At 33.8% G+C, this 72,089-nt stretch overlaps 3 protein-coding genes across 7 annotated transcripts; 1 reads left to right on the top strand and 2 right to left on the bottom strand.

The window, feature by feature from the left end:
* Positions 1-20,368: 20,368 nt before the first annotated feature.
* Positions 20,369-23,029, top strand: LOC103489623 (inosine-5'-monophosphate dehydrogenase 2). Its single transcript, XM_008448854.3, has 4 exons — positions 20,369-21,477; positions 21,874-22,053; positions 22,461-22,718; positions 22,815-23,029. The coding sequence occupies exons 1-4, from the start codon at positions 20,503-20,505 to the stop codon at positions 22,884-22,886; spliced, it is 1,485 nt and encodes a 494-aa protein (XP_008447076.2). The 5' UTR covers positions 20,369-20,502; the 3' UTR covers positions 22,887-23,029.
* Positions 23,030-23,997: 968 nt separating this feature from the next.
* LOC103489622 (ent-kaur-16-ene synthase, chloroplastic) lies at positions 23,998-29,880 on the bottom strand. 5 transcript variants are annotated; one of them, XM_017044875.2, is made up of 14 exons: positions 29,486-29,879; positions 28,651-28,703; positions 28,283-28,568; positions 28,027-28,207; positions 27,475-27,680; positions 27,262-27,382; positions 27,003-27,100; positions 26,701-26,924; positions 26,488-26,600; positions 26,264-26,362; positions 25,319-25,534; positions 25,048-25,189; positions 24,512-24,757; positions 23,998-24,404 (listed from the first exon to the last, which is right to left on the bottom strand). In XM_017044875.2, the coding sequence occupies exons 1-14, from the start codon at positions 29,535-29,537 to the stop codon at positions 24,072-24,074; spliced, it is 2,370 nt and encodes a 789-aa protein (XP_016900364.1). In that variant the 5' UTR covers positions 29,538-29,879; the 3' UTR covers positions 23,998-24,071. The 5 variants fall into 5 exon arrangements, with proteins under 5 accessions (XP_016900364.1, XP_008447073.1, XP_008447074.1 ...); XM_008448851.3 differs by having other exon boundaries at positions 27,475-27,689; positions 29,486-29,878; XM_008448852.3 differs by having other exon boundaries at positions 27,475-27,689; positions 29,652-29,878.
* Positions 29,881-44,439: 14,559 nt separating this feature from the next.
* LOC103489621 (uncharacterized) lies at positions 44,440-47,385 on the bottom strand. The gene is made up of 3 exons (XM_051082246.1): positions 47,134-47,385; positions 46,189-46,229; positions 44,440-44,685 (listed from the first exon to the last, which is right to left on the bottom strand). Exons 1-3 carry the CDS (start codon positions 47,383-47,385, stop codon positions 44,469-44,471), a joined length of 510 nt encoding a protein of 169 aa, XP_050938203.1. The 3' UTR covers positions 44,440-44,468.
* Positions 47,386-72,089: the final 24,704 nt, after the last annotated feature.

The following is a 72,089-nucleotide window of genomic DNA, read 5'->3' as shown; positions in this document are numbered from 1 at the left end:
CATAACCGTGTCGAGTTTGAATATTAGAGTAAGACTGGGCCCTATCTTTCGTTCCTTGAAGGTAATAGGGGTTGACGCTCAAGTTTACGGTCCCACGGCAAGTTAAATTGGAGATAGCTTTCCTTTCCTCGGGTAAGTCAACGGATGTGCTTAGGACCATTTTAAAATGACTTCTGCTAGTGTCATCGATTAAAACCTTCGTGTTTTCGTTTAGGTGGATCCGTTGAGCGCAGACTCGATCGAGGGGCATAACCGAGTATCAGGTAAGGGTTTTCCTACTACTGGACCTCGGATCGAGGCTGGAAACGTAGTAATCCACAGGGGATTACACGTTAGTGACTGTACTGAATAACTGTATGTGTGTTGACTGTTAAGCACTGTTATTATATTTTGTCTGATGTAAAGGTACTATGACTGCTAATTGTAGATTGGGATTTTATGTTGATGGACCTTGAAGTTACGGTTCAGTATGTAGTAATCATTGGTCTGGATGTTGATCATGGAGTTTGGACGGGGAAGGACAGTGAGTCCGGTTTTGGTTGGTTAGTTGATTGGGTCTAGGGTTTTCCCTAATGGTGTGCGAATTGGTGACGCGTATAGCAACTGAGGGTGTAGTTGTTTAAACCTATACTATCTGACTGACAAAGCCTATGGCGGAACTGTAATATGAATGTCGTTGGGGTGTGACTGTTGTAGACGGTTTAGTATGGACTGAGGGGTAACGGTTAGCTTCATCTATGGGGTAGTGTGCCTTACGGATATGTGCATCTTTCGGGAGCACTAGACTGATGTGTGCATCCTTCGGGAGCACTAGACTGATGTGTGCATCCTTCGGGAGCACTAGACTGATGTGTGCATCCTTCGGGAGCACTAGACTGATGTGTGCATCCTTCGGGAGCACTAGACTAATAGATGCATCCTTCGGGAGCACTAGACTGATGTGTACATCCTTCGGGAGCACTAGACTGATGTGTGCATCCTTCGGGAGCACTAGACTGATATGTGCGTTCTACGGAACCACTAGACTGTTATGTAGGGTACCCCCGAATAGGAAGTTAACTGTTGTCCCCTAACGGGCCCAGTAGTGGGTCCCTTACTGGGTATGTTTATACTCACCCTTTTCTCTTCTTTAACTTTTCAGGTAAGGGCACAGCGAGGGGCAGACCGACGAGAGGCAGGAAGGATGCGTGAAGGCCATATGGACGCGTCTGGTTTTCTTATTGCTTCCGCTGATGTTTTTTTTTAGAATATGTGGTTTTGTGATTTTGAGTTGATGACCTGAGTTTTTATTTGAAACTTTTGTGACTGTGATTTAAAATAGGGCCCGATACTGTTTTTTTGTAATATTTCTAACGTTTTAAGAAATCGTAACCGGTCCGTTATGAATTTTATGTTGTGTGGTCGAGTTTTGGTATTGAGTAGTGACCTCAGCTTAGTCCGGAAAGTTGGGTCGTTACAATTACTGTAAGACATCCTGTATTTGGTTATGAAGATCGTTGAAGATTTTGATTACTGTTTACGTCAATTTAAGAATTTATATTTCAGTATGAATGTCGTTTTCGTTTTTTGTTGTTTGTAAGAATTTAAAGTTTTTTTTTCGTTTTGAACTTTTAAGAATCACTGCAAGAATTGTGTATTTCATAATAAAGATGGATAGTTTGAAGTTTTTTAGGATAGTTTTCATTGAATTACTTGATTGTTTACCTGTATCAATATCATCGTTTAACAATATACAGACGATCGTTTTGCTATATGAACACGATCGTTCATCTTTATGAACATAAAATTTTTTAATATTTTGTATGATCAGCGTCTTTAAACGATCGTGTGTCGAAATCAATATGATTGTTTAAACGATCAACATCTATAAACGATCATGTATCAAATTCAATACGATGATTTAAACGATCAGTATCTTTAAATGATAGAGTATCAAATTCAATACGATGGTTCAAAACGATCAGTGTCTTTAAACGATCATTTATAGCTTATTCTATATGATGATTTAATTTATTATATACGATCGTCTATAGGTGTTAAACGATTGTTTAGAATTTATTAACTTCTTTGCACGATCGTTTAGTATTCTCTTATTACATCTAAATACTTAATTATATTTTCTTCTTTTCCAGATTAGAATGCCTATTCCTATTGTTGTTTTTTATGGAGGTCAATGGAATGGCTGCAATGTTTATGAGAATTACTCAGTGTTTGGAACTTTGGTAGATATGCGAGTCAACTTTAATTCTTTGGTTGCTTTGACATGTGAACAACTTGAGTTGGATGAATCAGTAGAATTATCTCACTACTACAGAAATTGGATTACTTGACGTTAATACAGTGTCAAGTAAACCTTTACTTGATGTTTTTAAAAGCGTCAAGTAATCGACAGTCAAGTATAGTCAGATTACTTGACACTAATAAAGCGTCAAGTATACCTTTACTTGACACTAATAAAGCGTCGAGTATATGTTTACTTGACACTGTATTAACGCCAAGTAATCTACCGTTAAGATCGCATACTTGACACTATTTACACATCAAGTAAAATTGTATAGTTGACACTTAAAAACCGTCAAGTAAAATATTATATTTGATTCAAGTAAGATCACATACTTGACACTATTTACATGTCAAGTAAAATTGTATAATTGACACTTAAAAACCGTCATGTATTTAACATTATGTATATTGTTTATTAATATATTAAATATACTAATTTTCTATTTTCTGTTTCCTACATTAGGTACATTCCTTTCTAACCAGTAGTTGCACAACAAAAAAAATGACAAATAAACCAGTAAACCAACAATAATTTTATTCTTCTCGACAATGTCATCAACAATTACAGAATTTCAATCCAAATATAACCAACATGTACAAAACATTTACACAAAAAAGATTATGGGCATTCTCATATTTTAACCATTTACAAAATTAAGATCATATCTAGGTGTCTATCATATGTACCGAGCTAAAAGTTCAGCCCACTCCACTCGTACTTCATCCAATTCAAGCTGTGAGTATGAGTTTCTCGTATCAATCTGTAGAACATAAAAAGTCAAGTAGACATTTTGTTAAAAAAAAGTCACATATTAACTTAGAATTATATCCTTCAAATAGAAACAAAATGTAAGATCTCTATGAAGTGTTGGAAGCTTACAAACATACTTTAAGAATTAGTAGATAGTTGCTCACATAGCTATCAAAAGAACAAGAGAGAACACATGGCATGTCATAGTAACTTAGATGCCATTTTTAGGGAAAAAAAGAAGACTTTGTTTTAAACAAAATCAATAGCTTGTTTAAGAGAATATAAGCCATAACAAAGGAAAAACCTAAAAGAGTGACAGTATCAACTAATTCTCACATAAAAGAGATTGTATCTTTGTTGGAATAAGTCCGAATCTACAATTCAATTTAAATGCAATACAAATTTATAAAACAAGAAAGCTTTTTAATAGCTAAAGTACAGTCAAGGAATTATCATAATGGCTCAAACTGAAACAAGTTCTAGCATAAAAATTTAAAGATATAAATTAAAATACAGAACAATATAACTCAAGTGGAGAAACCAAAGAGGACTGAAATAAATCATAAGGCACAATTTCTTTTCCCCTATCATATTTATACACGTGCACATAGCCTGAAACAAAATGAAAAAAAATTCACCTATATCCCATATTGCAAGCTTCAACTTCTTGCCCCCATATGCTTGATCTTGAAATCGATACCTAAAAATTATGTAGAGAATATGTATCAATCTAATATGTAAGAATATGAGTATAGACCATAAAATAATCTTTTCTGTCAGAAAAAAGAGAATATTTCACTGATGTAAATAAAGTATTTTAGACCAAAAACCAAATCAGTAACAAATAGGACCCTTATAGGGAGGGTCAAACATTGGGGATAGTCCCCTTTGCTGCATGTACCTTCGTCTTTATCACCTCTCTTCATTAAAATATCCCTTTGCAGCTTTTATCCAATTCTAGCCATTCCGTCTAAATGTTTTCAACAAAACCATTGTATTCCTATTCTTTTCCTATTCTTTTCAAACAGCAGTGATTTAAATGCTTTTGGGTTTAGCCAAAGACAAACAAAAGTATCGAATAAGAAATCATCTATCAACACACCATTTTCACGCATAGATTTTAAACCTTTGTTTTGGCCAGGGTTAGATGTCTAGTAGTTCAAACTGTGGAGAGAGCAACCCTCTAATTTATCTGTGGTTTGTATTTGCTTCTTGTTTCAGTGTAATCCAACTCCAGACCCCTGTCTTTCGTTTGAATATCAAATAAAGAGGATAATATCGAACAGAACCTTATCACTCAAAGATTGATACCATGAAACTTCCATTCTTTCTTATCATCAAACTCTCATTGTCATTATCATTCATTGACTATGTACAACAGAAATTTGTTCATTAGACTCACTCAATTAACCAGCCACACAAATTTAGTTAATAATAACAAAAAAATAACCACTCTAACCCTGCAAGTTACTAATAACTATTTGGTCACACTTACAATTCCATCCTGATTACCAACATTTAAGAATTAATAGAAAGGTTTTAAAATCCCTTGTTGGAATTCAGTAGGATTATTTCCACAAGTACAATTTTGAGACCAGAAATATTATAGATGAAACACATATGATATCTATAAATTAAACAGGTTATGTAAGACATTACTTGAGCAAAACTGGAGTGACAATCTGGGCCTTGCCCATGGGGAACAGATAGTTTCTGTAATACCCAGCCTTCACATCAATAAGCTGCCCTTTCTTTTCCAGGTCCGAAACATCTTCCTTCAAAATTATCTGCCCCAATTCCACACACCACAGGACCAACAAACATTATAAATAGCCTTATTATAATCGATTTTTAGCTTTACTTTACTCTATTAAGGGAATACACATTAACCACAACTACAACTACACATTAACCACAATGAGAAAGAATTTAGTCTTTTTCTTCATGAAATGAACAAGGAAACATAAGCAATATATTTCATAGTCTTATTAAGTCTACTCCTTTCATTTGAAAGGGCACTAATATCGATCAAAGCTCAAAACCTATAAACAATCCATAATTTTCAAACAAGCAAAACCAATTCAAAGCTCAAAATACATCTTCTATTATTATTCTTAGAAGTTTATTTAAAGCATTGTTTAATCATACTATAATGCATTCAACTTCTCTAATCTACGGAGCATCAACACTAATTTTTCTTTTTTAGGGACAATAATGGACTTATTATGTTCACTAGTGGGTAGGAGTCTGTAGTTGTAAATAATGAGTTGTAGCAAATGCACAGAAGAGATGAGATTTACCAGCAAGGAAGGTGAAGATTTGGGTTGGAATCGTCGTGGGTAGGAGTCTGCTGCGTGGGTCATCGCGGCGTGGGTCTTCGCGAAAGGCTTGGTTCAGCGTGAGTTTTGGGATGGAGATAGAGATGGAGGGTTTTGGAAGAGAGAAAGGGGAAAAAAGAAAGGTTTTTTGGAGGGAATTTTTTAATAAATTTGTTTTCAATAAAATTATTTAATTATTTTAATAAGTTTTTTTTTACTAAATTTATTTTAATACATTTCTTTTACTAAATTAATTTTTAATAAGTTTCTTTTGGTAAATTTAAGTTTATTTTAATAACATTGTAATAACTTTATTTTAGTAACTTTATTTTAATAAGTTTATTTAATGGAATGGGAGAAATAAAAAATATTTTTATATTTTATATTTTTATATTTTTGTATTTTTATATTTTTATATTTTTATATTTTTATATTTTTATATTTTTATATTTTTATATTTTTATATTTTTATATTTTTATATTTTTATATTTTTATATTTTTATATTTTTATATTTTATATTTTTATATTTTTATTTTATATTTTTCTATTTTTCTATTTTTCTATTTTTCTATTTTTATATTTTACATTTTTAAAATATTAATTTTCAAAGTATCAAATAAATTTTTTAACTATACTTGACGTTATTTCCACGTCAAGTAAATGTCAACTATAGTTGACGCGCAATAAACGTCAGGTAAAATCCGCACTATACTTGACGCTAAAAAACCGTCAAGTACAATCTCCACTATACTTGACGTGAGACAAAACGTCAAGTAAAAATAATTTGAAAATTTTGGTGAAAATTTTGTCTTCTTTAAACTATACTTGACGTTGTTTTCGCATCAAGTAAAGTTTCATAATACTTGACACGAATACAACGTCAAGTAAAATGTCCTTTATACTTGATGCGAAAAAAACGTCAAGTAAAGGTTAGCGTAAAATTATCCGAAAAACTTCGTGAAAACTCCACTTTTTTAGACTATACTTGACGTTTTTTCTTCAACATTGTCAATACTTGACGTTTTTTTAATAAAAGCGCCAAGTATGTAAAAATGCCTAGTGTCAAGTAAAGTAGATTTTGTAGTAGTGTCTGTTTTACTTGATTTTGGTAAAAGTAATGTTCAAACTGTGGTGCCAATAAAGAAGGACAATGATGTTGCTTTGTATTTAGCTTTTGCTAAAGATGCAATTAGTAAACATCTATTAGTTGCCCATGTAAGTGTTAATTGTTTGGGAATGTCTTCTTCATCTAGTAGTGTACGAGAGAATGTTGATATGTTACCGAATATAGGTTTTTCTTCTTCTGTTTCAAATGATAAAGTTATAAGGAACATCTCTTATTATTTTGATTTAAAGGAAAAAAGTTTATTTGAAAGTAAAGAAGTGCTTTCTAAGTGTTTTTGCATAATAGCAGTGAAGAACAATTTTCAATTTAGGACTACAGTATCAAATTTGAGGTCTCTTGAATTTAGATGTCTGCAAGAAGGCTGCAAATGGTATGTAAGGACATCTCGTTATAAGAAGAGTGATTTGTGGATGCTAAGAGAATATAATTCTAACTATGATTGTTCATTGAGTACTGCCCAAAGTTCTCACATGCAAGTTTCTTCAATAGTAATTGGCAATTGTTTGATAGATGATTTTAGATTCATCTCTATTGATCGTTCCATTCCCAAAGAGATTGTGCATAAGGCTCGTACAAATCTTGGAGTTAATATAAGTTACCAGAAAGCTTGGAGGATAAAAGAACATATGGTAAAGATATTACATGGTGACACAGTTGAATGGTATACATTGATTCCAAGATTCTTTGGTAAATTGGTTGAATCTAACCCAAGTATGATCAGTTTTGTATATCAAATCTAAATTGATTTGCAGATAGATGTGGATAGACTAATATCACAGTCTATCTAGATAGACCAATATTGGCATTTTTCATATTCTTTCTGTTCTTTCTTTGTTTGTGCTGATAAAAATGTGTTTTTAATTATTATAGGTACATGCACTACTTTAGAAATGGATGATAGTGGTCATTTCAAGTTTTGCTTCCTGGCTTTTGGTGCATCAATTGAGGGGTGGAAATATTGTAGACCTATTATTTCTGTTGATGGGATATTTTTGAAGTGTAAGTTTGGTGGCATTCTATTAACAGCCTCATCACAAGATGGTAACAATCAAACTTTCCCTCTTGCTTTTTCCATTGTAGATTCTGAAAAATGATGTATCACAGACATGGTTTTTTAAGAAGATACGAGGTAGTTTTTTAGAGTGGGCTAATTTAGTCATTATTTCTGATAAGCATCTTAGCATCCCCAAAGGAGTTTTAAGAGTTTTTCCTGATGTTGAGTATTGTGTGTGCATAAAACATCTTTTAAGTAACTTGAAACTTCATTTTAAGGATCCAATACTTGATAAGTATTTTTTTAGCTGTGCTTATGCCTACACTGTTGAAGAATTTGACTACCACATGAGATGCATGGAGTCTATTTGTTTAAATATTAGAGATTATCTTTGTAGTGTTGGTTTTGATAAGTGGTCTTGGGCTTATTCACGTAGACGAAGGTATAGAATGATGACATCAAATTGTGCAGAAAAAGTAAATTCAATGTTTAAAGATCTTAAAGAACTACCTGTGGCTACGATGCTTTGTTCAATTAGGGATGTATTACAAAAGTGGTTTTATGAACGAAGTAAAGCTGCTTCTACAATGAAGAGTCATTTGATTTCTTGGGCTGAGAACGTTCTGCGTTTAGAACATGAAAAGTCGAGAAGATTATTGGTAAGATTTTTTTTTATCTTGGACAGTTAGAGATAGATTGGTATCTTTGTCTATCCAATAGATAAAGATAGCAATTTATCTATTCCTGTCTCAGATAGGCAATGATAGATTGATATCTAGATATATCTTATGTGTACAGAGATTGAAATATATTTTTTCTTATTTTATTAATTGTCCTTATTTGTGTTATGTATTAGGTTGATCCAATAAGTACGACTGAATACCAAGTAATGGATGGAAATCAACAGTTTATTGTGAAGTTAAGCGTGGGATGTTATAGTTGTCGGGTATGGGATGTTGAAGAAATTCCTTGTGCACATTATCTTGTTGTTCTACAAATGCTTAATTTAGATACCTATTCTTATGTATCTATGTTTTATTATAAAGAAACACTATCAGCAACATACAATGGTTGTATTCAACCTGTTGGATCTCATTTGGATTGGAGCGTTGTAGATTCTGTCATGAAAATATTACCTCTAGTCTTTAAACGACATGCTGGAAGACTAAGAAAACAAAGAATTCCATTTGTTGGCGAATTTAGTAGTTCAACTAGATGTTCCAATTGTAATCGTAAAGGACATAATAGTAGGACTTGTAAGGAAGGGCAAGGTTTGAACAATTAATGAAAATGCATACTCTCCCTCTTTCATTATTATGTATACACGTTTCATATTAAATTTAATGGAGAGTTGATATCATTTAGACATTAGATATATAAACGATCGTTTAATATTGTTTATGTGTATTGATTGTTTAGACTTTACTAAACGATCGCTTAAAAATATATACACGATCTTTTACATTAGTGTGATACATATAAACGATCGCTTAATATTTTTCACATGTACGTTTAGGAAATCACTTAATATTCTTTAGATATTAGTGTGGTTTATAAACGATCGCTTACTATTGTTTATGTGTATTAAGAAGATCGTTTAGACTTTACTAAATGATCACTTAAAGATATATGCACGAACTTTTACATTAGTGTGATACATATAAACGATCGCTTAATATTCTTCACATGTACGTTTAGGAAATCGCTTAATATTCTTTAGATATTAGTGTGGTTTATAAACGATTGGTTACTATTGTTTATGTATATTAAGAAGATCATTTAGACTTTACTAAACGATCGCTTAAAGATATATGCACAATCTTTTACATTAGTGTGATACATATAAACGATCGCTTACTATTGATTATGTGTATTAAGAAGATCATTTAGACTTTACTAAACGATCACTTACAGATATATGCATGATCTTTTACATTAGTGTGATATATATAAATGATCGCTTAATATTCTTCACATGTACTTTTGGAAAATCGCTTAATATTCTTTAGATATTAGTTTGGTTTATAAACGATCGTTTAATATTGTTTATGTATTAAGAAGATCGTTTAGACTTTACTAAACGATCGCTTAAAGATATATGCACGATGAACATTTTTCTACACAAATGTTTTTATATCTTTATACAATTGTTTTGTGATATCTATCTAAACGAATATAAACATTCAGTTTTTTAACAAAAGTATTTATTTGCCCAAAGTTCCAGTACATATTGTTGTCTAAACAGTTTCGTGTTTTCCACAGCTAGATAATCATAGTCAGCATTTGTTACAAGACATTCAATAAATTTTGAACAAAAAATGCCACAATCTAATGAACGTCCTTTTTGTAATGTGGTATTCGATCTGGTTACTGGTCAAGGGCTATATTTGAAAGGTTTTGAATGAAGACTCATTCCAATTGCAATTGCGAGTGAGGGGATGCATCGTACATGCATTTCAAGAGCTTCATCAACAAGTTTTTCTCAACATATTTTGGCATTGAGTCGAACACGTAGATCTTGCATTTTCTCATATCAGTTGCAATAGCCAACCAATGTTCTCTTATGTTATGCATCCAATCACGTAGTTGACATCTCCCTACCCTTCTTTATCTTGGAAATCACCAAGAGCTGTATTAAAATAGTATTCCAAATCTGATTCTGTCCATAGCTCTAAGTGTGCTGTTGTTTCTGTCCATTCAACTTTCTTATTGTCTGCTGTCAGCACATGAGTATCAAAAAATCGTTGCCAAACTATGTAGTGTTGTTTATTGATTCCAGTCTTGAAGAACAAGTAAAAAAATTTAGTCAAAATATAATTATGCAGTTTAACTTCTATGGAAAAAAAATTAAAGAATAACAACTTACTATAAACGCCGAATCTATTACTCTAAAAGTATACTTGAAAAGTTGCTTGATATGCAACATTTTTTTCTACAAGTGGGACAATAGCAAATTCATGGTCTACAAAAAATATTAAACGACCGTTCAGTGAATAGAAACGATAATATAAACGACAGTTTAGCAAATATAAGTGATCGTTTACAACATTCTTTTCCTTACTAAGTGATCGTTAATATATATAAACGATCGTTTAGTGAATAGAAGCAATAGTTTAAGCGATCGTTTAGCAAATATAAGTGATCATTTACAACATTCTTTTCCTTACTAACCGATCGTGTAATATATATAAATGATCGTTTGGTTAGATAAAGTATACTGTACTCGATCATGTAGTTTTATATATAAAATGAAATTTGGAAAGAGTACTTATGTCTCCTAGTATCCATGTATTTTCTTTAAGCTTTTTGAAAAAAAAAATCTTTCTAGATGTGGACAATACTTTCCTTTCTTCGTGAGTTGTTTTTTTTTTTTATCTCCAAGATAAGTATGTCTTCCATAATTTTGGATCCACTTGCCACATGGGATCATATCTATCTACATCTCTGATTTTGACATCTGGAATAGGTATTGTAGGTTCTAATATGATCTCATTAGATGTTATGGGTGGATTAACTTGTTGATCTTGACCAGACACCTTTTTATTTGCTATTTTACATAGTTTCCATCTCTTCATTAGTTTTTGTTGTTCATTTATTTCGTATAATGCACAATGTTGTTAACTAAGGAAAAAATAAAAAACAATAATAATTGATGCAAAGTACTTCAGAGTTCTTTTATATACATACCAATATAGATTCTAAATCAGTTGTAGAACTTTCTTTCTCCGTTACTGGTTCATTTTCAACCAAAGTAACTACTTAATCATTTTTTTAAATCTTAACCTGTTGTTTTGGTCTTTCCTATAATATATGATATTAGACAAGTAACAAACTATTAATTTAAAGGACTACACATTTTGTTGTGTATACATACCAATTGAGATTCTATTTTTTCAATTGAGGTAGATTGTTGCACATTTCCAATTGTTTGATCCTCAGTTACTTATTCATTTTCTTTTTCTATCTCAATCAAAGTAACTGCTTGATCATTTTTTTGTATTTCCTACAATGCATAATATTAGATAAGAAACAAACTTTTAATTCAAAAGTCTACATAGTTGTTGTGTATACATATCAGTTGACATTCTTCATTTACAATTGAAATTGATAGTAACACTTCATGAATTTGTACAGTGTGATCCAATGGAGCCATTGCAAGTTGTTTGAGAGTACTACTTGATGATGGTAGTATCTCACAAAGTAGAATGGTAGTAATCATTTATGGCAGGTCTTTTTCTTTCTGACTTTGACCATTTATATTATCCGATAAATGTCTTGTAGTCAATAGCAAGTCTGCATCCCTATCATTACCTGATTCCTCTTGATGTTCCCTAAACAAAATGAGAAAAAAATGAGAATAAGAAAAAATACAGTTACTTATTTAGAATGTAAGCAATTTTCATAATATAAAGCAGTAAACAATGAATGAAATATTAACCTTTGGGTTTCCTCTTGATGTTCAGTATGTTGTTCTTCAACATATGGTTGACCATTGGTGATCATATCTTCTCTATTCTAATGATCATCATTGTCATTCTGATGAGTATGATCATTCCCTTGATTTTAATTTTGATTCTAATAAACAAATAAAAACGAAAATAAAATTTAAAAAAACGGATTGTTAAATGATTGTGTATATAAAAGTAAACGATGATGTATCCTATCTAAAGGATCATGTAACTTTGATAAACGATCGTTGAAATTTGATAGGCGATCGGATATTTTAGTTAAACGATTGTTTATTTAAACAACTGATAAACGAAATACTTTATGAAAACAAAGTTTACTTGGACCAATCTCTCCAGCATCTACTTCATTTCAGACAGCTCCAATGACTGCTTTTTAATAGTGTCATCCGTTCTAGAGACTATAGAAGTCAGTGCGGATAAATTCTTACGAACTTCTTTTATTTTCTTCTTTAGTTTTTTGTAGGATTTCGAATGACTTTGTTGTTCTTTGTTATTGAACTTCTTTGATGTGCAACGTTTCTTGTTGGTGATTGGATGCATTTTAGACTGGTCAACTACTATTTGTCTTTGTTTCCTTCGTCGTGACAGTTGTGAAGATGAGTTTGATTGCTCAAATGGTTGATTGTTCATTACATCATCAGGAGTATTGGTATAACTGTTGTTAATATCTAGAATGGATTCATCGTCCTCCATTTCCATATTATCATCCCCTCGAATTCGACTCTCCATGAAAGCTTTCTCTTAGGTTGATAGCTTTATTTAGGTTTAACAACAGTCTGCAATGTTACAATCAAAGAATTGTTAATATAAACGATCATTTATAAAATAATATGATACTATATATGGTATTCAATATTAACGCTATTGCATTAAGCTAAATGATCGTATATGTTAAAATGTAAACGATTGTGTAATTGTTTTAAATGATCGTACAATTGCATTAAATGATAGTGTAATTGTATTAAATGATCGCTGACAAGTTTTACTTACATTTTTGTTGTCGAATATGTTCTTCTGCAACATTTTGTAAGATGAAACTTGTGTACAATTCCATGTTAATATCATAGGGATTGATCCCTTACTGTTTTTTGTGGTCAGGTGCTCACTTGCAGTTGAGAGTACTTCATAAGCCTACACCTGAAACATTTAAACAAATATGTTAAGCTTTGATGTTTAGTTTATATTTAATTAGAGTGTATAAACAAATAAAAATCACTTGAAAAGGAAGCACGTAGCCTTTGATGTTGTTGTATGCCACTGCTTTGAAACTTTTTGTCTTCTCTAACTCATAGCTTCTTTTTTTCCTTGTAGACTTGTCTTCAAACTGTTGAGCAGACAAGTGTAGAAGCAAGTTGACCAATCAAAGTTCTTAAAAACTTCATCATCATCAACTCTCCCCAAAATATCCATATCAAACTGTGTTTTCTTATCCTTCCCGACCATCACAGTTTCAATAAAGACGGCCAAGGCGATCTTCACAGCATCCTGATCATTTGTAAACTCAAAATTCTTGAAAATTTACTCAACTTCTAAGCATTTTATTGTTTTCTTGTTTTATGATCCAAATAGAAGGCTTGTAGGCGCTTATTATCATAATCTTTCTCCAACATTACATTGGTTGGCCACAATCCAGTTATGATGTTGAATTCCTTTTGGGTGAAAAATGGAATAGGAAATCTTTGAGACGAAAAGCTGAGTGATCAGTGCGTTTGTGTTTGCGAAGTGACAGAAAACGAAGAAGGCGATACATATATATTGGTTGTTTTTACCAAAGGGGCAATATTGTAAATTTGCGTGTTTTTTTTAAATGTTGAATCGCATTCCTTACTATTTAATATATATATATATATATAGATCGTGTAATTAAGTCAAAACGATCTTTTAAAAGATGTAATTGATCGCATTGTTAAACGAGGGGCAAAACAAATAATGTTAAACGATGATGTTGTACAATTAAACGATCGTGTAAGATATCATTTATAAGATGTTGTTAAACAATGATGTTGTACAATTTAAGCGATTGAGAAGTATATTATTTAAGTGACTATGTATTTATATGATTAAACGATGGTATTGTTGAATATAAACGATCGTGGTAATAAATGTAATTGACCCCTTTATACATTTTACAAGATAGTGTAGGATATAAAGAGTGAAATGGAATACAAATTTCAAGTATAAAATAAAGAAAATTTTTAAAGTTAAATTTAAAGATTTGAACTTTTACAAACACTATAAATCATTTCTAAAATATTGAGAAATTTGTAGGTCGAAGGATGGAGCAGTATCAATGTATTCTTGAGTTGACATTCTTCTTTCGTTTTTCTTGCTGCTTTCTTCTTGTATTGAGACTTTTGTCTTTTTTTGCTGACGAACATTATTTTCATTTTGCATTTATTTAATTTCTCTCTTGTTTCCTTTTGTTTCAACTTCTTATGATGCATGCTCTTGACTGCTATCAGTGTCAATTTCTTCTTCAGTTTCAATTTCGTTATTATCAACTTCATCTTCTTCAATCGATTTTTGTTTTCCTTTTGTTGTATCTTTTGTATTTTCTTCCCCTTGTTTTTCTATTTTTATTCTTCAACGATTACAATATTTCTCAATTGAATTTGGTTTCGTTTTGTTTTGTCTTCCCTGCTTCTATTTTCAACTTCTTCTTCTTTTTCTCCATCTTTAAATTCAATTATCTGAATGTAAAAAGAGAATGTGTTGTCAAAATGATTGTGCAAGAAAATGTAGACAACCGTGCAATATAAAGATCATTTAAATATGTATATACGATCATGAAATCAGTTGAGTAGCAAATAATTAAAAAATATATAAATTAAAGAGTTACAAACTAAACGAACAGTTGGGTGAAATATATAAACGGTTGTTTAATATAATTAAATGATCGTTTAGTTATATTAAACGATCATGAAACTAGTTGTATATTAAACAAATTAAAACTTGTGTCAATACATGTGTTTTTGGTGTTCTTAAATGAATAAACCAGTTGTTCTTTTTGTGTTCTTCATCTATCTGCAAGCACATAAAGTAAGAATGTTCAGAGACATCATGAAGAAAACACATCCAGACAAATAAATTATATATGTCTATATGAGTTATATTTATTGTTTGGAAAAGAATTGAACATGTGGTAATATTTGTGTTTTGGGTGTTTCTAAATTTGTAGTTGCTATTATTTCCAAACTACTTTATGTTTCCAAAACGGCAGTTTCCTGTAAAGAAAACGAAACAAGATAATCGTGTTTTATTTTATTTGAGGAACATTAAACAAAACAAAGGAGTACATAATGAATAAGGCACTAACCGTAGGGCAGTGTGTTCTTGCATACTTCACCATTGTATTAACTTGTTCATCATCATCAAGAAGATCAAGGCTACAAGTAGGTGGTCTATTTTTCTCCACTACTTTTGTATATGCAATTTCTTTCTCATTCTGTTGTTGTTGAAGTTTGGTTGATGGTAGCGGAACATTCAAGCTTGTCATAACCATTGTCAACATGCTTTTTATTTCTTTTATTCCTTGTCTTAATAATATTTGTTCTGTTTCTATTTTTTCTTGATTTTTCTTATTTCATTTAAGATTTTATTTGTTTAATTGTTTTTTCCATTTCTTTTTTTTTTTCCTGTTACTCTACTTTTTCTTTTCTCTCCTGCTTCTCAATATTTTTGAAATATCTCAAAATTGTTTGAGACTCTTCTTCTGATGAGTCTAGAGGTGTCATGGAGAACTACAAATAAAATGATATTAGATTATTAGTGAAAAAGTAGCAAAGGTATTGATATACAGTGATAGATTTATATCATCATCTATTCAAGATAGACATGGATAGAAAATCTTTCATTATCTATATATAAAGCATGCTCTAAGTTTACTTACATTCTCATATTAAAAATGTCGATGTTTAGAGTCCTCCATTCACTTGTTTCCATACATTCCTATGTTACAATTGGTGACCCGTCCGTTGCAAGCTTTCTTCCAAACCTAACATCTAAATTGAAAAGTCTTGGTATTTTCTAAAAAGCCCAATAGACTAAAGCTAGGGGAAACCCTTGAAGGTATACAACATCCTTGTCACTGTAGGATGCTTTTTTCAAAAACTGATATGTTAGGATGTATGATAACCTTCCCCATGGATAGCCTTTGAAGATTTCTTTATTATCCAATATGTTTAGATGTAGGAGATTTATGTGGTTATGTTGTTGCTTGGGAATTAAAAAAGCTTCTAAGATATAGAGGTTAACTAGTGTTTCTTTCAATGAGTTTTCCTCGTTGCACAACGCTTTGAAAGTTCTTTCTATATCCCTTCTTGTTATAAAGTCATCATGACGAAAAAGGGCATTTTTTAGACTATTTTCTTTACTTTCACCTAGATTTAACTCAGGGAATTTGTGATCTTTTAGTCCAGTCACAAAACAAAAGTCTTTCAGCCCAAATTCTGCTATATGTTCATTGAAGTTGAAAGCAATGACATTAGTTTTTTTCGTATGACATTGTTTTCTTAATAGAAAATTCAGGAATTGTGTTGGTATTTTAACCATTTTAATGTTAAGGAACTGGACAAAAGGATTGTTTGTCAAAACTCGAGAAAGAATTCTTTTGTCTATTTTTAACTTGATCTAATTCAATGTTTCTAAACTGTAGTATACAGTAACTCTAAGGTTTTTTTTGTTCATCTTCCATAATAATGTCATTTAGATAGTGTTTCACCTATTGAATGACATAATAAATAGTATGTTTCAAACAAGGGTAAGTTTTAACAAATTTACAAATGCAGAGCGCTATAAAGAAAAAGATACAGAAATATACAACGCTATACAGAGAGATACTCACATTCTAGTTTGTTACCTTTATTCCTTTTTCTTTCTTCGTTTTTCTTTCTTCTGTCTTTGCTTTACACCTTATTGATTTACTACACGATGCTTATTGATTCTTCTCACCATCTATTTGTAAAAAAGAAGACTAATATAAATTATATTCAATGAAATATATACAATCAGTATAGAAACGGACGTCTTTGTATGTGGGATAGATCGTGATAAATATAGATTGATCAAAATAAATATAGATTAAGACCTCTTTGTATGCGATATAGATCGTGGTAGATATATGTAGATGATGAAGATAGATCGAAATGAACATAGATTCAGATCTTTTTGTATGCAAGTCAGATCGTCGATCTTGACAGTTCTGTTGAAGTAGTTACCAGGATATAAACGATTGACGAGGAAGACGATGAACGAAAAAGTCTGAGCAAGTTCCTTCACCTTTTTATAGCCCTTTCATTTTGATGGCATTTTTGTAATTACGAGTTATTGGAGTTTCTGTAAATGTTCGTTTATACTTTTATAAATGATCGTTGAAATTCTCCACATGATCGTGTATACTTAAACTTTTTCGTCATCTTTTACTGTTTATTACCTTATCGTTTATATATATGATTATCGTTTATATAATGTACAGAATCGTGTATGATTATCATTTATATTTTCAAACGTGATCAGACGCACATATGAGATAATCGTTAAAAATAATTTACGGGATCATTTTTAATAATCGTTAAAGTATTTTGTTATCGTTTAGCGTTTATGTATTTGGTAATTTATAAGATCATGTATCAAGTGTATATTATTATACACGATGCCGTCTAATAATCGTTTATTAATATTAGTCGAACGCGCGTGGACGGTTAATCGCGAGTTTATTGGGGTATTTTTAGTATTTCGCATTGTAGACCTATGAGCTTTTTCCATTTATGAAATTGTTTTATAAAGTGTAAATAACTTGCCGTTTTGTTATATTATTGAAAAGACCCATTAGGCTGATAACTAGACTAATTTTAAATAAAAAAGTTAAGATAATAACAATTTTGAAATAAAGTTATCTTTATGTGCTTCAATTGTTAAGCACATAACAGAATTTGGCAGAAATTTTACTCTTTCTCTCTGCAGTCGACTGCTCAAACTTTTTCCTATTATGTGCCTCTCAAGTGAAACTTTGGAGGAATAAGATGGAATTGTCATTATCATTGCAAGTTTTAATTTAAAATTAGTCTAATCATCGTTCTAGTCAGCTTTTATTAAGTTACTAACTGCTCTCTTAACTTAAGGATTAAAATTGCGTATTATTGAATTTCAAACACAAAAATGTTAGATTTTAAAATCTAAAGAACAAATAGATAGTAAACCCAAAATCTAAGGACTAAAAGGATATTTGTTCCTATTTTTTCGTTTCACTCTGGGCCATTATTTTTCATTTTTGTTATTGATATTAATAAAGAGTGGTGACTCTATAATATTAAATTTAAATACATATAAGATTATCTCAATAGATAGATTTTAAAATTAGCTTGATTTGGTACACTATGTATGAGTTGATTTGAGCATAAATCAATTAATTTAAATATATAAGCTTTAATTAATAGGCCAAAAATTTGAATCCTCCCTTAAAATGTTATCAAATAAAATTACACAAATGTGACATTAGTATATATATATACTACATTATGGTAAACACCAAATGAATATACTCTAAACTTTTAAAAATAACATTAATACTCTTTGACTAATATTAAAAAGTTCTAAAAAATGTCGACTAATATTAAAAAGTTCCAAAAAAATATCTTGTCGTTGATATATGGATAAAAACTCAAAGAATGCTTTCTTCAAAATATCGTTCAATTTTTAAAAGACGCATTAATACTTTTGGTCTTTTGAATAATTTTTTTTTAAATGCTCATTTAATATACAAATGATTATATGTTTTTTTTTATAGCACAACTGAAGTAAAAGATAAAAGAAGAAATTATCCTTCTGGTTTGCGATTTGAAAAATGCAACTTTTTAATTCTCATATTTATAAGACTCATTTGGTCTATGAGGTTTCAAAGCATACCATTTTAATCTAGTTTTAACGAGTATATTTAAAAGGTCATTGAAGTTTTTTTTGTTTGATTTTTAAAAAATAATTATATAAAATTAAAATTGAAAAAATAGTTTTAGAGAGAATGGTTTTTAGAAATTATTATTCTAACTTTAAATGCCATATAATTATTTAAAATAATAGTATAAAATTATTTGAGGGACCTTTGTAAACTTATTTTAAAAAACTCGGGACTAGAAAGACACATCTTAAAAACTCGGGACCAAATGAATTTATTTCTTTTAACTCGGATACTTTTCCCCAAAAAAAAATTATTAAGAGAATGTTTATATTCATATACAGAAGTAAAGTAATAAACAACTAGAAGGAAGAAATGCCATTAAATACACATGACTAAAACAGTAATGAAACTATGAATTTTTCTTAATTTTCATGAGAATATATTGAATTTTCTTCAAGTTTATTATCGATAGAAATCTATCATTGATAGACTCTAATGCACAACACAGACAATTACTTTAAGTATTTTTTTTTATTATATGATTATATCATTGGAAGTTTATTGATTATAAAAATTCATCATTCATAGAAGCATTAACAATCAATTTTTACGAATTATCAAAACCAAACAAAAATTGTGAATCATGCGTGCTTCCATCATTGATAAAAATTTATAAGGTATAAAAGTATATTATTGATAGTGCACAATTACGAATAGATTTGTGATACAAAAATATTGGTGATAGAGGTGTATTGGTAATAGCGATGTATCAACAATAGATTGCTATCACCAGTAAAATGATATATTTCTTTGATAGAATCTTATTTGTAATACAAAAATATTGATGATAATATGGTATCAATGATAGATTTTTATAAAAGGAGTCTATCAATGAATGGTTACTATTAGGTTTATCAATGATAGTCTTCAAAAAGTGAAAATTACATGCCTTCAATGAGTTTTTTTGTACCTTTTTTATGGGCTAAAGGGTTACATTATAAGCAAATTTTGTTATATTTACAATTAATTTTAAAAAAGTATATGAATGATATACTTTTATAAAAGTAGTCTATTAATGACAGACTTCTAAATGTGACTTCCATTTGTGATAGAAGTCTACTACTAATAGACTTCGAAAGCTAGAAATTACGTGCCCAAAGCATTTTTTTTTTGTTTTTAATAGATGTTTTAGATATTTTATGTAAATTTTGATATATTTTCGATTAGTTTTAAGTTTGCTATTTTTACAAATATACTAGTCTTATTTTGTACATATGTAAGGAGTCCTTAAAAATTTATAAATGGATTATTTAAATGCTTATTATACTTCAATTCATGAATAGGTGACTAAGCACATGTTTTTCAAAATATAAAATACAACTTATTGCAACCAAAAACATGCCCTAATTTTTCAAAAGGTTTGTTTGTTTGTTTTTTAATTATCATAATGTTTGTAGGGTAAGTCAAGAAATTTAATTTGGTACGAAAATGTGTGGAAGAAAAAGTAATAAATAAAAAATAGAAAGTAAAGTAATTGTAGAATCAAAAAAAGCTTTTTGGGCCATTCCCTCCATTAGTTTCGTCTCCTTCCGGCTTCCTCCCTTTAGGCTCATCCCCACCGTTTAACTTTTGACTTAGTACCAAAACCCTATTCTGCAACAACGGCCATGGAGGACGGCTTTGCAGCTGAAAAGCTCTTCAATCAGGGATTTTCCTACACCTACGACGATGTCATCTTCCTTCCTCACTACATTGACTTCCCCACTGACTCTGTCCAACTTGCTACCCGACTCACCCGCAATATCTCTCTCTCCATTCCATGCGTTTCTTCCCCCATGGACACCGTCACCGAAACCTACATGGCTTCTGCCATGGCTGCTCTTGGCGGCATCGGTATCATCCATTCCAATTGCCCTGCCTCCCAACAAGCTGCCATGGTTCATGCCGCCAAGGCCCGCCGAGTTCCTATTTTGTCCAATCTTGTTTTCAAGTCCCCATCCGATCGGATTGACTCCGATGACGATTTTGCTTCTTCGCCCTTCATTTTAGTTACAGAGTCAGGTACCTCTAAGTCCAAGCTTTTGGGCTACGTCTCGTACGCGGATTGGACTTCCCAGGGGAACAAGGAAGTAAAAATATATGATTATATGGTTAATTCGGGGGCTTCAGTTCCGTGGAACTATGATTTAGGGCAATTGGACGCGTTTTTGGAGGAAAACAAGAAGGACTTTGTGCCGCTGTTAAAGGACGGCGAAGTTGTGGATGTTGCGACAAAGTCGGAAGTAGAGAGAATCAAGAGTTATCCAAAACTGGGTGTTGGGTCGGTTGCGGCCGATGGTTCCTGGCTGGTGGGGGCTTCGATTGGAACAAGGGAACATGACAAGGAAAGGCTCAAGCTTCTAGTGCAGGCAGGTATAAACGTAGTGGTGTTGGATAGTTCACAGGGTAACTCCAGTTATCAGATTGATATGATAAAGTATGTGAAGCGGACATATCCAGAGTTGGACGTGATTGGGGGAAATGTAGTGACGATGGCACAAGCCCAGAATTTGATTCAAGCTGGAGTTGATGGGTTGCGGATTGGGATGGGTTCTGGATCTATCTGTACTACTCAGGAGGTTTGTGCGGTTGGACGAGGACAGGTAGACCATCTTAACTCTCTACTCTTTATAGTGACCAAAGAAAGCAGAGATTGAATATTTAGCATTTGTTTCTTCCTTAAAAAGTATAACAAATTTAAAAGCGCCCATGGTTCAATGTGCTTTTTGACACTAAGCATTTTAATCGCAACCTTCATTTTGCAACTACCAGGGTATTTGGATGCTGATACTGAATCTTTGCTTTGCAAAACATAATCTGGCAGTCACCCAATATTCATGCTCTGCCAGCAGTCTTCTCTCTCTCTGTTTTTTTCTCAGGAAATACTAGTTTTTGCTTGGCCATGTCATGTGAATCCTTGTTCTCTTTCTGCCCTTTATAATACCTTCGTAAAATTTTCCTTAAGACACTGAAGTCAGTCTTTCCTCTGTTATTCTCAGGCGACGGCGGTTTACAAGGTCTCATTAGTTGCTTCGCACAGTGGCGTGCCAGTTATCGCTGATGGTGGAATTTCAAACTCTGGGCATATTGTTAAGGCTTTAGTTCTTGGGGCATCAACGGTAATGATGGGAAGTTTCTTGGCTGGAAGCACCGAGGCCCCTGGGGCCTTCGAAACGAAGGTATTTCTTTTCTCCTTTTCCCAAGTGAATGGTCACGGCTAGTTACCTTACAATTAACAAGTAACAAGTTCTTAAATATAACTGAGTCATTACTGCTAAGCTTCCCTCTACTGAGTATGCCTTTTTTTTGGATTTCTCTCCCTGTACTTAAAGGATTGATGTTTTAAATTTAAACTATTTTGTAACTTCATTGAGGTACATTTAGGTGGTAGAACTATTCATGCTTGTACTTGTTGACTTGACAACTTCACTCTGCATATATATGTTCTTTATCTTTTGGTCGTTTAAATTTCTATTAGGAGACACAAGTATAACTGCTCACAATTCACAGTTTTTGCTATTTTAAGTTATAAAAAGTGAGCGAAATCAGAAATGACTCATAAGAAGTTGGTTCTTGTCATTTCCAGAATGGTCAGCGTGTAAAGAAATATCGGGGGATGGGGTCTTTAGAAGCAATGATCAAAGGAAGTGATGCGAGGTACTTGGGGGATACTGCAACCCTTAAGATAGCTCAGGGGGTTGTTGGAGCAGTTGCTGATAAGGGTTCAGTCTTGAAGTTCATACCCTATACCATGCAAGCAGTGAAGCAAGGGTTCCAAGATCTTGGTGCTTCTTCCATCAAATCTGCCCATGACCTCTTAAGCTCAAAGGTTTTAAGGCTAGAGGTAAGGCGTTCTGTTTCTCCCCTTTAGTGCTTTGCTAGTTATGAAAATGAATTTGTTTAGAGTCGTTTTCATTTTGTTGGGTTTGCACATATGCAGGTCCGTACAGGGGCAGCACAGGTTGAAGGTGGAATTCATGGATTGGTCTCTTATGAAAAGAGATCTTTTTAAAAAAATCAATACATTCTGGCTATAAGCCGATCCCCTCCTTAAAGCGGGACTTGAACTGTCAGATGGATATTTCAGATATATATTGTGACTCATGCAATAATTTATTTACAATAAAGAGGGTTCAAGTCCATTATTTTAGTACACTTAGATATTTGGCCATAACGTAGACCACAGAGCTACATTTCTTATGTTATGCATGAAAAATCAATTATCACCAAATATATATTATTGAACTCCATTAAAATTAACACATCATAATGATCATACCCTCGTAACAAGCTACATTCTGTATGCATGATAATGATCACACCTTTTAAAAGGAACAATTTTAATCCTAAGTATATGATCAGGAGGGGCCTTACCAAACCGATATGAGTAACAAATCCAGAGTCATCTCTCCGCAGTGTCTATAATTGCAGTTATCTCAGCTCTTTTAATTAAGGTCTCAATAAATTGGTTGCAACTTGTTTAAATCTTCTGAAGCCATTTCCGGGCAGCCACCAGATTGGGAACCAGCACTGCCCCAGATTTTCTCCATTCCTCGACATCTGTTTTCTCAAATCTATCCAATAAAATATACCAAATGATGCATACATCTGTCGAAAATACATGGATACAAAGTTTACTATATGACACATTATGATTGGATGGTTTAAAAGAATGCATCAAAGTATTTTTCTATCGATAAGACCAGTTTTTTCAGTCATAAAAATTTCCCAATGATGTGCAAATTGTGATCTGAAGGTTTCATCATCTCTGAGCTACCTGTCCTTGTTTCTTTCTACCGTTCAACATATAATATTACAACAATTTTGATTCAGACTGTCTATGCCTTCAAAACAGAAAGTTGGGGAGAAAGTTCTAACAAATGCGATTGCTTGAACACGTTGAGAAAATTCTTAAACTGGTTAATGCTCCATTAGTAAACTTAGATAACTATTACGTTTCAAGAGGAGTCAGATTTTACCAAGTAATTATCGATAAATATACACACATTATTATTATGGCAGATACAACTAATGCAGGTCTCTTCTCTCCCTCAAATGTAAGGAAAGTGGAATCTAAGAAGGGGAGTATAAGGGAATAAAAGACAGACAAGTAGAGAAAGAGCTTGTGAATAGATGTCTACATCTACTTCCCATTATTGAAGTTTCAAAAGAACTTCTCCATCACCATGTTTACAAATTAACTTATTTCTTTTGTGTTTCGTTTGTTCAAAAGTTCATCCAGAACCATGGGTAGTTCGAATAAGGCTTTCGCAGAGTTCATCAACTCATGGGAAGTAAACCCATCATCTTTCCTGTAAAATAGATGCACAACACAGCTCATTTTCCAGAACAAATCCTTACAAGCTCTTGGAATTGTACTGTTCTCCTGCAAAACTAATCTAAGCAGTTCTCTTCTCGTCCTATCAACATCTCCTTTCATTGCTTCAGTGGCCTCCTCTTTGCTGAGCTTACCACCGGCACTAATCAAGTATAGAGACAAGGCATTCAGTTTCCCTTCACTGGACTCTCTCTGCAACAAAAACCAGAAGCGATTTATAAAGAAAGAAGAGAAAGAAGGCCTAAAAAAGCCTCTTAGCATAAAGGGTATTAATTCATGCAACTTGTTTTACTACTTACATCAAAAGTTCGAGTATCATTCAGAAGGCGGCCAGAAGTGCTCATCAGCTTAAAGAGCTTCTGGTATTCACAATTTCCAATAATTTCCTCAGGAAGCTTAGGTCCAACAAAGTAGAGCGTTGGAAGGACTATAGGCCCCAAAGCAAATGATACATAGCCATTTTCCATGTACTCATCCAATGATGGCACTACCTTATTTTTCAACCATTCAGCTTCCTTCCTCATTGACTCGAGCAAAGCCAACCACTGTATATCACAAACACATAATAGTTTTACATATTTTCTTGTCGAGTACATGAGAGAAACTTTAGAACCTACCAACACATATGTCATAAACTAATCTCGTTTATCAAGGGTCCAGTTCAAAAATAAACAAGACAAACAGATTTGGTGGTTGTTTTATTTCCCCTTATTTTCACACTCTTGAAGTAGTATAATTAGGCATAACTAAGCTGTATTCCCCTCCCTGTACCAAATATTATTAGTAAGTTAAACCAATGATTTAATAATAATTGCTTAAAAAATAAATATCTTACAATATCGATAACATTCCTCGTCACGCTGCGTCCTTGCCATGGTAAAGCTTTTTCTCCTATTTCACAAATTGTGCTATGAAGTGCAAGAAATATAATCTCAACCTCCTTGGAACAGTAACCCGCTTCCCCACTGGCATCCCACCTGTGGTTTATTTATTGAGAAATAGAGAGTTTGATTATACAGAATGCTAGGAGAGGAGAAATGAAAATGAAAATGATACTGAACCAATGGGCATCAACTTGAGAGAAAATAGAAGGAAAGAAGAAGTACTTTTCCACCAATTGTATAAGGTTTACCAATTCCTCTTCAGATCCTCCAACATCAAAGAAATCATCAACCACGGTTGTGAGTACCCCATTTTTTGCCCATGATAAGCGAGCATCACAAAGTTCTGGAGAAGTTAGGGTCGCGGCAGCAGAAAAATAGCAGTACGCTAACTTCTGTCTGGCAAATTTCAACTTGTCCAGTTTGTTTTCGATGACCCATCTATTCATACACATAAGAAATTAACATACCAACAAGTGTTTCTCATGTGCACTACAAATGTAGAGACTTGAGTCCACTTAAGAAGTCACAATGGCATTCAAAGCATATCATTTAATCTAGAAAAGTAGTTCATGGCTTCTCCCAAGGAGTGAAGAAAGCAGCAAACGTGAATATTTGCTTAACCCTGTGACCTATCTTGGATGCAAGTAATGTAATACATAAGGTTAAAAGACAAAGGGAATGATTCAGGGAATTATAGTTTATCACTAGCCTACCACAAAACTGATGAGTACGTTTGAATTTTTCTAGTACCAAACGAGTAAAATTAGATTTTAGTCCAAGGAAAAGTTATGCAAATGGTAATATCAGAATAGATATGTAAGACATTAATTTCCTCTGGTATTTTTTACGATATATTGCCTTTCTTATGTATTATTCAAAAGTTGATATAATCTGACACACACTTGATAGATCCCATCATCAGTTTATGGTTCAACCATCTTTCTTTATTTTTTATGAGAGAGTAGTTCAGCTAATCTCGATCTTTTTAATCTACAAATTTATTAATGCCTAGTCTTCACTTCATAGACTATTGTGTTTGTGACCCAGGCCTCGGGCGCTCAATACAAGTAAAGAAACATACAATAGTGGTAAAAATTAATCTTCACATGCTTGCAATTATATGGAAATGCCTACAAATGACCAAATCTACAAAAAGCAGTAACTTACTTTTCAAGCTCTTTCAGTTCCTTGCGATGTATGCATTGCAGGGTATTGAAATCTTCTACAGCAAGTTCCAGGAAATCTTGATGACCAAAATTTAAGCAGCTGATATAATTAAATCCAGTATTAGGTCTGTTCAACTTCCCCCAAGGTCCTCCCATCCCGAACATGCACACACACTAAGCAAAAGGACAAAAAGAACAAAGAGAGTAAAAGAATTTGTAACGTACGCATATGTTGTTTTTGAAATCCTGACAATGTCTCCACTGTAACTTTCCAGTGCTCGCTTATTTGATAAGCGTTCCAGAGTTGAATTATAGGGGAACTCGAAAGCATTAACTGCCTAAAGATGACCAGAGACAAAAGGATTTTTGGAATTCATGCTTCATTTTAAATTAAAAGAAAATGGGAAACAAATTATTTGAGTTTACTACTAAACATACCTCTTGTTTCACGAGTCTCTCAGTTCTATCAGAATGAACCGAACCACCAGATAATCCATGATTCAGGAAACGACTAGTCCAAGAGTTTATATTTTCCAGAATAAACTCATCCGGATAAATGATAATCTGGGAGGCCTTAAATAACTCTAGTGAGGCACCAAAGTCTTTTAAATGTCCTCCAAGGCAATTTGGAAAGAGATCTTCTGAGAATTGAGTCAATTGATCTAAAGAACAAATTACACAAATTAAACATTTTCTTTGATCCAACATCTCAGCTCTAAAATTCAATAATCACAAGACACCTGAAGAAACATCATATCCTTCAACACGTAACATCCGGAAGGCCATTGCACAAGTTGAAGCATCTAGGAATATATTTTCCTCTCCTTGCATCCAACATCTGATCTCGCAAATAGATTCAACAAAACCATTGATATTTAGAAAGGAATTCAACCACAGACTAAATGAACTCGAATTAAACAAACAGAGGATATATGCAGATGCATGGCGTTTGTTAGTCATGTAATTCATTGTGGGTGATTGGTTAAAAAATCATACTACCTGTACGTTTCATCTAATACACTTCTAATCTCATCTTTGAAATGGCGATCAATCCCCAGTTTTTGAAGGCTATCAACCATGTGTAAACGAGCATATATATCAAGAGGATATATTGCGGGAACTGAAAAACATCAGTATATGGCAAAAAAATTACAGAGAAATAAATGACACGTTAAGAAAGAAAAAGAAAGTAGAAAATAACGTCAGAGGAACCTGAACTATGAAACTTTTGTAAGATTGAGCGAAGGTAATTAAAGCAGCCATCATCATTTCTGTGCATAAAAGCCACTGCTGTGGTGGATGGAGAACTAAACAGTGATCCGTTCTTCCTTTGATATTGCATGACCATATCCCAGTCCTGTAACTTTCCAATTCCTTCTGAAACATACGCTAAATAGGCTTTTCCTCCTTCAGAGTTGCTACAGCAGCTTCAGAACAGATAGAATGAAAGGCCAGACAAAAGAAAGGAACAGTGAGGAAAAAAATTTCCTCATTCAGTAAAGGACCTAATTTAAAGAATACAAATCTAAGTATAACTTATAAATTACTGTAGTGTTCAAAGTCCTGCTCAATCACACTAAAAACTGAAGTAGAACATGAAAAATCAGAAAAAATTTGGATGCATCAATCAGGAATTTCAGATTTTAAAGAAACTATATGGGCAAAAAATCTCATATTTCCAAGAATATTAACTCAAAAAGGTTTAAATCTCATTTTTTTCTAATTTCTAAGCTCCAAACAACTCTTCATGCCAGGGAAAATTACCTTCTAAGCTCCAACTCTTTCTTTTGAACCAAAGCATCCACATTCATTGATGCCAAGGGTAGATTCAAATTCAAGTCTTTAGCATACTCAATCATACCAGGGAAAATTATGTCAAATCCCACAGGAGAACGTTGATTCTCATCAGTAGCTGAAGCTATATTAGACTTGATAAAACTAAGGGCTGCAAAACAAAGGAAATGCCTTGAGTTCATTACCGAATACTTCATGAAGAAGAACTCTAGGAAAGTGAGCATACCCTTGCTCATATGATCATGACCAATATTCCATCGTTTAAGAGTAAGAACACATGCTAATGTGGATAAGAGAGTGGCTTTCATCACCAACTGATGGTCATGGAGTATGCCCCATGATCCATCAGGGTTTTGATGATCTAATACCCAGTTTATGCACTCCGGAAAAAGAGGTTTATTAAGAGAGTTTGGAGAAGGGACCATTGCCACCCATGCAGTATCATATGCAGAAACTGAAAGTTCAACATTTTTGAACAATTTTTGGATTCTTTCTTTTGTATCTTCAAAGCGCTGTAAGAGCAGAAAGTAAAATATGTAACTTTGGTTTGAAAGATAACAAGGTGAAAAAAATAAGAAAGAAACGACATCATACCAAAGCTCCAGTTTTTGTTTTTGTGTCCACATCCAATCCAGGGAATAGAGAAGCTGATTGAGAAGAATAATTTTCACAAATCAGAAGGGTATGCATGAAATGTAAAAAAAAATGCCATAAATGTTATGTTACTCGCAAATATTTCCCCGGGTTTAAGACACTAAGAAAATAGGGGAAAGATCAATATTATGTGGATTTGATGTAAAAGATCATAAAACACATTTTTTTCTGTAGGACATTCCACTTGGGTCAAAACATTCTTCAATGACTAAAACTCTCTGCTCTTCGATTCTATATTACTGCTTGAGAGAAACAGTTTATAACTCTTCCACATAGAAAGAATCCTAAGAAATTGACCTTGGCATAAAACTAAGTTCATTCCCATTCATCTTAATTAAACCTTTACTCAACAATGCTCCCTGAATGCAACGTAGAAAGAAACTGATAAAGCGAGTAAAAAGAAGATGATATAGATGTCAAGGGAACTTGTTCCTTTATTCGTTTCGATTCTTCAAAGTTCCAACTTGACCATAAATCTCCTTTTTCATGAAAAGAAAAACATGGTGAATTAATCTATTGGCATCAGTTTCAATGCGAGTTCATGCTGATGCTATAAAACTATTCCACCCAAACTCAAAAAGAGATGAATTAATGAATTAAATGGTGGTCTATCCAGAACATCGAAGGTTGGAAAACGCAGACTTCAACAGGAAAGCAATATTACGAGTAAAATGAGAAACCCAACTTAAGAGAAGTTGCTGTGATTTAAAAACAAAGAAAGAAAGAGAGAACACAATCAAATCACAAACACAGTCAATCAATTGGTAAATAGAACCTGAGGAGGAGGGAGTAAAACATCCAAGGTTGGTGGGTCGGGAAAGATTCATGGCTGATATATTTAGGACATGCAAAGAAATTGGGGAAGAAGGATCACCCGTGATGAGGCATATTTACATTCAGTAGAAACAAAGAAGCAAATGGGCAGAAGAGAAAAACGATACTCGGGGGTTACGTTGAGGAATCCAGAGGTGTAACGGGCGTTGCCAGCTTCACTTCTCGCTGCATGCCTTGTAAGAACTTTTCCAGCTATGGTAGGTTGGAAGGCCAGTGTGAAATTCTTCCAGAGGTTTAGGTATGGGTTTACAAGTGTTGGGCAGTGGCAGGTGAATAGTGCTCCCCACACTGCTAACCGCAAAAGGAGAAATGAAATGGACACCGCAGCAGTCATCAATTTTGTTTCCTTACGTGGCTATATCCAGAATTAGTCTGATAGGGAAACCAAGAAAGGGTCAAATTTCCAAACTTTGTACCAACGTCAGAAGAATAGGGTCCAGCGGATGAATGACCTCAAATGGTCCAACTCAAAATGGAAAATTTGCATGGCCTAACATCAAAGGTCGAATTGAAAAATGGATATTTTTTGGGTTTTTTTTTCAAAAATAGAAAAAAATTAATAAACTATTTACACTTCATCAAATAAAATCAATAAAAGATAAAATTCATTACACTTTTAAATATTCTATTTTTGACAATTTTCCTATTTTTGACAATCAATGAAAAGGAGCATTTTGCTCATTTATCACCATATAAAATTACTACTTTAACTTTAAATACTTTCTTCTTCTTTTTTCTTCGTTTTGCAACTTTTTTCTAATCTTTTGTCATTTTCTTTTTACTTTCTTCTTCTTCTTCCTTCATTCTTCTTCTTTTTAATGAAAAAACAGTACAATGTCAAACTACATAATCAAGATAGGATCAAAGCTAATAACTGAGCAAACATCATGAGTGACAAATAAGAAGAGATCATAACACAAAAACATTGATAACCCAGTTTAATGTCACAACACCTACATCTAGGGTTGTAAACGGGTCGGGTTGGGAGACATTCTCAACACAATTTATATTTTTCGGGTTGGTTGGGTTGACAACCTGAATAACCCAAACTAATTTTTCAACCCAACCCAACCTGTAAAATATGGGTTGTGTTTGGTTGAGTTGGCAACCCGAATAATCCAACTTAATTTTTCAAATCAATCCAACCCGTAAAGTATAGGTTAGGTTGGGTTGTCGAGTTGTATTATTTTTTTTTCATTCATAATGTTTGTAAAATTTAAACTCTTTTTTAATGAAGATGTTATACTATCGGATTTTTTCACCATACAATTGTTTAGCTTCTATACTATCACGATCATTTACCCTACAACCTCCTACACGATCGTTTAGTTTTTTATAAGATCCTTCAACCTCTTACACGATTGTTTAGCTTTCTAAACGATTGTTTATCATCTTACACAGTCGTTTAGTTTTTAACCTTCAAATGATCATTTATTTCTTACACTATCGACTAACTTTCCATACAACCGTTTACCCTACAACCTCATATGCGATCGTTTAGCTTTCTGTACGATCGTTCAACCTCTTACACGATCATTACTTCGTATACGGTCGACTAACTTTCCATACGATCACTTAACTTTCTACATGATCGTTTAACAAAATAATCCCAACTTCACTTTTATTAAATAAATGATAAAATATTAGGTTAATTTTCATAAATATAACAAACTGATAAAATATTTACTGGACGTGTAACAAAATGAAAAAGTTCATGAAGCTAACTATTTTTTTAAAATATTTCAGGTTTGCCTTTCCTTTTTATCATCTTTCTTCTCTTCCTCTCTGCGATTTTTTCTTTCTAATGTCTTTTTCTCTTCTTCTTCTGCAACTTTTTTAAATATTTTCGTTTGCCCTTCCTTTCCATTGTTTTTCTTCTACAATTTTTCTTTTCCTTTCGATCGTCTTTTTCTCTTCTTTTACAATTTTTTTTCTCAAACTGTTATTTGGTTGTTTAAGATCGTGTGTCAAATATAAAAGATTGTGAAAAAAATTACGATTATGTATCAAACCCAAATGATCATGTACCAAAAAATCTTGAAAAAAATCGTTTACGATCAAAATTAAACAATCGTGTAGGAAAGATTAGTCAAATCTAAACGATCATTTACCAAATATACTATGCGCACTGGGTGCCAATTAATCACACGAGCATTTTGGTGTTTCTCATTTTGAGTCTGCAGACTTTTTCTGTTTTAAAAAATACAATGTAAATATATATATTTTTTTAAAATTGTTCTATACAATGTAAATATATATATATCGGATTGGGTTGGGTTGAACTGAATTTTTCAACCTTCAACCTGAGATCCAACCCAACTTGAAAAAACAAAAAGTTTTCAACCCAACCAAACCCAACCTACATTTTAAACTAACATAACCCAACCAATATAATATAGGTTGGGTAGTCCGGGTTGTGAGGTTATTCAAGTTGGACTTACACCTCTACGGTTACATCTGGAGGTCATGAACCCGATTGAAGAGATATTTTATAGAATATAAACAAGGTTTATAAGTACAAGTTTCTTATCATACTTAATATCTTTTAGATACTAAATAAACCTATACCGAAAAATCCAGGTTTTTCATGGAATCTACCTCTGGATTGGTTGCTTCTTGATTCAGATTCATATCACATTGTGCAGGCTCCCATTGAGTAATGATACTTTAGTACGATGCTTCTTGCTAGGCTCCCTCTAACATCAAAGATCTCTTCACTCAAGTTCTCTATTTAGTCATTGACTTGGTATATGATACTCCTCACTACACATACACAATATACATATGGTAGGAACTCACCTACCAATCGAACTAGTATCTATATGGCGGGACAATCTTCTTGAATGATGATTATCTTGTTTGTAAAAAAATGCTTACATATGACAAAAAACCATATATAAATATAACCACCCGCACGTTGTAATCAAGGACAAAATCTCGATAAATAGCAACAACTTAAATGCCCAAAAAGTACTGAATCTCACATAATCTTTCAATTGGATAAAGGGCAACTTCAATTAAAAAGAGAATAAATTAAATGAAACATGTCGTCAAATAAAGCATAATATTAACAATTCTTTTTTTTATACTTCTTTCTTTTGTGTTTTTTTTTAGATTTCTTCTTACGTCTTTTTTTAGCATATCTACTCTCTCTCTCTCTCTCTCTCTCTCTCTCGTTTCTTTAAGAATCAAGCATCAAGTTGGAAACATATTGTGGGCATTTTAGCATCAATTTTGGCCCACTTTTCCTATCAGCCTCGTAACCGATAATTTCAACGTTCTTCAACGTTGGTTTCAGCCGATTCTTCAGCTAAACCATGTCTTGGTTTTTGGGTCGCATCTGGGCTATTGGGCTCCCTTCTTTTTAGGCTTATCATTAGAGGCTCTTCACTATACATACATAGCCTCTCGGCCATTTCCATAGCAACAACAATTCCACTCCTCCAAATCTTCTCTCTCATTTTGTATCCATCTCAATTTTCTATAATTTTCAAATATTATTCTGACCGTTCTTTTTGGTTTGTTTCTATTCCTTATTTCGACGAGTGCACATCTGAGTAAAGGAGTTGTGTCAACCTTGGGGAGCAACTAACAATACTATTGGCACCTCAGCCGATTGTAATTGGTTTCAAGACAATGGTTCGTCATGACACAACAATTTATTTTGTTCCGACATTCATACCATATTTTTCTATCAATTTGAAAGAAATTAAAACCAATGTCGATCAAGAATTTCAATAAAGTTCTTCAGGATCTGTTCAAACTCGAACCACTTGATGGAACAAATTACCTCTGATGGTCCTAGAAATTACTGATCTTTTTCGAGCAGCTGGAAGTTGACTATGTTCTTACATTGATCCTCCGTCTGATTCGGAATCATCCAGTTCTAGCTCAATACCAGCATTTACCTCTTATCTAGAATCATCCACGGGTCCTCCTGTCGTTGACCAATGGAAGCAAGTACCTACAGTCGATCCCAAGAATCTGCTAAGGCTATCTAGAGTACTTTGGAATGGTGGAGAGGATGCCGACAAGAAAAATTATGTCATTGGAAAATGGCTATAGTTTCAAATGACGAACAACAAACCTATTGTACAGCAAATTCATGAATATGAAAAATTGGTGCCAATGTTCTATTCGAAGGAATGGAGATGTGTGAAATAGTCCAAACAAATGTACTACTCAAGAAATTTCTCCCATCATGGAATGACTACTGAAATCACCTGAAACATAAAAAGGACTTGAAACTTCAGAAGTTGATCAACCATATGCAAACGGAAGAAGCCAATAGATTGAAAGATAAGCTCGTTTTTCTAGAAATCTAAATTTTTTAATACTAACCTTGTTGAATCTTCTACTGATAACAGAGACAGGTCCAAGCAGTTCAAAAGGCAGAATGAGAAAACTCACAAAAGAAGGGACAAGTCAAGGTTGTCGGGGAAAAAATCAAGAAGAAGAAACTGATATGTTATGTCGGTGGAAAGGAGGGACACAAATCCTATCAATGCTACCAAAGGAAAGGGAGGCTAAACTAGAGACTTGTACCATAAGCCAATCTTGTTGAACAAGATGACTAAGTCATAGCAGCTGTTGTGGAGGTCAACCTTATTGAAAATAAGACTGACTAGATTCTCAATACTGAAGCTTCAAGATATTTCTGCACTAATCGAAAACTTATCCATGACTTCGAAGACATGGCAGATAGAGAATGTGTGTTCGTGGGAACTCAACTACTGCAGAAGTACTTGGGAAAGGGAATTTTATTTTAACATTAACTTGTGGAAAAACTTTAGCTTTGAGTAATGTTTTGTATGTCACTTCCCTACGTAGAAACCTGGTATCTAGAAGTTTGTTGAATCAAGCTAGTCTTAAGATTGTATTGGGAGGTGACAAGGTTATCTTCACAAAGAACGAAAACTTTGTTGGTAAGGGGTATCTGTCTAATGGTCTGTTTGTACTTAATACTGTTTCGATAGATGCAAATGCTTATAGTTCTGCTTACATAGTTGAATTTGTTGATATGTGGCATGGTAGATTAGGTCATATAAATTTTGTATTAATTAGGAAGTTTAAAGAATTTAGACTAATTAATGCATCTGAATCACATGAAACTAGTAACTGTCTTGTTTGTGTAGAAAGTAAATATTTTAAGAAACCTTTATAATCTGTTGTGACTAGAAGTACAAAATTGTTAGAATTAATTCATTTAAATCTAGCTGATTTAAAAAGCACTACAAGTAAAGGTGGAAGAAATTATCATGTATCTTTTATAGATTACTTTTCTAGATTTACTAAGATTTATCTTATAAAAACAAAAGATTAAGTTGGTAGCATGTTTTTGAAATTTAAGGCAGAAATTGAAAATCAATTTGGTAACAGAATAAAAAGATTAAGATCAAATAGAGGTGATGAATATAGTGATAAATCTCTTAAGGAATTTTGTGAATCAAATGATAATATTCATGAATTTACTATCCTTTATTCACCACAACAAAATGGCATATCCGAGCGGAAAATAGAACCTTTAAGGAAATGATGAATGCTATTTTATTAAGTTCTAGATTATTTGATAATATGTTTGGAAAAGTCGTGTTGTCTACATGTTTTGTTCTTAAAAGGGTTCCTCACAGAAAACTAGACGAAAATCCTTACGAACTTTCGAAAGGATATGCACCTAATCTTTCTTACTTGAGGATCTAGGGATGCATAACTAAGGTACCATATCCTACATTGAAGAAATTTACAGTTGGGTCTAAAATTGACTTTATATTTATTGGTTATGCTCAAAATAGTGTTGCATATAGGTTTATGTGTTTAAATGACAAAACCATAAGTGATCTAGGGATGTAAAGTTCTTTGAGCATGTTTTTCCCCTAAAAAAAGAAATTAAATCTCTGTCTGTTCCTTGCTTGTTTAACAGTATGCTTGATCTTGAAAATCCTTCAGATATTAGTAAAGCATCAAAATCTGAAACTGTTAATACTTCTAATGTAATATGTGAATTAGAACCTAGGAGAAGTAAAAGACAGAGAACTGAGAAAACTTTTGGATTGGATTTATTAAGCATCTTTATAGTGGAAAGGTGCAATAAAATTGGCTGTAATTTGACGAGGCTTAGGTTGTATCTAATAGATAAGGATCCTTAAAGTTACTAAGAAGCCTTAAACTCTATAGAGTCGAGTATGTGGAAGGAAGCTATTAAGAGTGAACTAGTTTCTCTGACCATGAATCAAACATGGGAATTAGCAGGCCTTAAAAAAGGAAGTAAACCAATTAAGTGTAAGTAGATCTTTAAAAGAAAAACAAGACGACATGAGTCAAAGGTACAAGACTAGATTAGTAGTGGTAGGGTATACTAAAAAAACAAGGTATTAACTACTTTAACATGTATTCTCCTGTAACCAAGATAACTCAATTAGAGTCTTGATTGCACTAGCTGCCATACATAGTCTTCTCATTCACCAAATGGACATAAAAACTGCTTTTCTAAATGGTAATCTAGAAAAAGAAATTTATATGACAGAACCAAAAGGGTTTCAAATTACTGGCCAAGAAGATAAAGTATGTAAACTTAAAAAATTTCTCTATGGTAAAAAAACAAGTGATAACTTGTAGAAATACAAGTTGTTATAGTCTTTTAGATAGAATAATGAAGTCAAAAAGCGTAGTAAAAGAATGAAAACACATAGTTTATTTTGTAAATTCATATGTATTTGGAAATGCATTGTAAATAAGCCTACATACTCGTTTTACCTCATTTTTGGTGTCTTAATGTAGGAATAGAAACAAAAGAAGAAACTAATGAATCATAGAGGATCTTGCACAAGACCTATGTGTGAAGAGCCCGTCTGACAAGTACAATTTCTAGGCGAGGATCTACGCCAAGGACAAGAGTGGTAGTTGGAGTTGATATATGTAATGCCCCAAATTAAGGTAATCTTATTCTTAATTATCTTAAGTTTAATTTTGACAATTGTTGAAATTATTTTGGGTGTTATTTGATTTAATTGTTGAAATCTTTGAGTTGTAGAAATTACAATTTATTAGATATCTTGAAAAAATATCTAATTTATTAAAATTTGGAATTTGTGATTGAAATTGGTTGTTTTAAATGATTTGTGCTTGGGAGAATTGTATTTGAAAAAATTATGATTAATTATATATGTGATTATATAATTAATTGAATTAGAAGTTAAAATAACTATATTATGAATATAGTATAATTATTTAAGGATATATATTGTTTTAGAAAGATAAAAAGAGGAATAGTGGGAGAAGTTATTGAAGAGAGAGAAGATTTGAATTAAAAGGGGGATTTGATGGGTTTTAAATGAAGAGATAGGGTATGAGATTTGATTTGGAAAAGAATAAAGAAAAAGAAAAGAAAATAATAATACTTTTATTATTATTATTATTATTTTCTTTTAAATACGCCTCAGTTTGCGTGATTACTATTCATCCTTCTTCTTCTTCACAAACCCTAAGCCTTAACCGCTGCACTTGCTCCCCCGCGTCTCCTTCATCGCCAACCATCTGAGTCACCCTTTCTTCCCGTCGTCTCACGTCGCTCACGGCTTTGTCGCAAGTCTCGTCTTCGCATTCGTTTTCTCTAGCCATTTGCGTGAACCCAAGCCAGCAATCAAGCCGGCTGCCTTCAGTCACCGATCGTTTGCGCGTCCCACCCGATCCTTCCTTTATCGCACGCCATTTCTTCGTTCTAAAATGTCGGCCTTTACGGTCTTCGATTTGCGTCCGGAAATAATTTCAGAGGTTTTCCTTGACTTTGTCCGTGTCAACAAACAATTCGAAATGCCTCGACTTTTTTAGAACAGGTCCGAGTCAAATAGTAATGATTCGAAGCACCTCTTTTTACACTATTTCGGAAACCCAAGGACTCAATCATATGGATATGTAAGATACAGGATTTCCAATCCTAGCAGGAAAGGGAGGGCGTCGTGCCCAACCATCGAAGCCTCCGCTGTAGATTTTCGTTCATCTTCGTCGTTCATCGTGTAGCCGTCGATCACCAGCCAAGTTGAAACCACCGAGCCGCTGACGCTCGCAAGCCACAAACTCTGAGCCGTCTCATGCTAGCCAACCGTCTGCGTCAAAACGAGCCGAGACTCCTTCTAAGCCATGCGTTCGAGCCGTCCTCAATGCTCGAGCCATATGCGAGCCACCCTGTCTTCCAAGCTGAGTTGCCTAGCTGGTTCCCTTTTCTAGCCAAGCCATTTTGGGCCGCCAAGCTTGTTTTTTGCCCTTTTCAACTATTTTTGGTAAGTTCGATGGAGATTTGGTTAATGCCCAACAAAGATTAATCTTGGACCCTAAATATTTTAATTTTGGATTAATTTGGTTAGATTTTAACTGAAAGTTTGAGCGGTGGAATTTTTTCCAACCAAGGGTAATTTGGATTTGACCTCAACTTTGAGTAAGTTGAATTAAATGGATTTTGGGACTTTAAGCAACCATTAAATTTATTATCTTAGTATTTTATCCTTACTATTTAGGATTTTTTTGGGAAGCTTGACCTTGTTGTCAGGATTGTATTTTTGGATTAAGCTAATCTCTAGGTAAGAGATTCTCCTATTAAACCTTCAAACTGAAGTAAGAGCTTGCATGTAATTTTCCATTATGCATTATTGATGTAGCTAATGTGCATAATGTGCTTATGTTTATGATGATTGATAGCCATGTCTGAGTTTATGTTTATGACGACTGATAGTTACGACTCAGTTATGTTGATAATGATGATTGATGATGTTGATGTTAATGCATGAAATATTAATCTCATGATTAATCATGCTATGCTTATGATGTTATGTTATGCTACATGCTATGGATAAAGTGTACTGTTAGCTTTATCTATTAGAGTCGCACCCCTCGGGATCACTACCTTTTTATGACTGTGTAGTCCAATGAGATCACCAGTCCAGTATGAGATTATATGTATGTGAGTGGTCCGATGAGATAAGTAGTAATGATCTCAGCTTAGTATAAAGAGTTGGATCGTTACAATATGGCTTGACAAAGGCCGCAATGGGTATTGACATGATAAGAAGAATAGAAGTTTCCCACTAAAAGTTGCCTATATAAAGTCTTCTACACCAAGCAAAAGTGAGCCTAAATGGGCTAAAACCCTAAAGAAAGGCGGGAAAGAGTAACCTTTCCGTCGTTTGTAAAAACATTATTCTTCTTCTCCAGTCAATCTATAAGTGAGAGCTTAGAGTATGAGTAAAGAAGATGCCACTTTCCATTTCCCCTAACTTGTAATGTTCATTTCTATACTTTCCATTTGTGTATATCTTTGCAATACTTGTTCATATTGTACAGTGGCCTAAGGCCTACACTCTTTAATATATTGCATGTTTACACTTTATCAATCTACCATTTCTTTATTGTTCACCTATCATCATGTTATCTATAGTTAGGTCTTGTTATAAGTTCTCGATAAGAAACTAAGCTTATAATTCTTATCGTGTTAGTTGAGCTATAGTCATCACTTGGCCAGTGCTTCTCGCCAATTACCCGAGAGAGTAAGTAGCAAGGATATGACTAACACGCGCAAGGAGGAGTTTGGAGATAAACTCCACCTTGGCGAGATAACTTCCATCATTTGTATCCTGAAAGGAGAACAGTGTAGGTATTAGGCATCAAGAGGTTGTCACCCTTAAAAGAGAAGTTCTATTAGTCTTATAAGTGAAACCTTTTAGATATATCTCGCTTAACCAAGTTTAGTCATTTGCATCCGAGAGGCGAGCAAGTATGGTGTTTAAGACACCGAGAGTTGCTATCTTTAATCATAAGCTAGTTGTTTGAGATATATTGCATCAAGACTCTTGCATGGTCTAAACACCTAGTAACGTGGAGATTTCCTTCACTTTCTATTATATAAGTTAGTTCACAATTTCATCTCGCCTCCACATTTATCCCCTTTTGCAGACTTTCTAGTGTAATTATGTAGATATAATTTAAACTTACACTTTGTCATAATGTATAGATAATTCTTTTATATCGCTTGAATGAAGAGTGAACCCTAGAACTAAGCTTTGATATTAATTCCCTATTTTTGACCCTGAATTACCCAGAAAACCAATTGCTTCGCTTATACTTGGGCAAACATTAGGAAAACTTTTACTCATGAGGACTTAGTAATTACATGAAAACGCGAGACATAGAGAGCATACCACATACCATGACCATGTCTCATTGCAGAGCATGAGATATATATACAACACACTACACTGCACTGAACTCTAAGTCCCAAGCATATAAGATCTCAACAATAAGCTCCTAAACAATGGTATGAAAAATTTAACAATACTTTGTAATGGGCTTAAGGCAAATTCTTCAAATATACATGTGTTTATTCAAAGTCGTTTGAAGTTGATTATGTACTAATATATTTATATGTTGATGACATGTTGGTCTTTAGAACAAACATGGAATTGATAAATAATACCTAGTTATTTTGTCATTACATTTTGAAATGAAAGACCTAGGAGAACCAGATATAATCTTTTGTGTTAAAATCAGAAACATCACAATTCCACTAGTGACTATGTATTTTTGCTCGAAGTTGGAACAATATCTTGGAAGTCTACAAAATAAAATTGCATGCTAGATCCACTATGGAATATGAATTTATCGCTTTAGAATTGGCAAGACAAGAGGTTGAGTGGATCAAAAGCCTGCTAAGAGATGTACCATTGTGACGGACATCTGTACCAGTGTCTATACACTGTGATTCACAAGCTGCCATAAGTTTTACTAAGAACAGTGTTTATAATGGAAAAAGAAAACATATACATCTTAGACATGAAGTTGTGAAACAATTGTTGAAAGAAGGAACTATTTCCTTAGTATTTGTTCGGTCTGAGAAGAACTTGGTTGATCCTTTAACCAAAGGACTAACTAGAAAAGTGGTTCTGAATTCCTCAGTGAACATGGACCTTAAGCCCTATAGTGATCCATAGTACTTAATATTAGATGGTCTATTGTGATAGACTAGATGGTCTGTTGCCTCTTATTAGGTGGTCTGTTACAATACAATTAAAGATCCATAGCCCATTGTGTGGATAGTCCTTAAATGGACTTGATGGATGATACTAAAGCCTTTTGAATGGTCCATAATCCATATGGATAATGATAAAGTTTTCATAGCTCTTTTGAATGGTTTACTTTGACAGACTTAATGAAGTACAAAATGTAGCAGTGAAGGTGTGGCCGCCTTCTATGAAATAGTTGTCTCTTTCTAGAGCTTTCATGGTGACCAAAGGTTCATGTGCATGACCATAATAAACACAACTCTATATTGCATAAATAAACCAAAAATAGGAATAAAACATGTTGTGAGGGTCTCAACCAATGTTATTGAAAGTTCAAGATGTGATTCCTTCTTTTAAACAAGATTGTTGCCTTGCTCCACTACACATCAATTGAAATCTTTAGATATTAATGTTTAAGCTTAATCTCCTATCTTAGCTCGTAACAAAGTTATCAAAATCTCATTCTTGTTTGTCTACGTAGTAACTTTACTGCTACTAGAGGTGTAGGTCCAATGCGAATAACCCGACAATCCAGACTACCCTTGGATTGGTTAGTTTAAAATGCGGGTTGGGTTGGGTTGAAAATTTTAATTTTTTTTTTAGTTGGGCTGTGTCTCGGGTTATGGGTTGAAAAATTTGGTTCAACTTAATCCAACTTGAATTAATTACATATATATATATATGTATGTATGTATGTATGTATGTATATATATGTATATATATATATATGTATATGTATATATATATATAATATGGCTTAGGTAGGGCAAGACTCAGTCTTGCCCGATCGAGAGAAAAGACAAAATGCTTTTTATGTAAGGATCTCGGGTAGCCATGTGAAATCATGGACAAGATTGAAGATAGAACTGTAATCCCGAGGCCATCTCGTTGCTTGTTCGATTAAGCAATCACGGGTCATATTTGACCGAGATGAAGGACAAAAAACTTAAGAAGTTAGGAACTCGGGCAATCTTGGGGTTGTGTCCGGCCGAGATGAAGGATAGAAAGCTTAAAAAGTTGGAAACTTGGGCAATCTCAGGGTCGTGAACAACCGAGATTAGAAGCACAAAGCGAAATTAAAGAGCACTCGGGGCAATTTGAGGCTGTGCTTGGTCGATGCTTGGGGTCGTGTCCTATCGAGATTGTTATAGCTTTTTTTCCTCTTTTAGTGTATGTACCGAATGACTGAATAATGTTTTTCCTTTTTTGTTGGCTGAATAATGTTTTACCTATGTTAGCTTTACAAACATTAAGAATGAAAAAAAAAGTTATACAACCCGACAACCCAACTCATATTTTAAGGGTTGGGTTGGGAATACTATTCGGGTTGCCAACTCGTCCAACCTAACCCAACCCAACCCGTTTACGCCCCTAGTTGCTACAGTCATTGTTGGGGGATTGTAGGAAATGATTGTAGGCTTAAGCCCATTTTAGCGTCGATTTCGACCCATTATTCCCCGTCAACCTCATTACTGACAGTTTTGACATTCTTTAGTGTAAGTTTCGATCGGTTCTTCAGCTCAACCACGTCTCCATTTTTGGGCCGCATGTGAGTTGTTGGGCTCCCTTCCTTTTAGGCTTATCAATTGGGGGCTCTTCACTATAAATACATAGCCTGTCGACCATTTCCGTAGCAACAACAATTCCACTCCTCCAAATCTTATCTCCCATTTTCTATCCATCTCCATTTTCCATAATCTTTAAATATTGTTCTGATCATTCTTTTTGGTTTATTTCTATTCCTTATTCCGACGAGTGCACGTCTGAGTAGGGAAGCTGTGTTAACCTTGGGGAGCAACCAACAATATGATTGGCACCTTGGTTAGTCGTAATTGCTTTCAGGGTCGTGGTTCGTCATGACACAACAATCTATTTTGTTTGGCATTCATATCGTATTTTTCTATCACATATATAACATAATATAAAACATAGAGCAACATTGAGCATCGAGCATCGAGTATCTAGTATCTAGTATCGAGGATTGAGTATCTAGTATATAACATAGAACATATAATATAAAGCATAGAGCATCAAACATCAAGTATCGAGCATCGAGTAGCGAGTATCTTGTATTTAGAATCTAGTATCCAATAACGAGCATCGAGTGTGTGGATGGTTTTTAGGGACAAATTAGTAAATTCACAAGATTCTGATGCAAGCAAGAGACCGCTTTTCATTCACTCTTGAAAATTGGGCATTTTTCATTCCCTACGAATCCCTGGAAAATGAGTAATTTGAAAAGTGGCATTTTGCTGATGTCATCCACGTGTGAAACTATTCATTTGACCTTAAAACACGTGAAATGGGCATTTGCTAGCTTCTGCTTCTTAATCCCACTCCACGCTTTTTGCTCTCGCTCCATGCTCCCGCTTCTCACTTCAGTTTTAATCTAAAAGATGATGCCTATTTCTAGCTCCCACTCCATGCTTTGGCTCTATTCTCGCTCCACACGGTTCCCTGTTCTTGCTCCTCCGCTCCACGTTCCCTATTCTTTCTCCCTAGTTCCGCTCCACACACTCCACCTTTGCTCCAGCTTCGCCCCCTGCCTCTTGAGAAAAAGCTGTAGAATGAAAAAGAAAAAGAAAGAATTTTTGAAAGAAGAAAGAAAAAGGAAAAAATTGTTGAATGAAGGCGAAGTGAACAAATTTACGTAAAAGAATAAAAGAAAAAAAGAAACGAAGTAAGAAACGCAGGAAAGACAAAAAAGAAAGTAGAAACAAAAAGAGAAGAAAAAAAAACAAAAGAAAAGAAATAAGAAAATGCCAAAAATTAATTGGTTTTGAAAACTGGGGTTGAATTTCATTTGAGGCCAAGAAAAGAGCCCTCCATGCAATTAAACAAAGAATACCCATTTTTACTGCTTTATAAATGTTCGGTTAAAACTAAATGCAAGAAGAATGGAATGGCCTTGAGTTGACTTTCAAAAAATATTCCTTGAAAACTTTTACTTTGCTGCTTTAGCAACCTACAAAAACTTTAGACGGGACAAGGCTAGATCTTTCCATGATCAAAGATCACTGTGAGCAATGTTAGTAGCTACATTTTACCTTTCAACATCTTTTCTTTCTTGACTATATATGCATTGACACACGTTTAAATCTTCCATACCTACTCTTAGAGAATCGTGATGCTAAAATTTGAGCAACTAAAACAAGAAAGAGAATCACCTAGTTGTATTTATAAACAGTGGTTCCCAAGGTAGACGACAAAAGATAAAAAAAACCGACAAATTAATTGGACATCCCATATGATTTCTTTTAAATTCTTATGATGTAATGTTCAACAGTTCTCTTGTATTGTAAACACTTCAATGTTGTATTGTAGTGATTCAAGAGCCTTAGTCATCTGAAACTGACCAAAGCTTATAGTTTCCTGAAAGTTGTGTCGATTTAGGGAAGAAAAGGAAAGAATCTAAACGAGAAGCAGAAATACCTTTTGTTTCACTTTTCTATCAAGGCTATCAGAATATATAGAACGAACTAACTGAGTTACTTGATAATCCACATTTCAAAAAATGCGGCTTGTCCAGATTTTCATGTTTTCCAAAATAGAATCATCTAGAGAAAATGGTAATTTGGAAAGCCTTCAATAATTCCAGTATAGAGTTGACATCCTTTAGGGCATTCAGCAAAAAGATCCTCTTAAAAGAAGATCAAGTTAATATCATATTGTAAGTATAAAGTCTCAGCACCAGGTTTAGAAAATTAATAAACCACCTGAAGAAATTCTTCAAACAGTTAAAAAAGCTTACATTCTGTTTTTATTTTGTTAATCAGTTTGGTAACTTTTCCATTGTAACTAATTATTTCTCTTTCTTATATGTGTATAAATACCATGGAGCACATCATAAATAAAATGAGAAAGTCATTGGTGGCTCTAATAAAGAAACATCATATCCATTAACAAGTAACATTCATAAGACCATTGCATAGGTGGAAGCATCCAAGAGAATAATTTTCTCCCCTTGGAGCCAATACATGTTTTTTGGGAAAAAATATCACAAAAGATAAAAACCATTATAAGAAAGCTATAAATTGAGCTAGTTTGGTAATAGTTGGCATGATCTTCCATCCTCTGTCTATCAATGGTTGTACTAAAAAAACAACCAATTTATATGTAAGTACTTTAACTACATCATTTTAAGTACTAAAAATACCTACTATAAGTTTTTGCATAATTCAGCATATATATCTAGTGCATGTATAGTTGGAATTGAAATGCAACATGTACAAAAGAGTTACATCCAAATAAAATACATATAAATAGAGATGGATAGAGAAAGGAAAAAAAAGTGATACGTAACTTTTGTATCGGTAAATGAAGATAATCGAGACAACTATCATTATTAAAGGTTCATAAAAGCCACTATTGTTCTGGATGGAGAATTAAAGAGTGACCTGTTTTTCTTTGACAAGCCATGACCATTTCCAGGTCTTGTAATTTTCCAATTCCTTTGAAATATTAGGAATAGGCCAATAGGTTTTTATCCATTCAGAGTCGCTTCTGCACCCTTAAAAGGCTAAAACAAAACAATTTAGGAATGTAGCAGATGGAAAAACAATCACTAATCCACCAAACCATCATTGCTTATTGTCGCTCTCTCTTAAATCAAGATGTTAAAGTTACAGAACACTCAAATGCATAGAAAGGTGGATCATCTACTTTCTTTTTTACAATTATTAGTTTGAAGTCTAAGCAAAGCATGTCAAGCCCAACAAGCAAGAATGATCAACTTCTAATAGCCTTAACCTGAGCATAGGGTACATGGGAATGCTACTTAAGGAAAGGAATTTTTTTTGTAGGATTGTGTATTAAAGCTATGATTTGGTCAACTTGGAAGGAAAAAACCGTAAATCTCGGAGAATCATATAATAGCTTGAAGGAATCTTCAGTCTGTAGTTGTACAAACCACTGACTTCTTGTTGGAGTTCAAGTCACAAAACTTGCCTTGATTATTAGAAATTGGGAAGCCCTTTTCTTTTTTGTAATAATTTTTCTTTTTGGACAAGGGTTCTCTTTGCCCCTCATTCTCAAAACCCCCTTCCCCCACCCAAAAAAAAAAAAAAAAAAAAAAAAAAAAAAAGTTTAGTCACACTTGTATTTCAAAGAGAAAGAAACTTATGTGCCAACTCTGAAAAAAAAAATCCAAGTATTAGTTGAATACTAGAGTTTAAATAGATTTTGACAATAGTCAAAAGTTGGATTAGCATGAACCCAATTTCTTTCTAAGCGCTTTCAGACCACAATGCTGTAACAGACTAATGTTGTCAATGTCATGATGTAGCAATACTTATTAAAGATGATATTAAACTTAAAATCAAACCAGTAAAAATGATTGTTCAGAGATTTAGATTATTCTTTTTTGAAATAATAGATGTTCTTGGATAAATTCACCAAAGGTAAAATTTCTCTGGCAATATGAAAGAACATGAACAAGGCAAAAGTTAAGTTGCCTATTAAGCTTCACCTCTCTCCTATGAATCAATGCATCCATATGTTAGATTGAGGCAGTGGTAAATTTAACTCCAGAGTTTTAGCATACTCAATCACGGGAGAGAAAGTTGTGTCAAATCCCTATAGGAGAATGTTGCTTTACCTCAATAGCAGAATCGAAATTTGACTCGATAAAATTAAGGCCTGCATGAGAAGGTTGATGGGATTACGTGGAGACAAAAATCCGTGGAAGCACCCAAATGATGAAACTATAAACACATATTATATTTATATGTAATTTTGACTTTAGTTAAAATTGAAGGAAAATGCCAATAATTGATTTGCTGAAAGTTTCTTTATGCTTGGCCCAAATGGTTCTTAGGGTATCTACGCTACCAACAAATATTTATATTATATATGTGTAATATGTTTGGTTTTGTGAAGAGCAGTCACAAATTATAATTAAAAGAAATATGAAAATTTTCGGAGTTTCACTTGTGGCAGAAGCAATTTGTGTGTATTGTATGTGGCAGTAATTATTTTGAGAGAAGAAAATAAGTATTCGCTTGGATTTTGAGTGTTTCTCTTTAATGAAAATTCCAAAATACTGAGTTGTGGTATAAGACATGAAATAATTCGTATTAGGCCATTTGGAGAGAGTTTTGTAGTGCAAGTTGGGAACTTTACCATTTTCATCAATATAAATAGTAATAAAACCTCCTGTTACAGAAGACTGGATGTAATCCTGAGTTTTGGATAAACCGACATAATTTTGTGTGTCATTCTCTTTTCACTTCTCTTTATTATTTGATAATTTTATGATCATTACTCTCTTTTTGCTTTAACTTGTGCAAGTGAGAATTTTGGATATAATTTGGTTTTTGTATTTTATTTATATCTAAGCATAAATTTCCAACAAGTGTCATAGGGCTTTTAGTTCAAAAGTTATGGGATCATCATAGCCAAGAGGTTCCAAAAGAATCATGAAATTTGAACCAAAATTTTTTGGTATCGGAAGATGCGAGTTAAGGGTTTTTGACTTACAAAAAATTGCATAAGGTAATTGAAGGAAAAACCAAAAGAGATGTCAGATGAAGCTTGGAAGAACCTGAGTAAAGAAGTAGTTGCAATCACCATGATATGTTTGCCAATGAACATTGCTAGTTCTGTAGCCAATGAGACTAATGCAGTGAAGCAAATATAGGAAGATTTCCACTGCGAGAGAAAAGGCTTGAGGAGCGAATCGCAGGCTATCTTTGGGAAAAGGGCTGGTCGGACCCCTATGACATGGAGGAACTTGGGGATAAGTATTTCCTCTTATACTATTGGCAGACTTATCTCTTAACAAATATTTCAACATGGGAGGATGTTTTAGTTAATCCCTATATCAACGAGGTTTCAATTTTAATTAATAAGTTAAAATTCATTAAGATAAAATTTCCTGACGAGGTGTATGCTATTCATTTATCCATAGTAGTTCAGCTTGAAAATTGAAGTGTATATTTCAATTGAGAATAAATCATTAAAATTTTATGGGGTTCATGAATTAGCTATGTCTGAAAAAATTAGTAAGAAAAAGTGATTACAGGAAGAGAGAGCTATGAATACAAGGTAATCTTCAGCAAAATTACTCAAGTTTCATCAATCATAATTCAATCAAGACTTATATTATAGCCATTTCACATGCATAACTCTTTGCATGAACAAATAGTATTATACACTTGAATGGATTTAGTGGGATTTGTGGAGAATTTGGTGATGAACACTTCTTCAATCAAGGTAGCACTATCATACTTGCATATAAGTTGGAGAAATCCATTCAAATGACAAAGTCAACATATTGACTTTGTTAAATTGATTTTTCAATTTTACATTTAATTAAATAAATCTCACAATTAATCTAATTAATTTGAAATATCTAACTATAATAAAATTATATATTATTATTAATTAATTGAACAATTTAATTAACTAATATTATATTATTATTTTTCACCATGAAACTCAAATCAATCGGATTGTGTTCTAATTCAAATTCCTATTCGAATTTTTGATATCTAATTCTTATTTAAATATCATTTCTGTTTCAATCTATAATCGTTAATTATCAAACATTATTAACGATTCAAATTTTTTGATCATATTGTTCTAATTTTGATTTCATAATGAGCTAGTAAAGAAACTTAATGAACCTACAGATCATGAGCTTTAATGATCCGAGATTAATAGGCTAAACTTCTTAACCTAAAACTCGTAGCTATAGTACTATTTTCACTATAGAGTTTATAACGATCAAATCATTTATTCAATAACAATTTATTGAACAATACCTCAATAGCAGCTTTATTGAATAATACCTCAATAACGACTTTATTGAATAATATAAAGTTTAACATTAACACTCACAAGTTTTAGGGCATAAAACCTAACACTGTGAACCAATAAATGTCAAAGTATGAGGAGGGTATAAATATTTCATTAGTTTTATTGATGATTATTCTGCATATGACTATGTTCACCAAATGCAGTATAAGTCCGAAGCTCTTGAAAAGTTCGAAAAGTATAAGGCTGAGGTTGAGAACTTATTAGGAAAAAAAACAAAAATGCGTCGATTAAATCAAAGTGGTATATACATGGACTTAAGATTTCAAAACTATTTGCTAGGAAATGGAATTAATTCACAACTCACTAAACTAGGTACACCTAAGTAGAATGGTGTATCAAAAAGAAGAAATGAAACCTTTTTATAGGTTCGCTCAATGATGAGCTATGCGTAGTTGCATAATTCATTTTGAGAACTAGCACTAGAGACTGTTGCTTACATTTTGAAGAAAATTTTTATTTTAAAATGTTAGATTTTATGTCATGAAACTCATGTTTTGTAATCATATCTTGTTTTATTTGTTAATAAAGTGGTTATTGAAGAATTATTCATGAAATTGTATACGCTTAATCTAATAAACTAAGGCTCTGGGGTTATCTTATGTAACATTGAATTTTATGTAAAGACATAAGCATGGGTCAAGTTCAAGTATATAGCTCAAACAGTCTATAATATATGAATAAGGTTGAACACCTTATTCTGGAGACACTATGCATACGATTTGCACTTTGTAGTTAAGACAAACGATGTGATCCTGAATTCGTTCATGTAGAGACATATAAGTGGCGTGGTCCTATGTAAAGAGTTTACATAAGATCGAGCGGTGAAATAATCAATTTTACGTTATAACATCGTTTACTGTTTAAAATTGATTATTTCTTTCTATTGACAACCTATATAACTTAATCTTTAGTCCTGAGCTAACTAATGCACTCCTATTCACACAAGATTATCCTTAGATTTTCATAGGTGAGGACACTCCATTAGTGCTAGCTCAATAAGCTTCTCATTTCAGGGGTAAGATCAGGTAGATAGCTAGGGACATAGGGTGCAAGATGGAATTCACTTTTACTCTCTCTAGGGTCAGTATGTAGGTTGTTCCGTTAAGTGTTGAATCCAAGCCTTGAACAAGGGGCCCCACCCTTTCATTTTCCTGAGAGGGATTTGGTTTATAGGTTGAACCCTAAATCAATTGTTCATTAAAGGATCAGTGGGATCTAAGAAACAAGATGTGATCTTGGGGATAAAAAGATACTTTGACCAAGCCAAACAACTGGTGAAGGATTGACTTATTAATCATAGCTATTGGATGGACACAAATATATATATCTATAGTGAGGGGAGTGCGACTACGAGACTTTAGTGGAATGACCCGTTAGTTAACAAATTTTGATTAGCTCGGTTTAAAGAGTTTAGTCAGTTAATCTCTTATTGTTGAAGCCCATAATCTGTAGGTTCATTAGGTTTCCTTACTAGCTCTTATGGAATAAACTTAGAGTAATATGTCGGATTAATTCGAGTTATTTGAATTAAGAAAGGAGAGTAAAATTGACATGCATATATGATATAATTATCGGTTATTAGTTAAGAGATAGAGCTTTATATTTAAATATGATTTGAATATCAAGAATATGAATACAGATTCATATTCATATTTGAAAGCTTAGAAATGATGGAAGTGGTCAAAGTTGTAGGGTTAGACTTTTGATTTTGAAAAATCTAATTTTGCCTCAATTTATATTCAAATGTGATTTGAATTTCGAAAAAGTGAATGTTGAAGTTAAGTTATTCAAATAGCCTTTGTCAGAGTTTCGACCTTTGCCTCTTCTTTTGTTGAAGTTTTGTTGATGATTTGGTTTAGAAGGATTTCCAACATATCGAAAATTTGAATCATGATTGCACTACTACAAATTTGGCCTTTCTTGACGCCCTCAAAATTTGATTTTTTTTTTATGGTCATGGCAAAAAAACCATCAAGAAAAATATTTTTCTTGATGCAATGGTTATCTTGACAGTCCTGACCGTCAAGAAAAGATCTCTTATTTTGTGGACACATGCAAAAACAGTAAAATACGTGAGTTTTTGGGTTGGAGTTTTGTTGACAGTAAAAAACTGTCAAGAACCGTCTTGCTTTATGGACGATACATATAAAAAATACTACGTTATATGACGCGTATTATCCATCAAGTAATTGTGGAAAGAAAATTAGGCTAGGTTTTCTTGATTGGCAAAAAACATCAAAAGCCCCTTTCTTGGTGGCCAATATGATCAAGAAAGAGTTTTTGATGACTTGTTTTGACCATCAAGAAAATAGGGTTTTCTTAATGTCTGCCTACTTTATCGACAAAAACCATCAATGTAGTTATTTTTTGGCGTGCTTTGCACATTATTAAACCACCAATTCACCAAAAAGATTAAGCTAGTGGTTGAAGGCAAATCTAATTATATATCACTAACACACATTAATGAAGGCCAAAATTGTAGTAGTGTTTACCATAGTCGTGGGCTGAATTGCTACTTTTTTTCATTTGAATTGTTTCTCTAAGGCAGAATCCTCATATTTTAGAAGAACATGAAGTTCAGAAAAACTCAATTATTGAGATCTGGTGCACATACAGGTTCGAAATGTGTTATACTCGACGCATTCCGTTTAAAGCATATAAATCATCATATTGTCTGCTTCGATTATTATTGACACATTCATAAGCCTATGTTTGAGTTCTTTGATTCGTTTAATATACAAATCAATAGATTCATCAAATTTCTTTAAAATTGGTTAAAGGTCAGATTTGAGGTTTATGATATTCGATTTGATGCTTGACGAATAATGCATTTCCAAGACCTCTCGCACTTGCTTCAAAGTTTTGCATCCAACTATGTATGCCAAAGCTTCAACAGATAATTATGTAGAATTTATCAGAAACATCAACACTTGATCTTTCACTTGCCAATCTTCAAATAGAGGATTAGGAATAACAAATAATGGAGTTGTTGATGAAGTCAACAGTATAGATTCAGATATGATTTTCGGAGGAGTAGTATTTATGTCATGCCCCATCCCAAAGCCCCTCCTCACTTGGCCCAAGACGATAGTGTGAAGCCGCCCTACAAGAAATAAAAGAGTGTCTGACATACTAAATGGCATCGGACGACGAAGCATCGAAATAGATGTTTGTTCCCAACGCCTTTTTGCATACGTCGGGACTCCTCGAAAACATTATTTTAGTAGTACGTTTTCTCGACGATTCACGAAGCACGTTGGGAAATAAGGGACATTTTTGACGTCCATGTTTATGTCGTCAGAAATAGTTTACAAATAAAATCAATATTTAACTTCTCTCGACATTCGATGCAAGTCATCGGGCATGGTGACACATGTTCCCGACGATTCTCGTCCGACGTCGGACATTGATAACATATTTCCTGACGACTTGCATAGGCATGGGAAACACTTCAATATTAATTATGTTAGAGCAGGGGTTCCTGACGACCATGCATGATGTCAAGAAATATGTTATCAATTTCCGATGCCATTAGTGATGCCTTGAAAAGGGCATCAGATATACGGTAGAACTTCCGACGTCTTCGTGGTGCATTAGGTGTTCTTCTATATATTTCGTTTCAGTTCTATGAAAGACAAAACTGAAACGAAGGAAAGAGGAGAAGAGAAAAAGGATCATCGCCATTATCGTACCCAAGCTTTCCCTCGCCACCGTCTGTCTCGCTGTCGCCACTCCTCACCACCACACTATCGTTCTTTATTGTATTGTAAATTTAAAGCAATTTCTTATTAGTTTTGAAGTTAGTTTAAGTTAGAAATTAGTTGAGGTTAGTTAGTTTATAGTTTTGTTTTTTGAAGTTAGTTTAAGATTGAATATTGAATTAGTTTTAGGATATTGAATTAGTTTTGGAATGTGGGTTGAAAATTTGAAGAGGGTTATTTGAGAAATTGGGTTGGAGAATTTAATTTTTGTTTCCAAAATTTGAAAATTTGAGAGTGAAGAGTTAATTGAATGGAATGGAATGTCTTAAGAATTAGAGGGGGGTTGAATTGGAATTTTGATTTGGGGGGGTTGAATTGGAAATTTTTGAATGGGAAATGGAATGTGTTAAGAATTAGAGGGGGGTTGAAATTGAACTTTTTAAAGAGGTGGGTAGGTTTAATTGAATATTTGAAAGGGATGGGTTGAAAATTTAAGGGGGGTTAAGGATGAAATTTTGAGCGGGAGCTAAGAGTTATTACTATTTTAAAAGTTATGTAATTTCTATTAAGATTTCTTTTGACTATCCTGCAGTTGTGGTAGCTTTAGTTCAATTCTAGTAGTTTATTTCTTAGTAATTTTGAATAACTTTGTTGTTGATTTGGGATGGCTATCCTGCAGTTATGGTAGCTTTTTTTTTTATTTTGAATTTGTTTGTATTTCTACGGGTTTGAAGGGATGGTAGTAGGGTAGCTTGTAAGGTAGCATTGTTAGAAGGGGTGGATAGGATGCAAAAATTGAAGTTGTTTGTGGTTAATTAGGTTTCCTGCAGTTATGATAGATTCTGTAGTTTGAAGTTTGTTTTAGTAAAAATTTTAGGAGACTGTATATTCAGAGGAGTAAGTTTAGGATGTGAGAGGGATGTGAGAGGAGAGAAATATGCTTCTAATCAAACCTACTTATGTTTTAGGGACTTAAATGATGAACAAGGGTTGGATGAAACTTAGGAATAAGTTTTTCCTTGAGTATAGAGAGGGAGTGACCCAATTTTTAGAAGTTGCCAATTTTTAGAAGTTGCAAGAGATGTATGAACTCAAATTGGAACTCACTAGAGGGTGTGGAACAACATCTATTGACTATTGGAATATCCTCCTACTATACAAAATGGGTGTATCATGGAGAGTCAGCTAGCTTTAGAGGTACAAAAAACTTTGAGAAAGGAACTAGTAGTAACCCTTTTGATGAAGGAACTAGTAGTAGGCAATTTGATGAAGAAGATGATATCTTTGGTATGTTGAATGATTTATAAGCTCCGATTGAACATGAAAAGAAAACGGAGGAAGTTCGTTTGGAGGATGAAATATCGAGGAATATTGGGATAGATATAGATGAAGATATAACAAACATATTTCAAGACTTATTAAATGAAGTACGTAATGAGTTGCACCCCAGTTATTCTGAATTTTCCTCCTTGAATTTTTTGGTTAAGTTGATGCATGTGAAGGTTCTAAATGGTTGGAGTAATAAGTCATTCGGCATGTGGTTAGAACTCTTAAGAGCAGAGTTTCCAATGTGTAGTAGTACTATCCCTAGTTTATTTTATGAAACTAAACGAAAACTTCGTGACTTGGACTTGGGATATGAGACTATTCACGCGTGCAAGTGCGATTGTGTATTGTATTGGAAAGAGTTTGCTGATTTGCAACATTGTCCTACATGTGGCGAGGCTCTACACAAGGTTAAACATAACAGAGGGAAATTTTTTCGCATAATGTATTCCGCCACTTTCCTTTGGTACCGAGATTACAACGCTTGTTTGTATTGCAGGAAGGGTCCGCTGACATGAGATGGTATAGAGATATTCATATGACACAAATGACGTGTTGAGACTGTTATGATATATATATCATATGTCAATTATCGTAATTGTACATACAGTTTAGGGTTTCTCTGTTCTCTACATATATGTAACTTTATTTTGACTCTAAATGATAATAAGAAAGATACTTTTCTCTGACTCTTTGAGTACATGGTGTCAGAGTCTTTAGGGTTTCAAATTTCGTAGTTGGTGGTTTCCTTCTCCATTAAGGTTTTGAATTTCGTAGTTGGTGGTTTCCGTCCAGCTCAGAAGAAGGGTCATCGTCGTACGCTGCATTCTGTCGTTGCCGAATGTCGAGAAATGCCGCATGTGAGCTTTACGCGACGTTGAAAGATTCATGTACAGCCGCCACGTGTTGGCGCGTGGGAGCGCGTGGGCCGTCCGTTTTGACTTCCGTCTTCTGGGCTTGCCTCAAATATGTTTTCCAGTCATTCTATGCAGTTGGGTCCATCGAAGATCATTCGATTTTGACGAAAATTGAGGATTACTACCTCGTTCTAGGATTGTGGCTAGTTTTGTTCCAATCAGCTGTTTGGATTGATTTGTTTTGTTTGTGTGGACTACAATTAGTTTGTGTCTCCAATATGGCCGACATAAAGAATATGGTAGTTTCTAATGTTATTTTCCTAGCCTCTAAGATCACCGAACACAAGTTAAATGAATCTAATTATTATGATTAGCGTCAGACAATGTTATTCTATTTGAGAAGTACTGATATGGATGATCATATGACCGAAGATGCCCTAGAAGATGCGAAGAAGAAGAAGGATTGGCTTCGTGATGATGCTTATCTATATCTTCATATCAATAACTCCATTGAGAGTGAGATAATTTGATTGGTTGATCATCTTGCAGGAAAGAAGGCTATTGGTTGTAAATGGGTGTTTTCTCTTAAGGTGAATCCTGATGGAACAGTGGCTCGATTGAAAGCTCGTCTTGTTGCCAAAGGTTATGCTCAAACCTATGGTATTGATTATTCAGATACATTTTCTCTAGTTGCCAAATTAACTTCCATCTGCCTATTTCTTTCCATGGCTGCTACCCATAACTGGTCTTTGCATCAACTTGACATTAAGAATGCTTTTCTGCATGGTGATCTTCAAGAGGAAGTTTATATGGAGCAACCACCTAGGTTTGTTGCTCAAGGGGAGAGTGATAAAGTATGTTGCCTTGGAAAATCTTTGTATGGTTTGAAATAGAGTCCACGTGCGTGGTTTAGTAAGTTTCGTCAAGCTCTTGTATGCTTTGGTATACAAAAGAGTACATATGATCATTCTATTTTTTATCGCCGATCTGATAATGGTATAATTTTACTAGTTGTATATGTTGATGATATTGTTATTATTGGAAATGATGCATTGGGTATTTCATCTCTCAAAACTTTCCTTCAGGATCAGTTTCACATGAAAGATTTGGGTCAATTGAAATAATTTTTGGGCATTAAAGTGATGAGAAGTAAGAAAGGTATTTATTTGTCTCAACGAAAATATGTTCTTGATTTGTTGTCTGAGATTGGAAAAGTAAGAGCCAAACCAAGTGGTACTCCGATGATGTCGAATCAGCAACTTGTTAAAGAAGGAAAATTATGTAAAGATCCTAAGAGATATAGGAGATTAGTTGGGAAGTTGAACTACTTAACAGTGGCTCAATCAGACATTGATTATTATGTAAGTGTGGTAAGTCAGTTCATGTCTTCCCCTACAGTGGATCATTGAGCTACCGTAGAGCAGATTCTATGTTATTTGAAAGCTGCTCCTGGACGTGGGATCTTATACAAAGATTATAGACATACGAGAGTTGAATGTTTTTCTGATACTGATTGGGCGAGATCTCGAGAGGATATGAGATCAACCTCTGGATATTGTGTCTTTGTAGGCAGAAACTTGGTATCATGAAAGAGTAAGAAACAAAATGTTGTTTCTCGTTCGAATTCTGAGTTAGAATATAGAGCTATGGCACAATCTGTGTGCGAAATAGTATGGATTCACCAACTAGCTATTATCTGAGATAGGCTTCAGTATTACAATGCCAGCTAAATTATGGTGTGATAATCAAGATGCACTTCACATTGCATCTAATCCAGTATTTCATCAACGAACTAAATATATTAAGGTGGATTGTCATTTCATTCGTGAGAAAATCCAAGATGGGTTGGTGTCCACAAGATATGTGAAGACTGGAAAACAATTGGGAGATATTTTGACTAAAGCTGTAAATGGAGCAAGGATAAGCTATCTGTGTAACAAGCTGGACATGATTGGCATATTTGCTCCAGCTTAAGGGGGAGTGTTGTGATATATATATATATATATATATATATATATATATATATATATATATATATATATATATTTACATTATATGTCCATTATCGTAATTGTACATACAGTCTAGGGTTTCTCTGTTCTCTATATATATGTAACTTTATTTTGACTCTAAATGATAATAAGAAAGATACTTTTCTCTGACTTCTTGAGTACAAAGACATCCAACTAATGCAGAGAGATGGAAGCACTTTGATTCTGAATTTTTTGATTTTGCTTTTGATCCACGAAACGTGCGTTTGAGGTTGACTTCAAATGGGTTTAACCCATGTGGTCAAATGAGTACCTCGTACAGTATGTGGCCTGTTATGTTACTTTCTTACAATTTGCCACCATGGAAATGCATGAAAGACATAAATTTCTTCATGTCACTTCTCAAACCCAATCCTAGATCTCGTGATAGGAAAATCGATGTGTATCTCCAACATTGATTGAGGCATTGAAAGAGATGGAATTTCAAGGTGCGTATGTATGACTCTCTTACAGGTCAGTTCTTTCAGCTACATGCAGCCTTGTCGTGGACGATTAATGACTTCTCGACGTTTGGTGACCTATTACGGTGGAGTACAAAGGGGTATCAAGCATGCCCCATATGCATGGGTGATAGATCGTCATTTGGGATATGAGGTAGAATATCCTTCATCAGATTAGACGTTATCTTCCAGAGAACCACGTGTGGCGTAAAAATAGGCTACACGATAGAAAGGTAGACCATAGGGCTCCTCCAATTGTGATGAATGGGTATGAAATCTTAGAACAACTAAATCAGTTGGAGTTTCCAGTTATAAGTAAACATTCTTCAATAAAGGATAAGAAAAGAAAGAGAGATCTTAATTGGACGAAGAGAAGTATTTTTTTCAAACTTTCTTACTGGTTGAGACTACTGTTACGTCACAAATTTGACGTAATGCACATTTAGAAGAATGTTTGTGACAATTTGGTAGGTACGTTGTTAAATATCAAAGGAAAAACCAAGAACACCACGAATGCTCGGTTGGACCTATAAGATCTGAAGATAAGAAAGGATTTACACCTTACAGAAGTTGGTAACCGATTGGTCAAGCCATATGCGAGCTACAAGTTGACTAGCAGTGAACGAGTTGAGTTTTACAAGTTCCTGAAATTAGTTAAGCTTTCCAATGGATTTGTTTCCAATATATCACGATGTGTGCATGAAAGAGGGGAAAATATCAAGACTCAAAATGCACGATTGTCATGTTTTATTACATCGACTGCTACCTATATCGATATTCGAGCATTCTTACTAAAAATCGTGTATACTGCTATTACTGAAATATGTAATTTTTTTCGTGACTTATGCTCTAGAATGATAAAAGTAAGTGATTTGGACAGATTGCAAGCAGACATCATAATCATACTTTATAAGTTGGAAAGAATATTTTCACCTGCCTTATTTAGGGTTATGGTACACCTAACCGCTCACTTACCATATGAAACCAAGGTTACTGGTCTGATTTCTTACAGTTGGATGTATCCCTTTAAAAAAAAGTATATGCACTTTAAAACAATATGTCAGAAACAAAGCACATCTTGAGGGGTCCATTGCAGAAGTGTATGTGATGAATGAATCAAGCGCCTTTTGTTTGCGTTACCTAAGTGGTATAGAGACTCAATTCACAAGAGATAAGTGAAATGATGATACCATTCCAGAGGACGAGGTAATTAGTGAGTTTGAAATTTTCAAGTAGAAGGTGCGACCCTTAGGTGCGTCAAGTCTTTGTACTATATCACAAGAAGAGAAACGCCTCTTCCATTGGTATATCCTTAACAATGTAGATGAAATATTGGGGTATCGCAAGTAAGCATTTCTTATATTCGTATTTCTTAGTTATAGTTGTTGAGTATTTATTATATGTTGTTACATAAATTAAACTCATAATCATCCCCGTTAGGAAACATTTGAGACTAATACGTCGACAGGCTCAAAATGCTACCGATTTGTACAAAAGACATCAACAGGGATTCCCTGAATGGTTTCGAGTACATGTATATAGCAAGTTTTTGTGTGACATGTATGCACTAATGTATTTAAGCACATGAATGTGTATAATCATTGTCACATTGATTTCAGATTATAGAATTGCTTGAGTCTGAAAATCTATCTAATGATTTCTCCTCACTTGCGATGGGACTATCATTTGACGCATTGTTACAATGGATGTATCATGGATGGACTAAGATTTCATACATCAAACGTGATTCTTGGAACACTACACAAAATAGTGGAGTGATGGTAATCGGTGAAAGCGATGTAAGTGGAAGTGCCAACAATAATTTCTACGGTGTTCTAGATGAAGTGTTGCACGTTAAATATTTGTTGTGAAGAAATGTTTGACTATTTAAGTGTAAGTGGTATGACACAGACGTCAACAAAAGTCAAAGAACACACGTTGAACTATGGTACAAATCTCTCAACACATCCGATTTTTTGTTCACCGAGGAACCTGTAATTCTTGTGATGCAAGCATAGCAAGTCTTTTACGTACATGACCCAAAAAATGTGTAGCAATTAAAAAGTTGTGCAAGTCATCTAGAATAAGTGTATATGAGACATACCAGAAGTGGACGATGTTGAGAATGAGCACCTGAATGTACTAGAAATCGTTGTGAGCCATTGAGTGGATTAGCACATCGAGGATGACACTCTGTGTAGGACTGATGTTGATCCCACAATCATTAAAAGACTAGTTACGCGTCATGTCACTAACAACTTCATTGACAATGTGGATGAACAATTGTCACGTGCAAGCGGAACAAGTGACGACGACGAATAATAGTGACAAACCACGTGTCCACATATTTATGTAGTTTATATATTTCGATTCTAGTTATATGTTCGTATTTACTTATTGGATGTATGTTTTGTATGTATATAGGCCCTATGTCGTCATTTCCGAGTGGTTTCAATGAGATCGATGCCACGTTCCTCGAGTTTGCAGAGGTGCTAGATAACCCTGTGGGAGGTTCGTCTTTGGAGGACGACAATTCGAGTGAATCTAATAATTGTATATATTTTTACTTAGAATTATATGAACTTTATTTTTGATATTATATGTTCTTATAATTTATTGAGCATGTACTTCTTAACCATCTGCGACTCTGACTCCTAGGAGACGTGTCCAATCTCGACTCTTAGAGGGAGTGCTACGTTGCAGCCAATGAGTGGATTTCAATGACGATCGCCCCTAGCGCGAAAAAGCCTATTTTTCCACGCACCGTTCGCTTTAGCCAGGCGATAGGCGTATGTGTGTGAAAGACATTTCTTATTTGTTACCTTAAGTGGGTGGATGTAAGTAGAGAATACATCGAGGTCGTCAAGACCGACCTCCAGGTAAGTCCACTACACATTTCTATTTTCATTTGGAACATATTTAATTTAGCCAAGCTAATGTGTTATTTTTGTAATATGTAGCAGTTTTTTGTGCTTGATTTCAATGATCAAGTAACGAATAGGATCATTGAGCATCAGATGCTCAACACCTTTAAAGAGTTTTGGGGCGATTGTCATAGGCACTTAAAAAAGTATAATGACCTTGAGGAGGCTCGTGCCAACCCAAGAAACCTACTGGTGGGACGTGATGAGGATTGACACTACCTCTGTGGCCACTACATGAACCGTGCATTCCATATGAGCAACTGAGCCCTTTGTCATGGTTAATTATGACTTCAACTTTTAATATGTATAAGAAATAAACAATATAATTGTTTTCATGTAGGAGCAATCACGAACGAACAAGGCTGTTAAACAGAAGCAACCTTACAATCATAGCAGTGGATCGAAGTTGTTTCTACAACGACAGCACGAGCTTGCTGAGTAAATAGGGGAGTCAGTCGACCATGTGGAGTTATTCTAGCAAACACATATTCGAGACGGGACATTCATATTGCAGATTGCAAAGGTTACGCATGTAAGGTATCCAAGCAACACTTTTGCTCTTATTTGTCCTCTTTAATATATAATATATATTTTACTTACTAAGATAGTTTCTAAATTTGTTGTAGAATTAAATGCTAGAACTTCAGTCTCAACCTACTCCAGACGGTACTCAGCCATTCTCTAGAGACGAGATATGCGAGATGGTATTGGATAGACGATCGGGCGACTCAAAAGGCCTTGGTTGGGAACCGAAGCCCAAGGCTCGTAGGACTGCTAGTGCGAGCAGTGCCACGACATGATGTTCATAGTCCATGGTAGAGCTTCAATTATGGACTATGCTTGAAGAAGCTATGCTACAGATTTGACAACAGATAAAAATCACGATGCATTAGTTTTAAAAGTGGAACAAATGCAGAAGCTCACAGAAGACATCACTCGGGCATAGCAAGGACCACCACATGATGCCTAGATTTATGGTACGTATATATGTTTCTATTATTCTTAAGTTCTTAAAATGACAGTATCTAGTGATGATATGCATTATGTACTAGACTTAACCACTTTTGTATCATTGTAAGACTTGCAGTGTAGAATGGCGTATAAGACTTGTTAGGAGACGTACGACTTTCTTTGTGCTTTTTTTTAACGAGGAATATTTTTTATTTCTATTATGAACTTTGTTACATTTTTTGAATTTCTTTGTACTATAAACATTTAATTTTTTGTTGAATTTCTGTTTGTATCTCGTAATTTACTAATTTATTTTGAATTTTCTTTAATTGAATGAAAAAGAATACGAATATTTTAGGAAGATTAATCTTACAGAAACTAAATCTTACAAGAAAATGTTTCAGAAAAAATTAAAATTTTGTTGAATTTTTGTTTGTATCTCTCTCCCGATGCATTTCTTGCACGATTTTCCTGACATCGCGTTCAGCATCAGAAATTCAGGTCCCGATGTTATTAACATTTACGTCGACGAATTTATGCATCAGGAGTCGCCCCACTTCTTATAGTGCCGACTAACATCGTTCTCCTTCTAACGATACTTATCACTCTGCTTAACCTGAACTTAAACTATCTCTTTGTAAACATACACAATGCGAAAAACATCTAAAATATGAAAAAAAAAAGATTTCACAATAGCTTCAGGGCATCTAGCCAAAGGACAACCCATTTTAAAAACGAGTCTTATGTAGACACAAATGAAATCAGAGTCTCAATAGCAGAAAACTATGGATTTACAAATTCAATTCAAGTAGTTCTTACTAGTCTATTACGGACACCATAATTAAGTTCAACACTACTCTTAATTACAAATCATCATTGCATCAAATGAAATGAGTCGTACTCAAAATCTTAATTCCAACTTCTAGCAGAGTAGGCAAACTTCTGTTAGGCACCAGAGCTACAATTTTTACCTATAAGGAAAATAAAACATTGACAGGTGAGCTATAAGGACCCATGAGTGACAACTTTTAAAACAAAACATGCTTACTGAGAAAAGTATGCCAACACTTAGAAAGAACTCTTTACATCACACTTTCTCTTGGCAAGTATTTCTAGTTACGCTTCTCATGGTTTAGGATTGACTAGTGTGACATTACTACATTGTGGTAAGGCATGTCCAATACCCCTAACATCTTCCTTTCTAGCTTAAACTCTACGATGTAGTAAGGCATGTCCAATACGTTCATCGTCTTTGTCGTAGTGGGGCATGTCCGACACTCACGATAGCATCGTTGTCACGGAGTACACTTAATGTCGACAAGAGAACACATAACTTGTGCACACATGGTATCATCTAGCCTCAACTCTCACATCTTAGTCATGCATCTAGTATCAATCTTCTTAGAAATATCAGAACATTTACTCATGCTTTGCTTTCATGTATACTTGCTTAAATTTCAACTTAGCTTAACTTGTACTTAGCTACTAGAGCTCTTTAACTCGATGCTAGTCTTGCATCATGCTTGCTTAAACATATCTTTATCTTAAATGTTTTCATAAACTCAACATTCAAATCTCTTGCTCATAAAACTCATGTTCAATGGAACATATTCAAATCAAATGCTTTAAAACTTATATCATGAATACTCATTTATAAATCACATTAAACTCTTTCTAAACTTGAAACTCATGCTTTATAAATCATTCACAACTCAAGTATAATTCAAATACTTTAAATCAAATCATGCTATAAATATACCTTAATAAAAACAAGCTTATAAATTCATTTGGAACTCATTTTTGTCACTCACAAACTTTCAGCTAGTTCCTCGATCTATAGATTTTTCCTATTTCTTCTTGACCTTTATCTTTTGGAGCCTTGGACACCCTGGCTTGCCCCTAAACACTTCTATAAGGCTTGTCCTAACTCAAAATAAAGATCTTAGACAAGATTGAGAATCTAAAACAAAAGCCTTAACTATCAAATTTTCCTTTTAAGCTTCTTAAACATAAAAGAGAAAGCTTGGACTTACTTGGTTTTGGCCTCAAGCCCTAACTTTCCTTCTTTAGCTTAAACTCTAAAAAAAAACCCCAATTTGTAGGCGTTAACAAAGGGGAGAATTGAAATTTGATGCTTGCTCAACTTTTCTTGCCTTGCTTCAACTCATCAAACTCAAGAATCTCTACCATTCTCAAGCCCTTCTCCTTTCTCTTCTCTTTAAAGAAAATGGTGGAAAATGAAAGGAAAAATGGTATGAATAAGACTTTTAAAACCAATTCTTGTTTGCCTCATGCTAAGCCCTTAGAACGAATTTCTTTCCAAAAAATCATATTTGTCACTCATTTAAGTGATATAAACCGAAATAACCCAAGAGCCTCCGAGATCTTCTCACTACAAGAAATTAGAGGATTCCTGATTCACAAAACGGCATTGGAATAGGGAACATCGGGGACAGACACCTATTGTCGATGTCATTTTGCATACGTCGAGATACGACGAAAATATTATTTTAATGTTACCTTGTCCCGACGATTCATGAAGGACGTCGGAAAACAAAAAGTCATTTTCGACGTCTAGGTCTAGAGCATCGATAATAGTTCACAATTAAAATAAATATATGACGTTTCCTGATGCCCGATGCATGGCGTTGGAAATGAGGACACCTGTTCTCAACAATTCTCGTTCGACGTTGGAAATAGGTAACATAGTTCCTGACAACTTGTGTGGGACATTGGGAAAAACTCAAACATTAATTATGTCAGAGCAAGCTTCTCAACGCCTCATGCATGGCATCAGGAATGGTTATACATGTTTCCAATGCCATTAGTGATTCATCGACAATGTTTCAAACTATTCTAGACGAATCACTAATGACATCGGGAACTGAACGAAACTCCCAACATCTTTGTGGTAGGTCGGGAGTTGTCCTATATATTTCGTTTCAATTCTGTGAAAGACAGAACTGAAATTCGAGGAGAATGAGAGGAGAAGAAGGAGAAGAAAAAGAGCGAATGTTGCCCACTCTGCCTTACCCTCGTCACCGTTCTTTCCTTTTTGGTAAGTTTTAAACCATTTCTTATAAAGTTTTGAAGTAAGTTTAGTTTAGGTTAGTTATTTTATGTTTATAGTTTTGTTTGTTTGAAGTTAGTTTTAGATTGAATATTGAATTTGTTTTAGGATATTGTTTGATTTTTTTTTAATTGAAATTTTAGAATGTGGGTTTTAATTTTGAAAGGGTGGGGGGTTATTTGAGAAATTGGGTTGGGTAATTTAAATTTTTAGTTGAAAATTTGAAAATTTGAGGGGGAGAGGTTTAATTGAATATTTTAATGGAATAGGTTAAGATTTAGGGAGGGTTGAATTGGAATTTTGAACGGAGGTGAGGTGGGTTTAGTTGAATATTTGAAAGGGATGGGTTGAGAATTAAAGGGGGGTGTTCAGGATGAAATTTGGGGTGGGGGGGGGGGGGGCGAGGCCTATTATTGTTTTAAAAATTCTGTAATTTGTGTTGAGATTTGTCTTACAAATAACCCTGTGGGAGGGTCGTCATCAATGGACGATAATTCGGGTGAGTCTAATGGTACGTTAACTCACCATTATTTGAACTTTTTTCTCACATCAACTTGTTGTTTTAATCTATTCAGCAAGTAGTTCTCAACCATCTCCGACTCCGACTCCGAATCCTAAGATACATGCAGTCGAGTTGGAGCGATACGTTCAAGCCAATAGAAGGATTTCGATGTCGATCGCCCCTAGCACGGAGAAGTCTATTTCACCACATGTTGTTCGCTTCAGCCAGGCGATAGGCGTGTGTGTAAGAAAGACATTTTCAGTCCATTGCCTTAAGTGGGTGGACATAGGAAAAGAATAACTCGAGGTCATCAAGGGAGACCTACAGGTTTGTTTTCATTTGAAACATATTTAAGTTAACCAAGCTAATGTGTTGTTTTTCGTAATGTGTAGAATTTTTTCATGCTTGATTTCAATGATCAAGCAATAAATGGATTTGTTGAACATCAAATGCTCAATACCTTTAAAGAGTTTAGTGGTGACTATCACAGGCATTTCAAAAAGTATAGTGACCTTGAGAAGTCACGTGCCAACCTATCATACATATTGCTGGAACGTATGGAGGATTGACACTACCTTTGTGATTATTACATAAGCCGTGCGTTCCAGGTGAGCAACGATACCCTTTGTAATGGTTAATTTTGTTTTCAACTTTTAATATGTATAAGAAATAAACAACATAATTGTTTTCATGTAGGAGCAATCACGGATCAACAAGGCTGTTAGACAAAAGCAGCCTTACAATCATAGTACCGGTTTGAAGTCGTTTCTACAATAGCACGAGCTCGTTGAGTAAAGAGGTGAGCTGATTGATTGTGTGGAGTTATTTCAGCAAACACACGTTCGAGACAAGACTTTTGTATCGCAGGCCGCAGAGGATGCACATGTAAGTTATCCAAGCAATACTTCTGCCCTTATTTGTCTTATTTAATTTATTTTTGACTTACTAACTTAATTTCTAAATTTATTGTAGAATCAAATGCTGGAATTCCAATCCCAGCCTACCCTATAGGGTTCTCAGCCACTCTCTGAGGATGAGATATGTGAGACTGTATTGGGTAGACGATCGGACACTCAAAAGGCCTTGGTTGGGGACCCAAGCCCAAGTTCCGTAAGACGGCCAGTGCGAGCAGTGTCACGACCTCGACGCAATCCACGGTAGAGTTACAATTACAGGTCAAGCATGATGAAGCTAAGCGAGCGATTGAAGAATAGAAAAGAACACAAGATATGTTAGCTTCACAAGTGGAACAAATGTGGAACCTCATAGAAGACATGACTTAAGCACAAGTACCACCACATGATCCCTAGCTCAGCGGTACGTATATATGTTTCCATTATTCTTAAGTTCTTGAAATTACATTATTCATTGATGATATGCATATGCACTAAACTTAGGCACTTTCATATCATTGTAGGTCCCGTCGTGTAGAATAGCATACGAGACTCGTTAGGAAATGTACGTTATTTTGCATGGATTTCTGTGTACTTTTATTTTTGGAACATTTACTATTTTTGATTTGTATTATGAATGTTATTGAAATTTTTGAACTTTATTTATTATGAAAATTTACCATTTTTTTATTTCGTAATAATATTTAAATTTTTATTCAATTTGATATTTTATATCGGTTTTTACTAATTTATCAAATTTTCTGTAATTTAATATTGCATAAATCGTACTAGAATAAAAAAACGAATATGAATATTATAATTGAATAAAAAACATTTTAGAAAAAAATAAATCGGTCGAAAGGCATCGATGGTTGTGCCTTAGCTTCTAGATTTACCTTATGTCTTAAATCTTGTTTAAGATCTCCTCAGACTGCCAGAGATTGCCTTAACCAAAGCTCTTTGTCTTTTCTCTCTCGGTCAAACAAGATAAAGTCCTCGAGCCTCTTCCCCTATACGAATAACCTGAGACCCTCACTTGGCTCTTCTAAACTTTGGAATGTTGTCTCAAACATATCACGATGTGTAAGTGTCAATGATGGAAAATTATGGGGACTTAAGACTCATGACTCTCACATTTTACTCCAACAACTTATTCCTATTGTTGTACGAGCATACTTACATAAGGATGTGTGTACAGCTATACTTGAGTTATGTAATTTTTTCTGTGATCTATGTGCGAAGACAATACGTGTCAGCGACCTGAATCGCCTAGAAGTCGATATTGTGCTCATTCTCTGCAAACTTGAAAGAATTTCTCCACCTACATTTTTTGACGTAATGATACATCTTGCAGTTTATTTACAGGCTAAGACAAAGATTGTTGGTCCAGTAAGCTATAATTGGATGTATCCTATAAAGAAGCTTGCGTATATTAAAACAATATGTACGGAACAAAGCTCGTCCTGAGGGTTCCATAGCAGAGGCATTCATTATGAATGAATGTTTGACCTTCTGTTCGATGTATCTAACAGGAATAGAGACAAGATTCAATAGGAATCCACGGAATGATGACTCAATGAATAGACAACTTGGTTGTGGAGACTTTGATGTGTTTAAATAGAATGTGCAACCAATGGGGGGGGGGGTCAGTTGTGAGGACGCTATCTGAAGATGAGAAGAGAATGTGTCATTGGTATGTTATGAACAATTGTTGTCAAATAGAATCGTATCGCAGGTAAATTTTGTCAATTCAGATATTGTATATGACTAAGTCAAAATTCATATATTGTATATGACTAAGTCAAAATTCTTTTTAATGTTTGATATGATTACTAAGCAGAGAACATTTGAGCTTGATAAACACCAGAGGAGAGGATGTATTAGATTTATTTCGAAGTCACCAATTAGAATTTCCTAATTGGTTTAGAACACATGTAAGTGTTGTTTTTAGTTTCAAAGTATATTGTTTTACTATTGAGCTATTAGTAGTTATTCTAACCTATATAACATTATGTAGATGTATTCATTACGTGAAAGAGGTGAAGCATCTGATGATCTTTACTCCGTAGCATTAGGGCATATTAATGAAGTTCGCACTTACAGTAGTTACTTTGTAAATGGATTACGTTTTCATTCAATAGAGCGTGATAATCGTCGGACTACTCAAAATAGTGGAATCATGGCATATAGAGAAACCAAAGCCGATGAAACGAACTATTATGGTGTATTGCAAGAGGTCTTGGACTTAGAATATCCTAAGTGTAGACGTGTATGTCTTTTTAAATGTAATTGGTTTGACACAAATATCAAAAAGAATAAATTTCGCTGTGATTTAGAGTTTAAAATAATCAATACTTCTCGTTTTTGGTACACTGATGACCCATACATATTAGATACTCAAGTTGTGCAAGTTTTCTACATTGACGACCTAAAACTACGCAGTAATTGGAAAATTGTGCAAATTGTCCAAAATAAACAAGTATGGGGTATCCCAGAATCTGGAGAAGTAGAAGATGATAGATTTGAGTTGCTAGAAGCATGTAGTTCAATTGGGGTTGATGAATCCATACACGATATCCCGTTTTATAGAGGCGATGTTGAGTCTACTGTTGTTGATCATGAAGAGACAGATAATCAAGATCAGTCCCGAATTGACGATGACTTTATAAATGATGAAACTGAACAACTAAAATCTTCTGATTCAGATGGTAATTATCTTATATTCTTATGACATAATTATTTTAACATCTAACCACTAATTGTTTATTTTGCAGCGTAATGGTACGCCCAGATCAAGCACGATTGGCATTGACTGAAGTTGAACAAACAAACACTCCATCAGTCGATCCTTCCACTCCATCAGGTATTAATATGATATGTAAGTTTATTTCTTACACGTTACTTAAATTATCTAATTTTTTTTTTACTTTTAGGATCTCAATTAGGAACTAAAAAGCGAGGAAGGGGTGTGAGAGGGTACGGTCGAAACATAGAACTAAAAAAGTTTGTAGAAAAAATGGGAAGATCAAGATAGAGATTAATGAAGAGGAAGGAAAACCAGTAACTACTTTTGCCCCTAAAATTGCGTTAGGCATCGGTACTGCAGTTCGAAACACTATTCCATTGAGTTGTGAGAACTTGAAGGTGGTACCTATGGGCGTAAGGGAGCTTGTGATTGATCGGTTGGAGGTACGTTTATGATTTTTTTATGCATTCATATACTATTTTACATGTAAAAGCGATCCATTATATATATATATATATATATATATATATATATATATATATATATATATATATATATATTATTGAATATGCATACACATTTTGAATTTGATCCTACTAACATGGTTGTGAGAAAATACTTGGAAGAAAAGATGCAGAATACTTTTAGAGAATTTAGAGCAGATTTGCACAAATATTACTGTGAATTTGATGATCCGGTTGAAGCCCGTGCCAATCCACCAAATAGGATAACACTTGAGGATTAGAACATGATGTGTGATAGATGGGAAACAGATGCATGGAAGGTATGTTTTCCTTAGTTCAAAAAATTGTTTTACATGTATATTGTGTACTTGTTCTTATCACTACTTTAATTAGAAAAAACGAGAGACAAACAAAAGAAGTCGCTCTGCTGTCATGTTCAACCATGTCACTGAGGCTAATTCATTTCTCCAAGTTCGATATGAATTGGTAAGATGAATTGTAATTATCTTTTGTTTTATTGTATGAGTATTGTAATCTTAATTGCATTCTTTTTGTAGAAAAAGAAAAAAGGTTGTGATGTTGATGAGATAGAAGTATTCCATGAAACACACTTTCGTGAAAAAGAAGGATGGATCAATGATAAGGCAAAAGATGCATCCGTAAGTTTGTTTTATCATGACTAAGTAAATTCATGTGTTGTTAAATATATTTAATCTAACTATATCTTTCATATAGTTGGAAATGCAACGAATCATTACAGAGTCAACTGAAGCTGGTGTTCAGACGATTTCTAGTGCGAAGGCATGCGAATCTGTATTAGGGAGTCGCTCAATGCAAACTGTCAACCCAAGAAGTGGTGAATCGTTAAGAAGTAATGTGTCATCTACATGTGAGAAAGAGAAGAACGAGATGGCATACCTTAAAGAAGCTAATGAAAAGTTAACCCATGAACTTGCAAAATGGGAACAAAGGTGGGCTGACATAAAGAAAAAGTTTGATCTACGAGAGGAAGAGGAAGGGGAAGAGGAAGAGGATGCACCTTGAAATACTTAGGTATTTTCCTAAACTAAAAAATAAAAACTTTTATTGTTAAAGCATGCCTCAATATTATGTGTGGCTATCCTGTAGTTACGGTAGCCAATAATGCATACCTTTCACATTTATTTTTGTACTTGAGTTGAAATATTTTGTGGCTATCCTGCAGTTACGATAGCCAATCATGCATATAATGGCATTTAACATCTATTTAGCACACTTTTTAACACACTTTTTAGTTACACTTTAATTTCAAAGTTGCACTTGGGCATGTAAGTGTCGTTTTAAGATTTAAAATATCACCTAGACACTTTTTGAGGACATTTTAGGTAGATTTTGGGTTTGAAATCACACTTAGGCCATATAAGTGTTTTTGAAGACTTTTTAGGTAGATTTTGTTGTAAGACTTAAAGTTGGACTTGGGCATGTAATTGTTGTTTTAAAACTTGGGCACATGAGCATATAAGGAATTAAAGATGATACACCTATTTAGCACACTTTTTAGTTAGACTTTAACTCCAAAGTTGGACTAGGCATATAAGCGTTGTTGTAAGACTTGGGCACTTGGGCATATAAGAAGTTAGAGATAATACACCTATTTAGCACACTTTTTAGTTAGACTTTAGTTTCAAAGTTGGACTTGGACATATAAGTGTTGTTTTAAGACTTGGGCACTTGGGCATATAAGGAGTTAGAGATAATACATCTATTTAACATACTTTTTAATTAGACTTTAGTTTCAAAGTTGGACTTGGGCATATAAACCTTGTTTTAAGACTTAGGCACTGGGGCATATAAGGAGTAAGAGATAATACACCTATTTAGCTATATAAGGAGTAAGGATTTTTTTCTATCTTAAATACATGTCATTTGTTCTTACTTGTTTCATATTTGATTCATTTGAAACAAGTAGTTACTTGTTTCCTTATTCATTTTAATGTATCTTTTTCAGGTTTATGTAGTTCGAAGAAGTAAAGAAGATACTATTTTTTTTAAGACTTGACTGAGTTACGTTAACCATTTTTTGTGTATCTAATATATTTTTTTTGTTCATTTTGGTATTGCCAAAATGAAATTTAATATAGCTTAGGTTTATATATTTCGTTATTGCAATTAAAGAATTATGGTTTGTCATATATTTTGACAAAGTATTAATGTTTGGAAATATTTTCATATTTGAATTTTTTGTTGAAATCTTTGATATATTTTGTTATAACCAAGAAATTCATTATATATTTGAAAATAAATTTAGAAGCATACAATATTAATGATAAATATGAAAAATTAAATTTAGAAGCATACAATATCAATAATACATACAATATTAATTGATATGACACATATCTGCCGACAAATTTAGCGTGTGGAGAAAATTTCTTTTCGACAAAAATCTTTTCGTTGCCAGAAATAGCTTTTGCCCACGAAACAAACGTGGATGAAAGGTTTATTTTTGCCGACGACATGATGATTGTGGGTAAAAATATCTTTCTGCCGACGTTTTTTTCGTGGGCAGAAAATCTATCTTTGCCGACGTCATGATGATCGTGGGTAAAAATAGCTCTGTAGCGACATTTTTACCGTGGCCAGAAAGACTATTTTTGCCGACGTGATGATAATCGTGGGCAAATATACCTTTTTGCCGACGTGTTTTTCATGGCGAAAAATTTCTTTGCTGGCCACGATATTAATTTGCGTGGGCATTTCTGCCGACGAAACGAAAAAAACGTGGGCAAAGGAAAAGACGACGGTGTTTCGGCCACGTACCATCCGCAGAAAAAACGTCGGTAGAAGCTTTGCCCATGTTTTTCTTAAGAACTGCCCACATTTTTTTGCGTTGGCAAAGAAGAAAATTCTTGCAGCGACTCTTTGAACAACACTTGACCTTTTCTCAACTCTTAGCAAGGAAATGAGATAGAAGATTTGAGTATTACAGTTCGTTCCATCGTTGAAGTCAAAGAGTTTATGACCTTTCAGCATCGGTTCAAATTGAAATTTCCAAAGAGTGTAATCGGTTGAATATAGATGAATTGAGATGAGATTACATATGTTTCTGAGTAGAAAGAGGAAGATGAAAAATCCTTGGAGGAAGACGATGAACTCGAATTTCAATTAGTCATGGTTTCTCAGCGAAATAAATGAGGATAAAAAAAAAAAAAAGACCAAGCAAATGAAACCCACAATGTAAAATATAAAGTCTTTGTTTCTATTATATTGAAATGAGGTGCAATAAATGAGGACTTATAATAACACACATAGGATTTCAATAAACACTCATAATAGCCCAAAGACTAACTGATTTAGTAAAACTAAATAACCACTCAGCCTATATATTAATGGGATTGTTTAAATAAGTTATTTGAGGTCTTAAATGACCAAGCACGTGATTTAGATTGGGGTCGCATACGTAGGTTACAGATTATCACATGTTATTTATGATTTTTGATTAGCTAAGATATATACAGAGCAGTGTCATTCACATAAACCCTTTTATCCCTTTTGCATCTTCGTATTTGTACTTTTTTATATATTTTTTAAAAAAATAAAATCACTCTCTTTCAAATTATGGACATAGTTATCATATTAGTATTTAAATCACATGAATCTCTATATGGTTCTTTATTGTTATCTTTGCATGTCAATTTTTGTTTCTTTCATTAAGAACAATGAAAATTTCTCATCAGTATTTTAATGCGGTAAATTTTGGACAGAGAATAAGTGG

This window comes from Cucumis melo, chromosome 1 (genome assembly GCF_025177605.1).
Source record: "Cucumis melo cultivar AY chromosome 1, USDA_Cmelo_AY_1.0, whole genome shotgun sequence".
NCBI lineage: Eukaryota > Viridiplantae > Streptophyta > Magnoliopsida > Cucurbitales > Cucurbitaceae > Cucumis > Cucumis melo.
Note: the sequence above shows the minus strand (reverse complement) of the source record. Positions and strands in the feature narration are given on the sequence as shown.

Excerpts from the sequence above, each read along its gene's own strand:
- LOC103489623 (XM_008448854.3), top strand. The coding sequence starts at position 20,503 with ATGGAGGACGGCTTTGCAGCTGAAAAGCTCTTCAATCAGGGATTTTCC. Across the intron at positions 21,478-21,873 it reads GTGCGGTTGGACGAGGACAG|GCGACGGCGGTTTACAAGGT; the intron begins GTAGACCATCTT and ends TGTTATTCTCAG. Across the intron at positions 22,054-22,460 it reads CTGGGGCCTTCGAAACGAAG|AATGGTCAGCGTGTAAAGAA; the intron begins GTATTTCTTTTC and ends TGTCATTTCCAG.
- LOC103489622 (XM_008448851.3), bottom strand. The coding sequence starts at position 29,537 with ATGAATCTTTCCCGACCCACCAACCTTGGATGTTTTACTCCCTCCTCC. Across the intron at positions 28,704-29,485 it reads TTTTACTCCCTCCTCCTCAG|CTTCTCTATTCCCTGGATTG; the intron begins GTTCTATTTACC and ends CTTCTCAATCAG. Across the intron at positions 26,601-26,700 it reads AGAGACTCGTGAAACAAGAG|GCAGTTAATGCTTTCGAGTT; the intron begins GTATGTTTAGTA and ends GGTCATCTTTAG.
- LOC103489621 (XM_051082246.1), bottom strand. The coding sequence starts at position 47,385 with ATGTTGAAATATTTGTTAAGAGATAAGTCTGCCAATAGTATAAGAGGA. Across the intron at positions 46,230-47,133 it reads GCAACTACTTCTTTACTCAG|GCCTTAATTTTATCGAGTCA; the intron begins GTTCTTCCAAGC and ends CTTCTCATGCAG. Across the intron at positions 44,686-46,188 it reads ATTTCGATTCTGCTATTGAG|TACAACCATTGATAGACAGA; the intron begins GTAAAGCAACAT and ends TTGTTTTTTTAG.